Genomic DNA, 72,089 nt, shown 5'->3' with positions numbered 1-72,089 from the left:
TTCAAATTCACTCATTGTTAAAGTTCAATATGCTTCTTGTAGTTTCTCAGAAAGACTTGATTTTCTGGCAGTTTACCAAAAATAGTGCAGTGACCCCAAAAACACACAGTTAGCTGTAGCAGTCCTGGGGGTAAAAATGTCATTTTGATGTGAGAGGTCACAGGAGAGTGAGAAAATGTATTCAAGCTAACACGCCAAAAAAAATGCAAATAACTTCTCAGTGCAAAAGCGATGCACAGAGAGGGCATTTCAGGGCACATAGCTCAAATGTCAACCCTTGAAGCAGATGGACTACTAGATTCTGGGCTCTACTTGAAGATAAAAATGCATGATGGTAACTGTAGAGTGAATAGTTTATTAAAAGATATTTGCTTGCCATACAGATCAGGGTGCATCAAATATTTGTTATTGCTATATCTGAAAAGCATTTTCAATGATCTTTTAGTCTATGAAATGTTAAAGTTAATTGGAATTTAGAATAATATTAAAAGGAAAAGGATTAGGTACCAACCAAAATGTTGGAATAAATCATGGTGTTCCTGCAAACCACAGATAAGTTACATTTGTATGTTTCATATGTAGCAGATGAAACTATACGTTTCTTTTTGTTTTCATTTTAAACTTTAAGTTGTGACAAGCTCTGGTTAATGTGTGGTTAGGTCTAGGCACAAAATCCACTTTGTCAGGGTTAGGAAAATACCTTTTTTTGGATCAAAATGACTGGTTAGGTCACTACAAACACATCTAGAATTGCCCCCACCGGTCGTTAAAAAATGCTCACTTTGATTTGTTTTTAAATGTGGTTAGCTGCTGTCTGCTGCTTGGCGGCTGTCTTTCCCAGGTGTCACACTTTCCATCATCCCCTCCTCCCTCTCAGCTCATGAAGGCCTGCATGTTTGTCTTTTTTGTAACACTTATACTTTCAATTATACAGTGCAAGTTGGTTCCAGTAACATTTTACACCCTCCCTTGGGTTTTCTTTCACAAAAAAATAATCTTAACCACATCTCACTGTAGGCTTGGGCAGTATGTAATATTTCTGAAGTTCTACCAGGGTATAGAGTATATGATAGTATAAATCCCCCACGAGAGCTTTTATTACCTCATTAACTCATCATAAAACACACTTCATTTACTAAACCATCTTTATTACTTTTGCTAGTAATCTAGTTAGTAAGTCAACCAAAATAAATCCTTAATTCACCAAGTCAGATGTAAAAAAAAAAAAAAGAAAAAAAAAAAACACCCTAATGCTGATTGCCGGCTGTTTACAGTCCTATAACTTATCCCTCCAACACTAGGTGTCGCGCTGTCTTTCAGGTCAGCTGCCTGTTCCACCAGTAGAGACTGGAGACTGAGGTCTGTTGGTGTGTGCTGTGCATTACATATATATATTGTGTTTAATAGAAAGAGGATCATTTCTAATGACCTTGGTATACCATAATACCGTGATACTGCCCAAGCCTATCTCACTGTCCATCTGAGGGGGTTTTGCATCATATGTGATAAGTATATGCTAAATCAGTATATAATATAACTCATACATTGTTGCTTGTCATCACATCGATGCAAAAATCCTGTTAATCCACTATTGCCATAAAGCAGACTTGCTCATTGATTTGCAGCATCACCTGCATTGGCCTAATTTAACTATACATACTGAATTAAATGTACAGCTTCCTCTGTGGAAACTATAATATGTCTACTGTGGACAGATCTCTATTGTTTTATATTTATCATGATATTGCCCAACCCTAACACTCTATACAGAGCTCCTTATGTCTCTGCTGTTGGAAGTAAGATTGCGTGTCCAGAGCTGGATAAATACACCTCTCACAGCCGCCTTATCATGGTGGTTATAGACCCCTGCTTATTCCGCTCCCTGACAGCTACCTTTAGAGCTAACTAATAGCCCTGCCAGCCACCTTTAATTGGAAATCTATGGCTGCATTTATTTTAGAGCACAACTGACAAGCGCAAGTCTCTACATTTATGTATTATCAGACTGAAAACAATCAATTACTTGAAGACAGGACCTGATATTTCATGGGCAATACCTATATCAATACATAAGCAGGTGGAGAGGACAGGGCTGAAGAAGAGAGTGCGGGAAAACAAATGATAGAGTGCATTAGATGAAAGCTTCTTTAGGCGAGCAGCACCACGAGCCATGTTGTATGCTGCTAGCATGTGAGAGGTCAATAGATGAGGACTCTCAAGAGTTTCCTGTTGTCTTAGAATAGATCTGAGAAGTTGATCTCACAGAGGTTGTGGCTGAGATATGTACCTTGCCCTTGAACAATAAGTAAGACAATTCATGTGTGTGTTCAAAATGGGAAAAAGTTAAGGGGATTTAATTTCAGTTGCTCTTGTATGTTTGTTTTTCTGGTTGGAACAATTGAAAAGAACTAGATAAATACACAGCTTTTATTTCTTCCTCTTTGAGGGGACACGCCCCCAGCGTTTCAGACCAGAAAATACTGTGCATTTTTTCATGATTTTGAGACCTTTTACATACTTGGCGATTTTTTTGGTCCGTCAAATTGGGTCAGGTGTTTGATAACACATCTTTCACTCAGAACACATTTTAATTACCACTTTACGCGGTCTTTAAAACTAGTAGTGTATTTTTACAATGTAGCATGGTTACTTGCCAAAGAAACACAACATTAAGACCATTTATTTATATTTAGATGTGTTTTGCAATCAAAAAGTTTCTCCACTGGCATAAGGTTCCTATGCAATGAAATCGCTGTTCACTTCTTCAGCAAATAGGAAAAACCTTAGATACCACTTGACAATAGGAGATATTTCTAGTCAGCTCAGCTCATAGATCCCTCTGGCTCGCAAATGTGCAAATCCAAGGACAGGGAAGGAATGACCCACTTATGAGTAGGTAGTACTCGTTGCCTTTGTTAGTTGGATTAGTAAAGTTTAGGCAAGAGGAGTGGGATCGGTTAGGGTAAAAATGTCAGAGGAAGCCAATGAGAGGCAGAGTAAGGCAATGTGAGGGAAACCATTTGTTCGCTATTTTAAGATTTTTTAATTTGTCTTTGGCTTAGCTGAGCCAGAAATATTCTAAGTCAATAACACAGCGTACGGTTGAAAAACGGTAAATATAATTTAACAGTATATTTGACCACAAGACCAGCTAGCTATCCAGCCATGTCATTGTCCCCAAATCCCTTTCAAGATATTTATGAACAAATAATACGTTACTGTTGATTGCATCCTAAAGTAACGAGTTGAATGGCGAATATGATGAGATAACTGATGATATGATACAAACTATTAGGATGTTCAAAGGGGCAGTGTTGTTCTTCAGTTTGTGTGTTTGTGTTCAAAGGATGAGGTACTGAAGGACTACAGTTAGTGTTGAAAATGGATTATAAACTGAGGCTTTGCCTGCGTCCCTGTTGGTATGGTTATTCATATTAGATACAGGCCGATACTGTAATGAAGCCAGTGCATCAGTTTAGAACAACAAACAGACAGTTTTACAGTAACTACTTGGTGGGTGTCCATTATCATGTTTTAACAGACATCCTGCAGCCAATCAGAATCAAGTATTAATCTAGTCCATGGTATAAAACCAAATGAAAGCTGTCCAGAAGGAATATCTGTAAAATTTTCATTTTCAAAAGGCCAGAAAGAAGCGTGTGTATGTGTTTAGATGATCTAGATTCATCTCACCAACTGATGTTGATACACAAGGTCACTGGCGCCTCAGTGCTGTCATGGGGAAAGATCAGTAGGTGTTTTGGCCTAACTTTGTGATTTAATGCATTGTGGATAGGGGCTTTGACCTACTACTCGTACAGTGTGTGCGCTTGTGAAGCCATGGATGCCGGCATTTGCATGTGAGTGGGTGTGTGTCTAGGACTTTGTGATTTAAAGCTGTGCATTCAGGGGCCAATTAATCAGAAGGTGGTGTCGCTAAGAGAAGGGCTCCTGAATGTGTTGCTCTCTCCCTGGGAGACAGGATGCAGAACAAAGACTTTACCTTAATTATGAACAAGTCTAAGGACTCGCCCCATCCGGCTCTCCTCCTGCTTTGTCTCCTTCCATCTTCAGATCCTTTCGTTAATCTTTGGTTGCCGGTGCATCAGCCAGACTAATGAAAACATGCACGCACACACAAATGTCCTTTTTCTGGTTTTACAAGAGACAGTTTGGCACACCACAAGGTTTTCTGCAAACTAAAACTTTAATAACACATTGCACCTTAGCTGCCCTTGAAAACTACAAAAACAAAACTCCTCATCTTGCACTCCAGTACCTTTTTTTTTATCCTTCATCCTTGATTTAACTGCAAAGCACAAGCTTCAGAAGGCCAAGCATTTGAGTTGCCCACCCTTTGAAGGAGCAAAGTCTTTAACAGTGTGTTTTCACTTAAAGGACAGTTGCGTTTCTTTTTTGTTTTTTAACTTTGACATGTAATTCGTCAGTGAGGTCATGCGCATTTGTTGGGTTGAGTGAGGCTTTTGTGAGGGGATTGACAGTGAGTGATGAATTAGCATGGTAATTGATAATTACTCAAAGATCAGCCAGGCCATTGTTTCTTAGACGGCTCAACATGTTTTCCCTCAGGTTTAGGTCAGCTCTAAAAGGAGAAATATAATTGAGTGCCTTGTGGCTTAATTAACGAGCATGCACTAATTACAGGAAAATGAATGAGGAAGGGGGCACACACACATGTACGCACACACCAACTATTCTCATTTATATTCCCATAAGTCACCTTTCAACATGAGCAACTTGTAATCAAATAATTTATTGATTAATTAATTATTGCTCACTTATAATTAATCAATTGTGATAATTGTAAGGATATTTTTTGACACAAAAAGGTTGACAAAGAGGAAAGTGTCATGATATCTTGGGTATGAAAGAAAGAAAGAATGGCTGCTGCTGCACTTCATGGGAGCTGTAGTTTTTTTGCATACTAACAAATTGTTCAACTTTGTCAGTGTTTTCAAAATTGTAATATTATGTGCGATACTTGTGGGATTTTTTTTTTTACTTGATTGGATAGTTAATCTCAGGAAAAACGCTTTTAGGACTGATGAAAGAAATACTCACTAAGAGATTGCATTCCATAACAGGAGCAGTGATTTGTTGAAACAAGGATTTTGGATTTCTATCTGAGGATGTCTTCTTGGGCTCATTGATTGTTATCAGTCAACAATTTTTTGACTTATAACAATCAATGCAGAGTTTTTTAATACCATAATCATTCCCCAACCCCCACTGTATTTATGATAACAAAGGCTCCCCAAAGAGTTGGGACCAATCCTATCCAATATTAGTACGGGGTTCTGATACTGATGTGATTCACTAATCATCTATGGGATTGACATCACTGATTTATGATCAGAATCCATAGTCAAATGTTGGTTAACATACATAAAGCTCATTGCATTTACTCCAGGAGTGCTTGTTTGCCTGAATATTGACATGAAGAGCTCAGTGAGTCCTCACAGATCCAAGTGGGTATGCAGGCTGAGTGTTGCTTAGAAGAAGACCTCAAAACTGAAATGAACAATGGCTTACTTGTGTCTTTCCAGCTCCAGTTTAAACATATATAGAAAATGTCCCGTAGTCATGTTGGGACGGCTACAAAGAAACTAGTCAGTTGTTGTTATGTTTTAGCACAGAGGTAGAGTGGCTACTCCAAATTAAAAACACACTGAATTGAGGAGGGTCCAACAGAAGGGTCCACAAGCAACACACTGCTACTTTTTTACAGTGACCGTCCTCTGTTGTTGTTTTTCTAAAGATTATTTCTTTAGGGGTTTTCCCTGTTTTTGAATTGACTGCTTTTAGAGTGTCGTAAGGGAGAGACTGCAGCAAAGGGCCACAGGTTTGTTTAACCCACTGTGGGAAGGACACAGCCATTTGTACAGGGGGTCACTGCTTTGCCAGGTTAGCCACAGCACATCTCGGTCCTCTGGTCAAGCAAATTAGGCCTGATTTTTTCTTTCTTTCTTTTTTTCTTTTTTTTTTTAAATCTCAGAGACATCCCTTTTGGCTCCTTAAATGAACAGTGAGATTCAGTCCCAGTGCTATCGATAAGGATTCATTCTAACACTCTGCATGATAAACTGCAAGTGCTTGTTTATAACTTATTTGAAAGGGCTTCTTGATAGTGTAGATATTTATTTCTCTTCACAGCTCTTGCACTTTTATTTCAAATATTCACTTTGAAAACCTCATGAAGGAGTTGTCAGTTTGCCATTGCACCCTATAAAATTCTCTTATTACTTTTGAACTCGTGTTTAGAATTCTAATTACTATTAACTGATAACGCATCGCTGTGCACTTGATTTGTTTAGGTTTTTGAGAACATTAAAGGAGTTGCCATTGCAATTTTATCTTCTACACCTGTTAGTACGTGAAGCCTTAACTTACGGTTCATTTAAATGAAATGCAAATTTTCAATGCAATGCTTATTTTATTCAAAGAGAGCTCTGGTTTGGCACCACTATCCAGACTCAGATATCCATATACAGGAGTTTGAAAGTGAAAAAAGTGGACTGGTGCACCTCTAGTTCCCTAATCTAGTTATTTTAACCCACACCACAATCTTTCCCTCACTCTAACCAAGTTGTTTTTGTGCTTAACCTTTAACCACATAACAATGACTTCCAACAGTTTTAGAAAGTGCTGACAAATGATGTCCTGCTGATAGGGGCATCAGATCTGAAACCACTTTTTGGTTTGGCTCTGTATTTTGACATTTTATTTGGAGCTGTTGCAGTGAACCTTGCAGCTGCACTTCTACCCACACTGAGAGCAATGATCCATATGTTTAGTTCGGTTTACCTCTATCTGTCTGTGTTCCATTGGTGACCTTATCTTTATTCAGCTGTTTGCCTGTGGTGCTTGGAGTAATTACAATTTTTGGACCATTTTTCTCCCTCTTCTCCTCTCTCATCTCCATCTCTATGGTCCTCACCCACTTCTCTTTCCTTCAAAATAAACCCAGTCTCTGATTCTGACCCCACCCCCACCCGAGTTCTGTCTTCTTCCAATCAGGCCACCAGTGCTTCTTGTCTGTCACCTAATCTGGCAGAGGTGTTATCAAGCTAATGACAGACACAATTTATTCTGCCTCAAATGACGAGTAAATAATACCATCACATCAAACCGTGTGCCGGATGAAAGCGAAGCCCCGTTGCAGATAAAAGACGAGAGGGAAGGCGATGCAGCTGTTTGTCAACTAAGGACAGGGGTGTCTGTCTATCGTTCTTATCCCTGCTTCTCTCCACGACATGTTTGTTCTCCGTGTGCCCGCCCATGCCTCTGATGTCAGATGGAATGAAACCCGGGTGTTCGTCACTGAGATCCATGAGATCGTGGGAGCGCTCACCGGGGCCTCCCATGCGTGCAATTTCCATTTCAAAGCCATCTCCTTTTACTGTTATAATTCCATCTAAGGCAATTGTTAAATGAACATTCCTAACTGCTGACTAGGACAAAGATATTTTGAAAAAAGAGAGGGAGATGTGTGCATCTGTAATGAAGTGGAGAGAAGGTAGGGCGAGTGCGATCAAAGGTATGGTAATGCCTATGGTAAAAAGGAAAGGAACTTGTAGGGCCTCTGGAATAACAGGGTGCAGGGGAGAGACTCAGCAACTGGAAAGGACGTCTTCTGGGGAGGGGTGTAAGAAAGAAGGAGAGTGGGGGAGGAGTAGAAGGAGGAGATATTTATACGGTTAGGTAGTACCGGGGCTATAGATAGGCTGCTTGAGAAGTCACCTGGGAAATACAGTCCCCCTATAGAGAACCACCTGAGAGCTTTTTCCACTATTTTATTCCCCTTTTTCTACAACCTCAACCACTTTGAGCGGTGCAGTGCAGTTTGCTCGTCTCAGATAAATCATTGATACCCAACTCGGAAAAGGCAGATAAAAGCAAGGTGGCGTTGTTAGAGAAGACTTCTGACGCCACCAAAGTGGTGACCGCACTTTAAAAACGGTAGACGTTAATGAGAAATCCAGGCGCTTTTCAAAAGTTTGACAAGAACTACCAAGTGATTTAGGAAGAGACTGTTAGCATTTATAGTCTCACTCCTCCTCACCTCTTGTCTTATAATACCAATAAAGTTTGGTTGCCTCCTCCTCTCACTTTCTCCTTTTTCCTCTTCTGCTATTAGTTTCTCAATTTTTATTATTTATTTATTGCGGGCAGGCAGCTGAGGGTGAACTAAGGCCACGCAGCGAAATATTGAGGGTTGTAAAACATTGACAACAATCTCTGGAATAAGTCTACAATAAAAGATTGAAAAAGTTAAATGTATCCATTGAAACAGGAGCAAACTTTATGATTTATAGATTGAGGAACAATGAGAAGCACACTAATTTCGATGTATTCAGCGCTTCTTTTGTTGATGCAATGCCATAGAGCTTGAGCTTGAAGTTCTCGAAGAGGAAGATTTGCACAGTGCATGATTAAACTTGTGAGGACCTATATTCATCAGTTACTTGTAAAGAAAGTCTTAAGGAACAAAAACAACAAAAAGTATATCGTTAAGACTCAGAAGTGTCACCACAGATGAAAATAACTGATCACACGTCAGCGCTCCAAGGTGATATCCACCAGCTCTAACATTCCTGATTTTATAACCTCTGACGTGACAATTGCGAGGCCTTTCATCTCCCTCAGCTGGAGTCGTTCTGAGTCAACAAACACAATCTGTTTCTCTTCTCCTTCATCTCCATCGCTCTTCTTTCATTTTTCCCCCACATCTACAATTAATGCATTTATTTTGAGGCTTCCTCTTGTTCTTCAAAGACACTCACCGGGGACGCAGCTGTCGCTCCAACCATCAAAGTCCTCTTGCACTCCTCCGTCTGCCCTTTACCTTATTTTTTTACTCTCTCGTTCTTTTCTACCTGTTTTACTTTTGCAGTGACAGTGAAACAGTGACAGCTTGTTAGTCCTTACCCTTCATTTCTAACCATCCTAAAATGATAAATTGGTGAAGATATAGCACAAAATTTGGATGCAAAGCAGGCAAAGCTGCTTCCTCCACTTTCCTGCTCTCCATTTTGTCTCGCTGTCTGCAATCGTCCTTTCATCTTCCCTCAGGATGCAGGCTGAGTGATCCAGGTGCACATGGAAAACACTCATTCATCTCCGAGTTATCATTTCAGCCATGATACCTGACTCTCCAGTGCCACGCCGCTCTCCAGAGCAGGGCACTCTGGGATATGACTAATGCTTTCTCCAAGCGCTGTGATTTGTCTAATCTGCCCTGCCTTCTGGGACGTGAGTAAGACTTTCCTTGAATGTTTTCCCGAGCTCGCCCACAGCTGGTTTCCACCTGGTTGGCTGGCTGATATCTCCCACCCTGCTTTATATACAGCTTCTCTTATTTCCTCCTCTCCGTGTTTGTACGTGGCTTCCCTCTGAATCTCTCTTGCTTCATCGCTTGAAACACAGATGCAGAGGCACCCATGTACACAGCTGCAGAGATACGGAAGCGGAAAAGGTAGTTTGAGGAAAGTGGAGACCAACATAATTCTTCGCACCTGGTAGGAGCGGCACATCATTATCGCTAACAACCAAGGTTGTTGTTTACTCTGCGTGTGTATATTCTGGTAGTCGTATAATAGTCCTTCCTTTTAAGCTTGTTATTTCCAAAAAAAGAATACATTAAACTCCCAGGTACAAATGTTTGTCTCTGAGGAGATCTCTCCTTTAATTCACCCAAATATAGCTGCTTAAACATGTTTTCCTTCAGGCTTATTTAGTTAATCAGGGGGTAGAAATTCAACAGCCAAGAGGGATTTCTTCATGTTCTTGAAGTGTTTGAAAGTTAAATTCCATGAACACACACACACACACACACACACAGCTACGCACACACACCAACTAGCACATACAGGGGGTGGGTACAAAAACAGGAACACTCATATAAAGCAATGTAACCCAGTACACTTTCCTCAGAATACATGCTGCTGTTCATTTTTCACAGGTTGCCTTAGCTGAACCCTGTGAGTCGGACTCGTCTCCCACAGCAACGTGTCACTCTTGCTGTTTGTTTCAGTTCATTTAGTTGAACAAATAAATGAGACAAAATCGAAACCAAAATACTTCAGGGATGTTGGCTATTATTATCTTACATTATTATCCATTATGGAGTCACTTAATGCATGCCAACTACCCTGCATTTGTGCTTCATTCTTCCTCGTGTTAGATAAGACACTGCCTGTGGGAACATATTTTTGCTGAAATATAAACATAAATATACATAAATGTACAAGCATGACTATGTTTTTATAGAATGGCAAATGAATTGATTATGTGAACACACTTACAGGAGATAGAGGCAAATTGTGTTGATGTACAGCAGTGATTCCATCAGCCATTAGTTCAATGGATGTGTGCTCTTTGCCTCAGACACAATTTCTCTCTAGACTGCATGTGCCAGAACTTCTATTATTTAATTTTGAATGGCGTTTGAAATCCACTTGTCTCTTCGCTGAAGCCACTCACATCCCCTAGGCAAATCATATGCCACTTGTTTTCTGCTCCATCATTAGCTGCCTTATGCCTCTATCCTGATGGCTATGGCCCTGCAGTGGAAATCCCTGGCATCCAAGGAGTATTATGGATCTAAAAAGCGTGCCTGCATTATTAATTAGATCCTATTATCTCATCAAATTGGAGAAATTGATTATTTTGCACCTTTGAATTTTTTTTAGGAACTTCATTATGTGCTCAGAAATGGTGACAATCATGTGACCTTCTTTGAGATTTTCAAACCATTTTCAAACCACGTCAACATGTTGTTCTCAGTTCACTGTTGTGCAAATACAAATGGCATATCTGAACTAACCCTTTATTAAAACACCAAACTGACACAATAACACAAAATTATTATAATTTAATCTAGGAACGACTCTAGCTATTCAACAGACAGGACTGTGAATGAGATGCAACAAACAGCAGATAAAATAATGCCAAAAACAGCAGCATGTTAATTCCAGCTTTTTTGGTGTCTGGCAGCATGAACACAGCTATACTCGTCTTTTGTTGGTGCTATAACAATGTGGTATTGTATGAATTTTAGACTGTTTGCTGTGTCATCTGTTTGCAGCTGTTTGTTTGCTTGTGCATACAGGAAAGGTCAGAGTAAAAATGGACTGTGGCGTCTCTACAGGGAATTGGGGCATCATATGCTCGCGCTCGCACACACACACACACACACACACACACACACACACACACAGCCTCTGCATCCATCCATACCTGTGTGGAATCATGTATATGAATCTCTGAAATGCCCTCACCTTGACCTGGATAGACAGATATGAATTCACGCCACTCAGTCCAGTTTCTGAGGTATAAGCCTCCGCACTGCAGTAACACCATATTGCTACAGTGCTAAAAGCTTCAGGTCGTGTTGTCACTAAAATTCAGCTGGGACAAACACATAGATGTGAGCCACCATTGGGACTTAAATGTATCCCTGTAACAGTTTGAAGCCATGAAATATTGAGTGTGATTGTATCAAACCACAAAGAAATACAGGTCTCAGGACACCACAAGAACAATCTATAAAGAGATGGGATGATTTAGTTTTGATAATACCTCCAAGCAAGTGTGGAATAGGCGATAAGGTTCTGCCCCAGTGACAGATGGGAATGAAATCTTTATCTTGCATCAAGTCTTTTCTCTGGTGCAATCTTGAGCCACGCTCTAATGTTTTTTTAGTTTTTTTTTTAAACCTGTATTCAATCATCTCACATTCAAATGGTAAAATACAAGTTGAGTTATGAATGTAAATATTAGCCAGGAGCGTTGCATAATGAACATTCCACAATGGTGCTTAACCGTAACATTACACGGGTATTTTCTCGTACCCTGCAGGATCTGGTTTCAGTGATGTGCTCATGTTAAGTGATTGCCTACTGTAGCTTGACCACTCCTATTCACAGTGGCTTGCAGGTGTAGCACCGTTTCATCCATCTTTTTTTTTCCTTTCTCTATTTTTTTCCCCATTAATCCCCATTATTGCTTTGGGAGCTGGGGCTGGGATTGCATTGATTTGAATCATAACCTTTTGTACATTTCTCCTGGATGTAGTGAGAGCTCATAATAGTGAGTTGCTTTTCAGTGATATATTAAGTAAAATTATTGTTAGCTGGAAGATGAAGAGTTTTATTTCCAAGACGACTCTTGTGAGGAGGAATGTTGCGAAAATCATTAATTTCACATCCGTAGGCCAGATAATATTATTATTCTTTATAAAAAGAAATTTAATCAAGTTTTCCTCTGTGTATGAAGCTGTATCTGCCTGTTTCTTTTTCCTATAACCTTTATAAAAGTATAATGTTTGTGTGATTTAAAAAAAAAAAAAAAGTCATTATTAACTTAAGGAATACAGAGTAATATAATTTTTAACAGAAGGCCCTTCGCTGCTTTGCATGTATGTGCACACAGATGATTTGATATCAGCCATTACAAACAGCATATACACAGGTTAGGGATGTCACTTTAGCTTGGTTTTATTCATTTAACAGCTTAATTTTTAAGACAAAAAAAACCCAAACTAAAAATAAGATGAGATAACCAACAGAAGGTTGTTCCTTTTAATTCAGTTGACTCGGTGAGCTTTTGTGCAGCATTTTAAAGTGCTATTTATTGAGAGGTGATAAAAAGTATTTCTTATTTTTATTTTATTTACAGTGGACTAGTTGTGTTAAGGAAACATAGTGCCCTCTGCCCGCCCTGATTATGAGGTTTTACAGCTCTAAAGGAAGCAGCTTGTTTGCATCTAAGCAACTGGATGGCATTTCTCCTGAAACATAGTGCCCACCCAGTAGCAGTGGGTCTCCCTCCAGGTTGCTCCAGTGAGCAAGCACCTTCATTTTCAGCAGCAAACCCTGTTTTGCACCATAAACTATGTTAGCACCACTTGCTGTGCTGACACTGCTAACAGCCCTAACAGCTAAAAATCAGTGCTGTGTTCAAATGGAACTTGTGAGCTCATAGTTTCAACACTGGAATCCGTGTACACAACATGCTCAGTGTTCGAGTGGTTAAGTCATGAGAACATCACTGCTCGGCAACAGCAATATGGATGCTACTTGCGGAGTCTAAAGGCTACTGAGGCTAACAATTGAGCAAGCTAGTGAGCGGGTCACGTAATGCAGGAAATGCAAAGACACAGTGTCAGAGCAAAAGATGAGGCTGTTGGGAATATCAACATTTTCCTCAGACATATAAAATTACAAATAACAACTCTAAAAAACTAAAATTACAATATATTAGTATTTATAACCGCCGAAAATTAGAGTCCATGGCCAGCATCATTTCTGAAACATGAGAAAACACGTCACAACTCATGAATTCAGAGCTTCTTCAAAAATTTCCAGTAACTGTCATAAATACCACATGAGGGAGTATTTCATATGGACTTATGTCATGAATACGGTAAATACAATCCCAAATCAAGGCACCATAAGCCATCTACTCACCGAGGCAACCTGGAGGGAAACCGGAAGGGGGGCAAAATGTTTCCACTTTGCTTGTTATGCTGCTTGGTCAGGACAGTGGCAGTTAACCATTGACATCCCTAACACAGATGCATGTCTCAGGCACATTTGTACCTCTGTGTCAATGTGTTTGTGTTTGTGTTATCCGTCGGTCCTGTTCAGTGACCTGTAAGTGTTGAAAAGTGAATCCTCTGCTGATACGTCCCAATGCAACATTGTCCTTCGACCCACCACAAGCCACCTTGTACTCTCACTTACTCTCTTACCAGGCCCCCGCTAAACACACAACACACACATCCTGGTGGCTCTCTCCGTCCCCTGGCTGAACCCTGTAATCCCCTACCCGTACTTCTAAACAGAACACAGCAACACAAAGTTATACCCTCCACGCTGTGCCGACTGGTAAAAGCCACAGGGAGCCCTCTGACCTCATGCCGGCGCGCTCCATCTACCCACGTCTGAACTGCAGCAGAAGGACAGAGTTGCTTGTTCCCCAGGGCTGACACTCTTGCACCCAGCAACACTCTCACAATCGGGACATACACACAAACATGTCGATAACTCTTGCTTGTGTTCAGTTCACGGTGGAAGTCTAGCGTATGTTGCCAAAATGCCACTCAGTCTCTTATGACCGCTGCCTCCTGATGAGTGAGAAGGTCATCTTCTAGCTTTTTTCCCAGTATAGTCAGTGTGAAAAACAGCATTCATTTTTAACCGCTAACATAACTTGGTTTTTAAACCAAATGTATCATGGGTGGAATTGTTTTAGATTTAAGAGAAATGTCTGACTAACCCAGTCTTTTATGGTGCGGAATTTCATTTATTCATTTACTTGTCTTGCTTCAGAGCACGAGGTAGATTCCCTCATGTGATAACACATCAGGAGAGCACTATAAGAAAGAGAAGCAATCAGGCATCTAAATTTATGCAGCAACACCATTATCGTCACATTCAAGTCAATTTGCACCTGCGCTTGTAATTTTGTTGCTCCAAACAAATCCTTTTGCATAGCGGTGGGCTAAATGTTGTAGCTGAGATTGTATAATTGCAGATTATAGGGTGCGGTGCCTTTTGGGTGCTTATTCTTAGCATTAAAATTTCATTTGTATTTGATGTTCAGACAACCTGTTATCACAGTGTTGTAGCTAGCTTTGTCTTAGCGGAGGAACACATTGAAATACCTCCATATATACATATATAAAATCACATTGTGTGTTTATTTTTGCTATTTAGCTATAGAGACTGAAATTGTTTGGTTTTTTTGTACCAGGGTGTAAACATATTTATTTTCTACTGTAGAGTTGGACATATTGACAGGGGATTCTATCGGGATTGACTCTATATCGGAGCTGACCTCAAGTGGCCATTTGATGGACTGCAGTTTTTGGCTTCATTTTACAGACTTGTAAATTGACACCAAAGGTTGCCGCTTGGGCCAGATTTATAAGCAATGCATATGCACATAAAATCATTCATATTGTATCCCCTCAGATAAACTGGTATTCATAAAAGAAGAATGTGCTCACCTCATGAATACATACTAGCTGTGGGTGATAAGCTCAGATGGACATGAAATATAAGGTGAGAGATGTAACCTTGCAGTAAAACAAGAAAACTTTTTTTTTTCATGACTGATACATTTGTTCATAATTTCTATATAGTTTCAGCTATAATTTCTCAGCTTTACTGGTCATTTCACTTGGTCCTGCATCTAAATCTGTTCTACTATAAATTAACCATTGATCATCTTTCTGACATTTAATAGTGATGGTTGAGATACCACAGCAATAATGGTCTACAGATATATGTGATGAATATAAATAGCCTTAGCCATGCGGAAAGGTCATGCATAATGACAGCTGCTCTAATGCAACACAATTGGTTAAATTACACTTCTTAGCTGCTCTACTCAGTGACAGTTATAATAAGTGGTGTGGACGCAGGTATTGATTAGCGTACATACATTTAAGGTTTAAGGTGCAAATCTGCATCCAAAACTGTGGCAACCCGCTTTAAAAAACTGTCCAAAATTATGCGTATGAATGTTTCTGCCGGTGCCTTTTATTGAATCAAGAGTTTTCTGCATCTGGCCCCTGCACTGTGTACAATTGTTAAACAATAGCAGGATTCACTGTAGAAGATAGTGCAACTATTTGCCTCACCGAAACATTTCCTGTCAGGGAGTGGCACGAAGGGTACGCAGTGTTCCCCCATTTAGGATTCCAAATATTGAGGTTAAAAGTCCCAGCAGTGGAGGGGAGAAGCCAAGGAGGATACAAGCTGTTTGTTTGTCAAGAAGCTCATCAGGCACAAACAGCAGAGGCAGAGAATCTCACTGTGCCCTTCAATGCAGATGACAGGGCCCGAGTGCAAGGAAGACAGCCAGAGAGAGAGAGAGAGAGTCAGGAAAAAAACTTGCTGTTGGTCTAAATGGGCCATCGTGTTATTTTGCCTGCGTTCATAACTAATGTTGCATTCACATAGTTGATGGTCGTGTGTGGTTTCTCCTCTTCTCTCTCTCTTCTCTTGCATCGTGCACTTTTGTACCTGGTATTGACATGTGTTTTGGTGATCTAAACACAAGTGGATGGCTGAGATTCATCGCCATTCACACCTTTGCACTATTAAAAGAAATTAATTGTTTTGACTTAAAAAAGCTATTGTCCCGGCAGGCAGCTTTTGTTAGATGGCCAAAGGGCCCTAGGCAAGTTTTCCCTAACAGGATAAAAGTAAACAAATAATAGTTTTCAAAAAATTAAAAGACAAATAAATACATAATCTTAGATAGATAATAAATAGTTGACTCTACAATAGACCTAAATATACAGTATAGAGTAGTATTTTCTCTGATTCTTTTCGGATATATAAATAATTCATTTGAGCATTAATAGATCTGTTGCACCTGTTGTCTTTTGGAAAAGTAAATGATGTGAGATAAAGTGAGCAATACTGCAATCAATTTTTGGCTGGATTTTATTTGTACACAAAAGGTCTCTTTGGTAACCTGGAGCACTTTTTATTTTGAGATTTTTGAGTGCGAGTCAAAGAAGGTCTTATAACCCAGTGCAGTTTTGAAGAAAATGTGAAAGTTAATGTTTTATTATGAGCATATAAAAGACAAAGACTTTTAAAATCTGACTGTTATGGGTGAATTCATTTGTAATTGTCTCCTAATTTAAAATGTAAAATATGGCTTTGAAGTTGAAAGTTTTGCCAGCAATCTCAGACGATTCTTTTGCACTTCTTGCAACATTTAAATCAAACAATTGCTATGCAGGAATTTGAGTGTTTCTTATTTCTTTTTACACTAAACAGGTGTTAAAATGAATGTGGGAGGAGAACAATATGAAGCCATAAAGGTTGGGGCCAACAACTTCAAACTTGTATCACCCCTGCGAGAGAGAGGGGGAAGACATACAAGAAAGGTCCCTGTCAGAACTGAACCAGGGGTGTTGAGATTGTGTCGAATGCACATTTGAATGTCTTATAATTTCCTATCATAAACTGGATTTGTATGTGAAAGATGAAACAAAGAAAAAGCGAGCAAGGGTCTCAATACATCCTCATTCTGTGAAGAAGATCATCTAGAGGTAATTCATTGTCCTTTTAAATTCAGGAGTACATCCCTCATGGGCCATTATTTTGATGCAAATTCGACACAACAAGTACTCTCAGCGAAGATTTTTTGGCAAGCAACTCTGATGAACAAGGAACAAAGTGTAAAGTGCTGAGCTGTGTTTTTTAGGATCCTAATTGGGAAGCGCGCAGTGACAAAGCTGAGTGAGTGACGTTATCCGGATCTTACTGTTTCGTTATTGATCCTCTGAGTACAAAAGTGTGTGCACAAATTGTTAAATAGGCTATACAGCTTTTCCCCTGAGAAAACTGTATTGACTGTTCTTAAGTTCCAATTTAGATGCAGGTATAAAAGGGTGTTATATTAATAGAGAGAAACAGAATATAATGAATAAACTCACACAGATGAAACCTTGCTGACTAAGAAAGATTCAACCCAATAAATGTTTGTCTGTGTCTTCAAAATAGGTCAGTTGCAACAGTAGAGTGATTTATGACTTTTTAGTACAGTGGGAGGCAGTTATAATTCCTCTCTGTAGCCTTTTTATATGCTCAATATTGAAATATAGCCTCTCACCAACAAGCACGGTTGGCATTATTTACATTAGCTCAGGTTGTTTATTCCTGCCCAGTCCCCCCCCCCCCCCCCCCCCCCCCCCCCCCCCCTCCTTCCCTCCTCCCCTTCTTTTTTCTTTTCTCCCTCGGTGTCTCTCCTCCCCCCCCAGACCTCTATTTATCCACCACTAACAAATTGGGTTATCATGCTCCACCACTCCCCTATTCCTTCTCTGCCTCCTCTACCCTTTACCTGACTCCCCGTTTTCCTCTCACCACCCCCTCTACCTGCTCTCCCTCCCCCTCCAGCCTTGGCAGCTGACTTATGAGACGCCATGTCAAAGTGAGAGATGGTGTCTGCCATAGAGGATATCTGTGAGGTTTAGGGAGTGTTTGTGTTGGGGTGCTGTATGAGGGTGCATACTGTATATGTGAGGAGGAATCGTGCTCCTGCCTTGTTGTTCCGCACCGTTGCTGCCTCCTCTGGCCATGACCGTATGACAGGTGGCTGGTCTATGACAGGTTGAGGACAAGCGTGTGTATACATGTTTGTGTGTTCCTATCCAATAATAGACTTCAAGGTGTCATATATTAAATATATCTGCAGTAACCTCATAGCATTCGAACACTGGAAGCAAATACATGGTATGTTTTGTGTCTGTGTGGTGAAATCTTGATGTCGTATATATTGTTACATCCATGCAGGGCTTCGCAGGCTAATGTGTTCTTGACATTTAAACTTGGGTGACAGAGTGTGAAAGGCGAAGAGCAGCTGCTTACAGAGGCCTCTCTGCAGAGAGTACCGAGCTTTAACTGCAGATAAAGCCTTAAAGTCAAGAGGCATTCCAAGTACAGAATTTGTAGAAATATGAAGAAACCCCTTTCACAGCCTTCCCACTTGTGGGCACTGTTTCTGCTTCCAAGTGCGTAACTGAAACACATGTTTGTTGGGAAAAAATAATACTTGTAGGCAAAACAGTTATGCATATCACAAAGTGGTCTATAAAGAGTCACTCATGTGTGAGGAACAAGGTTGCCACAGTGATATATGTGTTTGGAAGCACTTTGTTGTTCAGCCCAATAATAATTTTCTAAAGTATAGACAGAATCACTGTTTTTGTTTACAATAACTTATGGCTAGGAAAACCCTGCATCGTGTACATTTAAACAAAAAAAACAATATCAGTTAAATGTATGCTAGATTTAGTATATTATCATCACTTTAGCTTGCCAACAGACTGCACTTTCCAATGGGGAACTGAAGCCGCTATGTCAAAGCCACCGGATTTCATTAACAAAAACATTTATTCACATTCATTTTACTTCACAGCCTCAATCAGTTAGTGTGGAAGGTAAAGCAGTGACAAAAGCAGTGTTTTGCTGCTGCCCCCATCCACAGCAGTATATTTCTTAGCTTGTGTGCTGGTGGATTTGGATTTTCAAAGATGTTAGCAAAGCAAAACAGTACATAAAATAAGCATGGCGGAAGCATCAGGTCGGTCGGAAGCACCATTTTTAATTATTTATATTTAAAAATAACAGTTAGAGTTGACAATGTCAACTGAAATAAACAAGTTTGTGGATTTCAACATTGAAATCAATTGTCAGTTGTCTACCTGGAAGTGATTGTTGTAAGCGCAATGTCACCATGATTCAGTCTATAAAAGTGCTAAAAGTGTTTTAAGCTTCAACCTTTGATTTCTTATGAAAAAATGAATTTGACACCAAACACTGTGTGCGTGTGTGTGTCACTGAGGTCTCCATTCTTTATAGTGCTACCAGTGCTTCTGGTCAAATCAAATACAACAATGTACCTTTTAGTAACTGCTACTAAAAGATGCATTTTTTGTAGTGCCTGACTGTGTTCAAAAACAAAAGAAAAAACATTTTGTAGGACAAGCTGTGCAAAATAGTTGCTGTATGTTAAATGTAATTACAAGATGATCTTGAGTTTAAATTATTATCTTAAACAGTGGAAAAAAATTGGTATGGTATCAAAAAAAAGATGCTTGTGACAGTATTACACCAAATCAGTGTTGCACAGTGCTTTTGTTCTGAAGTACACACTGTTTTTGTTAGGGTGAGAACACCAAAAAGAATCAGAGCTCTTCTGTAACCTGTTTGAGCTTCCCTCTGCCCAGTGTGCAATTTTGGAAAATGTTGACACAAGTTTTAGAGCTGCAACGGTTTGGCGAACATCTCTGGCAGTCGCCATTTGTGGTGGTAATATTGTATTTGTAGCAAAACATTGTGTTCATTAAAACTCAGACCATCTGTGGTGAGATGTGGAAAATGTTTCATGCATATCATATCTACTGATTTTGTGTAATGCTTATTAACATAGAACATATTGACCACTATGAGTGTAACCTTCCAGCTCACATTTTTCAGAAACCTGCTCTAGTGTAGATTTGCGTCCAAGAATCCATCAGGCATTTCCCTCTTGCAAGAGGAATACAAAAGCCATGTAAACAGGTTATATTGTACCCTTGTTTACCATGTAGAAGCTGCAGGAGCAGATCAGATATGATTTGATATGAAACTGATTTTCTCTGTAAACGTTGTTCTGGAGCATAGCAATTGTGTAAAAGAACTATAAATGGCACACAAAGTGGAGCTGGATGCTCCCGTGACACATTATAGTTAGTTTCTGTCTCCCGCACAAGAACAAAGCTACAGTATCAACTAATTTATTTGCTTAGTACAAAGAACTCTGACATTCCCGCTGGCACAGGAGACAAAGTGCTCACCCACCACTGCAGGGTCCTAGGTTCACGCAGGGGCCACCTACCAGTTCGACACAGCTGTTGACTTTCACAGGTGGGAAGCCAGTGTGGGATCATGTACTTCTCATTGCACTATCCCTCTGATAGATTAAGAACAGGAAGTGTTTTCATTGCTGCCTTTCAGTTTTAAAGTGCTCACAATAGGTTTGGGCTATATCACTGTATTACAGCATACTGTTTGAGTTCTGACAGTAAGATTTTCTATACCTTGCATTTTACAGACACTCCTGTTTCTGTTAAACTCAATTGGAGAAGCTTGAGGATGTATTGAACAAAGTGCACATCACGTGCCACCAGAGACCAGTCTCTACTGGCGCATCAAGAAGCTGAGTTGGCAAACATGATCACTGCAAGTGATTGGGATAACGTGACAAGACTGACAAAAAAAACAGCCAGCACAGGGAAAAAGCACATTTTCATATCTAACTCAGTGAAGTGAGGGTTTATTTTGACCAACTGCTGTGGAAGTGGATTAACTTACTAGATAAGTAATAAGACCAACCACAGCGGTCTTGGTAAGATTTATTGTGTTTCTGTTTAGTTTGAATGCAGTGTGTTTATGCTGAAACTTGAATTACCATATGCCCCACAGAAATTTCAGGAAGGTTTGAATGTAAACACACACACACACACACACACACACACACACACACACACAACACACACACATAAACATACACACATATATATATATATGTATATATATATATATATATATATATATATATATATATATATAAAGAGAGAGATACAGCCTAAGCCTAGTTCACGTCTACCAGTTTTATATGTAATCTCAAATGTATGGTTTTTCAGTAACTGCACACGTTTGTCAATTTACATAGACTGTGGTGTGGTGAAGTCATGCATGGTGTATTTGAGTTTTTTGTGCAGTTTTTTGATACGTTTTTTAATAATTCGAATACCATTAGAGTGTATTTGTACAAAAATTATTTGGATGGGAAGGAGCAGTGGTTGCATTTTAAACAGCTGAATCCTCTTATTCACGTGATGTTTATCAAATGAGGCAGAATGAAAAATCGATCAAATTAAGTGCTCTATTTGTATAGGTATCACTTTAAGGGTACTGGTATAAGTGCTGATATTGTAATTTTTAAGAAATGCTACCTGGCCCTGTGGATCATACATTTGACACTTCACAAAAAATGCGAGCTTGGATAGATACTAAGATGGTGGCTGGACCTCAGGGGCACAGATGAAAAAGATAAAAATGCAAATGATATATTGTCTGACGCATTCATGATGGAAGAATAAAAAATCTGCATAGATGCAAGCTTCCAAATTGCCAGTAAGATTTCACTGATGGCTTTTAAAGCATTGCTGAGTATGGCCGTCGGCTGCACACACCTCTCAATTCCCGATGAGGGAGAGCGCAGCTTCATTTCTGTGGGCCAGGCCTTTTTTTGTTCCAAAGTCAAGTTTGAAAAATAAAGGTGATCGGCCTTACTCCATCAAAGCCTCTACGCTTTCAGAACAGTCTGCCTGAGGAGAGATCAGGCATGCTGAATCAATACATTCTTTTAAGTTAGTTTGAGAAACTTACTTCTGTAGCCTCACGAGCTCTTCTAACCCAAACTTACACGTCTTTTATTCTATCCACTCCGCTGTTATTCGTTCTCCACCACATTCAACCTTCTGCAGTGTGCTATTAAAACTTTCCCTGTTCTCTCTTTATGCACTTCACAGCACTTGAAACAAGATGAAGAGTTATTAATCAAGTTTATTTATTTAATTCTGTTTGTATTAATTAAATCATGTCTGTAGCATTGCCACACAAGCGGTTGATAATAGCATTTAAACAGTCTTTTACCTTTTAATAGTATGGCTTTTCATTTATGAATTGGGCTCGTGGATTCACTGTATAAGTGGCTGGCTGGGTGTGAAAGCTGTTTTGTGTTTATCACGGGTTTGGCTCAGCAATCAAGTCACTCCATAAAGAATGAGCAGATGTGTTTTACAGGCTCATAAAGTAAACTCCAAATCAGATTGCGAGACAGTTACTGGAACTGGAACTTCATCTCATTTTCTTCCACATCAAGGAAATGTTAAGTAACCATTGACTGCTCATTTATAAATACATGCAATTAACCTTTCAGCTAGAATTTTTGCAACCTAGAAGCGGTCCAAAAGAGAATATGCAATGTGTTAAATCAGTGCTATTGTTGTTGGCAGGAATTCTTTTGTCCATCACAGTGAGCTCCATGAGCCCATTTTCTGTGACTGTCATTTTTGCATCTCAGGCTCTAATGAAAGTGAAGTGTGTGTGTAGGGGTGGGTGGATGGGGGGGTGGGGGAGCACCTGCTGCAGGCTTTACTCTCCCATCTGCTGAACTTTACTTTCTCAGGACCTCAGAGGAATTTGCAGATATGCGCGTGGGCAAACAAAGTAGTTAGAATAATAATTACACATTCCCAAATGTTTGATTTCTTTCATCTCCCCTAATTTATTTATTCTCGGTACTGCTGAATATGCAGCATATTGAAGTTTAAAACCTTTTCATTCTTAATGAATGATAATAGATAGCGCAACATGAGGCTCTGACTTGGACTATTGAATTTAATTAATTGAATGAACAAGAGCCAAGAGGTATGCTAATGGTGATTGATTGAGGGTCTTTAAAAAACGAAAATGTGTTTAAGAAAAGGACTTTCTCGACAATGGCTGGTTTATTGGACTGAACTAATCTGAAATGTGATGTTAACTCTCCATATACTGTTCGGCTGCAAATCTCACTGGCAAAGAAGAATTCAGTGACATTAATAATAGCACTGCAGGAAAGTATATTAATGCAAAGTGGGTGTTCGTGCGTCACCAGCTGCTATTTGTCTGCTGTTGCACAGACTTGACGCTTATGAAAACAGAGCAGTGGAGCTGTCCATTTATCTCATGGTTACTGTCTGTGTAGAAACTGAATTCAGTGAATGTTCTCTGAACTCTTATTGTGTTTTGCCCACACATCACTGTGATAGACCCATTACAAATGTGGTGGTTTTGGTCAAAAATGTTCATTATGAATTCAAAATAATATTTCAGTTTTTTTTAAGTTCAAGTGTTGTGAAATTAGGTAATCAGTTCAAAGACTAGAATCAAGGGAAGACAAAAGTCTGTGTTGCAAGTTGTTTCGAACTTGACAATGACTGACAGCTGCCAAGAACCTCACTGAAACTCACTCAACCAGTCATAAACACTGAATTTCCACTGCATGGTATGGCTCAGCTCAACATGTTTTTCTCAGTTTTCTTTTTCATTGCAGAAAGTACATCCTCAATGTGCTGTAATTTTTGCTGACCGTCATAGCAATGTGCACATGGGAGAAGTTTTTTCTCCCAGAGCACCCTTTCTGACAGAAATCTATTCATTTTCACCAAACCATTGATTTTTTCCTAACCTTAACTAAGAAATCCCTTTCTAGTAGAAAAGCTTCCAGTAAAACTTTGCTGTTTGTTTTTTTCATTGGTAATATAATACAATATTGGCTGGTCAGACACGGCACCAATCGATGTCTCTTACACAAATACTTCTTTGCTATTAGTTGAGGTTGTGACCTTGCCAGTCAAATCCACGTGATGTAAAGATGAGAATTTTCTTCACTACCAGATGTGACCATTTTATTTTCCCCTTTGCTCACAATGAATAAAAGTAAATGGGCGGCAAATATTCACCAATGTTAATTTTACCCATGTGTGACAGTGCCCCAAGAGTGCTGCCCTTTGGTCCTCCCTGAACAATGGGCTAAGCATGACTACAGGGTCACTGTGTTTTACTCACCAGTCTCAATTTCTCTTTTTGATGTAGAGGAATTAAACGCTTTTTGTCAGGCCATATTAATGAGTTTTTGTCTTATCTGTAACATCTTCTCTTTAAAAGAGGACACAGAGACCCTGGCAAGATGATTAATAGCATTTGATTTTAAAATAATATTATACTTTATGCACAGATGCTGGATTGCTTAAGTGCTTGTTATACATGTATATACATAGACAGACAAGATATTATCTGCCAAATCAAAACAAATTGGAAACAATATCCATTAGGGATTTATTGTTTCACTTTCACAGCGTAATACCTGGATATGAGTATGGCTCTAATTCTGACTCAAAAGTTGTGTAAAACATTTCTCTTATTAAAGTACATCATTGTTGCAGACTTGTTTTTGTTCATCCCACACCATAGTGACTGTAGGAATTCAGGGAAAATGTGAGCCTGCAAGGGTGAGCATGCAGTAAATATTTTTCTAAAAAATGATCACTTTGCAGACTCTGTATGGAACAGCACCTCAGAGTAGCACCGGGAAAATACTCCAATCTCTACTCAACAATGCAAGATATTCTGACTACAAATAAAATATGTGGTGCTGTTGAGCAGACGCATGTCAGCAAGGCACAATAATGTTCACGCACATGTGTAGGAGGACATGAGATTCCCCTAAATATAACCCCCAACACACTTGCAACATTCAAAGGATCCTACAAGCAGCCTCAAATTTACCTAAAACTGGGACTGATGTTCCCTGTGGATCTACGTTTGCATGTTTTACATAATCAGAGAGATGGTGTGTGTGTTTTGTTGCCTGAGTACAACTAAGCCTTAGAGCCCATGAGTCTCAGTATGGTTGTGTCAGCGTGTGACGTCTGTTGTAGATATTTTGGGCTGCCAAGCAGGTCTCATGTGAGGGAGTAACAGTCAGAAGGAGAAAAAGAGGGAAGTCGGAGATGTCTGCACATCCCGCCCCAGCCGTCCATTAAAAAGGTAAAACCCACACTCCACTCCACATGCCGAGGGTAATAGGGGTCCGAATATGCCTCAGGCAGCCAGCTACAGCAGCACGCACATAAACACTCACACACACCTAAACACAAAAACACAAACGCGCACACCTGCAGGGAGATTTGCACACACAAACAGCAGACTCCTAACAAGGGACACAATCTGGTCAGGGATCCCGCGAGGCTCAGACAGACAGAGGATGGGAAAGGAAGTGGAGGCTCAGACGTCTGGCACAATGCAAAACAGTGTCTATCCTCTCCTTCTGTCTTTACCAGCCTGCAAATTTATTTGTGTCTGGCCCTCCATCCATCCATATCTATCCATATCAATCCATACCTATCCATATCTATCAGTATCTATCCACTTCCATCCATATCTCTCCATGTCTATCCATATCTATCCATATATCTATTAGGGATGTTAATTTCCTTTTTTCTTAGGTTTTGTTTTTGATAGCCCTACACCCAAAAGACTGCTTACTACAAGTTAATTATAAAGAGAAAAAAATGCAAAACAATGTGAAATATGAGAGGTCTTTCCTTTAGGTCCAGTGCTCCATTGACTCAAAGAACTTTAGCGCCACATTTCAAAGTGCTGTCCATTTAAAGCTATTAAAATTTCCATGTTTTGTGAAATAAATGTCTTGCCCTTTATTTAATTTTCTGTTGGCTTTGCTGACAGACAGCTGTCTAGCCATGTTAACATGCAAAAAAACATAGTGCCCTCCCTCTGGCCATAGACATTATATAAAGACGAACAACATGACAGCTAGCCCAAACTGAAGCCAAAACATGTTGATCACTCCCTGGTGGCTGGCTGCAGTATTGCTCATAAACCCTGCCCTCTCCATGTTATTGAATGGGACATGGGCCAAACTAAAAACTAAGTACTTGTCAAATACATTTCTCCCAATGATAGTCCCTGTCCTAGAGGTTAATTCTTACCACACTGATGTGTGATTAAGTGCTAGTTTTTCTGATAAGTTTGGTTGTACAGTGCTAATGGCACACGGCACAGTGCTAATGACACAGTGTTACTAGCGGTAATTGCCAAATGAGCAGTGCAAAAAACTGAAGACCAGCAAAAATAACCTGACGACTGAGAACCAGTCAGAAATATTCACAATAGTAGACATGCCAGCTATCTATTCATCCGTCTGTCCGTCTGCCCTTGTGTCCATTGATGTATGTATGTATGTATGTATGTATTTGTCTGTCTGTCTGTCTGTCTGTATTCCTTCTCTGAGACAGATGGAGGCAAATGTGAAGCTCAATCAACCGTAGTGACATGAGCACTGCAGATGTTATCAGAAGCGACGCAGTGAGATGTGTCATTCAGAAAGGACATGAAATTTAAATCACCACCCTGGAGCCATTTATTCCAGCATTTGCAGCAATCATCTTTTAAATCTGACTGTCGCCGTTTTGGAGCAATTGCACACCTCTGAGTTTATCATGTATCAGCCATGTAGTCAGATATCTTCCCGCAAAGCTGGTAGTGATTTGTTCAATTTGGCAATTTAAAGTCTGGTAGTCTTTCCCTGAGAATTGTATCCTTATCTGGGTGAAAAAAAGCGTCTCAGAACTACATTTTGTTATTTTCGGCTCTGATCTTAACTTTCCGTCTAATTGTCTCCGCTGTTGTTTCATTGTTTTTCCTTTGTGAGACACTGTCACTTTGTGCTGCACTAAACACTCTTCAATGACTGAAGTGTTGTTGTAACCTTGTTGCATGATTTGCTTCAAATAGCTGACAAGGGTGGCTACAATTTGGCTATGGAAACAAAACTGAGTCCTTGTACTGCGTTTGTATAATTTATTTTTAATTGCATGTTGAGTTGTGACTGGAAATGTAATTCGTTTTGCAATGACCTCTGCTTCAGCTGGCTCTCTTTAAGGAGTTGTTAGATAAATCTTCTGTTTAACTAAACATGAACCATACCTTGAAATGTAGAATTAACAAGTTTAAAAAAATACAGTGCGCAAACAAAAAGAATGTTATTGCTGGTTTAATGTAGACTGATAGATTGAACAAAAGAGAGAACAAAACATGTCCATCACATTGATGTAGGGGACATAAACCAACATTTGATCAAATATTAGGCCAATGTATTGGTAATACATTACCCTGACCATGCTTCAGATGTAGCTATAGGTTATACAGACACTACTGTTGTGAGAGAAAAGTGCGTATCTCATTATTTCCAAATACAGTGGCAGATTACTGTATTAATGAATTGAAGGTTCCTTTGTTGACTAATCTGCAGTAGAATACCAGACACACCGTCAATAAATCAATCGAAGCGAGAAAACTATGGCAGCTGCATGAAATTTATGGCTTTGTTGGCTGTTTGTTCTCCGCAAGGTAATATTTTATGTGTATCTGACTTTGTATTTGTACGATACAACCTTGATCAAATATTAAAGCCAGTCAACCAATACGAGGACTTGTAATTGCCCACTGTCTCATTTGACAACTGTGTGTGAATGTGCACCTGATGTGTGTGTGTGCGTGGTGTTGGCATTGCCATGAAAGCCTTGAAGCGTCCATTCATTTGTGGCACAAGGATTTGTGCACTCAGGCAGGTCATCACCCGAAGGACTTGCATGGGAGAGGAGCAGTTATTGAATTTATTCATTCATCAACACAAGGATATCAACACTATCTTTAGGCAGTAGATAACAGCAGCACAACTGACTGCACCCCAGTGACAAAGCACAACTCAGGGTTATGAAGCAGCGCGGTCATCGTTGATGCAGCGCACTCATTATGCACTGCCTCTTCTTGTGTGTCCCCAATAAGTTGGCAAATGTAAATTAGATAAGTGGTTCAAGTATAATCACTTATCTTTGCTCTCAAAATATGAATCCTCAGTGGAGTCTCCACAAACTGCAGTTTGAAAAGGAACATGTTTGGGTTATTTCAAAGCTTATTAGTTGTATTTCTCATTAAAGGGGACCTATTATGCTTTTCCTTATTTTCTGTCATAATGTTAACGTCAGATGTTCATATTAAATGTGGCCAAAGTTTCAATGTAAAAGTAATCCCTGTGAGCATAAAACCTCGAACTTAAGACTGTTCCTAATACTTTGTTTCCATTGTTTTGTGCTACTTTCAAGACAAACTGACATGAGCTTGTGGCAGGTTTCTTAATAGTTATCTGCTCCAGGGACGTTACTGCAAATGTTTACATTACGCAGCCCACACTGCTACATGTAGCCACATACTAACACTAAGGAAACATGTTATCTTGGTTGCTGATTTTATTAATTTCTCCCTATTTTTATAATATTCCTGCTTGAACATGTCCTGTTGTGAACTTTTTGATTTGAAAGCTTTTATTGGTGATTTTTCACCAATAAAAGTGCTTATATGCATGACTCGGTCATTCCTTCCACCCATTGCGACTGTTGCAATGGTTGCTTATTACCTTTTACACTGGCCTCTGTGTTAAAACTTGGTGAGATCAGTGACTTTAGCTACACCAGTGGCATGGCCTGTACTTGTACCTACTTATATTGTGAGCATGCTGGTATGCTGGATTCAGCCTTTTTCAAAATGTGGCTGTGGACGCCTTCAGTTTGTTCCAAATTTATACTACAATAAACAGGTTTTGAGTTATGTAGTGTTTTGACAAGCAAATGTTCCATTTTCTCTGGCAGACGCATCTGGTTCCTGTCCCATTAAAACAGATTTCCACCTGACCTGGCCCACTTCAGGCCATTCACAACTGTTTATCTAATATGGCACAGGTTTTATATGATGACTGGCAACTTTGTGCTTAACTCAAAAATATGTGATGATGTAATTTCTGGCTTGTACACTCTTGCTCGGGGGACACTAAACTTATTTTAGTAACAATTTGAAGCTTTTCTGGAAAAAAACAGGCTGCAATTGATGTGAATCATTCTTTTGAATTATTCTATAAAATTCAAATGGCAAAAATGGCAACACTAATTTTAAGACATGTAAGTTCTCTGCCACCATTAAACCTCATTTCTGCATTCTGTGGTCTGTGTACATTTGTACAAGCTTAAGTGCAATATATATATATATCATTTCATTGCTCTGATTGGTTGTAGTCTTTCCTATTGCATCCAGAGGCATTTTGATCTTTAAATCTCATCTAATCTAATTTAAATAAATTGTAGGTGTTTTGCTGTTTTAAACAGCCTCAGGATTATCTTGCTAAACAACACAAAACAAAAAATAATACCAAGTCATAAAAAAAAGGTTTAATGTGACAATTAAAAGTCATATTTTAATTGGCATCCAATTTTACTTTCATTTCATGTTAGCATAAACTGGAAAAGTATGTTGATTTTGTACTCAAAATTAAAATGCTATGACAAACATTATGTAGATCATACTGTGGCAAATTTGTATTTAGTATTTTGGGATGTGCTGTGTCTGTGTTTCCTCTACATGCATAAAAAAATAGGGTGCTTGAATCACAAGCTTCCAAGGTAGACGTTGTGCTTTTCTAAATATACAGATTTATAGTATGCACTTTATGCTCTTTTATGTTGCATTATCATTAGGGTAGAGTACCCAGCTACAGGGGATTTAAAATGATAGGCATAGCATTAAGGTATAATTAAAGTATTAAGTTAGTTCATCCAAGAAACTTGAGGCTTTTACATTTAAACTGTGTGAGTTTGTGTGTGTGTGTGTGTGTGTGTGTGTGTGTGTGTGTGTGTGTGTGTGTGTGTGCCTGAATTCCCCCTCAGCTCTAGTTGACACCATAGCCGTCTACTTCTCTCCCAGAGTAACTTTTGGCACCAATTGAAATAACACACCTCTCCAAACTGAGTACATCTCTCCCTGGGAGATGTGCATACTCCCCTCTCAATATTTCATCACTTAGTTATCTTGCTGAGCAAGGTAAAGTGCTGTAACATCAATGCACTGTTGGGCTTTAAAATGCTTATCGTTTACTGTGTATTATACCGCTCAGTGTCTGCTCTTGCCTTATGCCAGACAGGCTAACATTTCAATCCCCAATGGAACTCCGACGCCATTTCACTTCCTGCTTCCCTCGCCTTTGTGGATGTTTTGGATCCACTTGCGTGCATGACAAAAAGGATTGGGTGACACCATCGCCTCAGCCAACACATTGAAACAGAGCATGTATGCATGTACACGCACAATCTAGAGTGTTAGTAATCATACAACAAATACACAGTATAATCAGCCATTTAAAACCCACACTTTCATTAATGTTAGAAGCAGAACGCTCCTCCTCCGCACGTTATCCTTCATTTCTCAAATGTTTTGCATCTCACTGTAACAGTGTGTCATACTGATTCAGATTTAGGACACTCTGGCTCTGTATGCAGTGGACTGTGTGCCTTGTCCGTGTGGGGGTGGAGACGACTGGAGCAGGTTGAGTGACACTAACAAGGCTGTAACAGGACTGGGACACCTCTCATGTCAATGTGAGGTGAGGGGTGAGTGGGGACCTTTATGGGTCAATTACCCATGGACATCCAGTAAGACACACTGCCTCACTGGGGTGACATCAGTCTGTGTGTGTTTCTGTGTGTATGTGTGTGCGCGCGTACTCTGCTCTGAGACAACCACACTTTCAGAAACTCAATCATCATTGTGTTCTTCTTCAGTTGCTGAGTTTCACTCTCAATCAATACGCGGTGCCTCTGCCGCTGTTTGACTTCAGGAGGTGTGAGCAGTTTGTCTTTGTTCCAACCAAGACTGTAATTAATTTGGGAAACAGAAGTCAACAGTGTATTGCACTTCCTTTCTTTGCCCTCTCAATGAAAACAGAATCCAGGCACTGTTGTTGCCAATTCTGCCACCTACTTGGGACGAGCCCAGAGACAAATCCCTGGTGGAAGGAACATGAGGATATTATTTCATGGGCTGCTTGGTGAATTAAGATCATCGGGATGCCACAGGCATCTGCTTCGGGAGGAAAATCCTGCTCTGTTCTCAATACAAGACGTTTGAGTAAAGAAAAGGGCATTGTCTGGCTCCTTCCTCCTCATGTCTCCCTCCCTCCTTCTTCAGTGTAATGTTTGCCCACTCTTTGTGGCGACTAGTCGGCCGCACCGCATTAAGCTGACTTGACAGACAGAGTATTCTCATTTGCAGTGGGGATACAGCTCCCTTTGACATTTCCCCAAAGAATTGACTGCTTTGATGGCTTTTCTTCTCTCCAAGGGCCTTTTCCCTTTTCTATCCAGTTCACTGTGTGGAAAAACCCTGCAGCGAGTGACTCATTGTCTTTCTTACGTCTTCAATCCAATTTACTGCGGCCACGTGTCACACTCTATTGCACGTCTCTCTTTGGTCACACTGACACATACACACTTACTGTACATGCGCACATTCAGATGCTTCGATTTGCACACTCAAGTACGCACCCACACACAAGCATGCGCCAAATCAGAGAAATAGGTGTCATTTTGTGACTGTTTCGGCACCCATGAGTCTGTGAAGATGAAAGCCTGAGGGGAAATGAGTGTGAGTGGAATGTGAGACTTCAAGGGCCCCTCTTTTGCGAGTAAAGACGACATAGAAGGATAAACCTGTCACTGTCTGTCTGCACGTCACTGACACTGTTGCTGCTATTATCACAGAAAGACATCGGTGGATGTAAAACTGTTATCAGCGTCAGTTCCTACTAATTCTGAACATGTTACAAACATGTCACTGCATGTGATTGTGATGATCTAATTCCCATTCGCTGGCACTAGAGCCCTCTGTGTCTCGTTATCTTGCTCGCATTTTATCCATGTTTTTTATCTAATTTTGTTTTCATCAGTCACACAGTATGTGTAACTGATTGGGTGTGGGCTGGAACAAAATTCAAAGCAGCCAACTGTGTTTAAGGCTTCATACCCCGTGGATGTTTTCGAGCTCGGAAGGAACAATAATTTATTTGTAGAGCACTTTTCAAATCAAAGTTTCAAGTAAAGCTGAACAGAAACAGGCAGCGTGATGCAGCTGATACATCTCAAGCAGAGAAAGTTCAAAGGGGTCTTCTAGACTGAATAGTGTTTGTGTCACACTCAACCACCTTCAACAGTTTTGTAGCTTAGCAACCTGCTGATAGCTTTAATTTTTCTTCATCCACAGACTCTGACGTTTGTGTTCTTGACTGAAATGTCTCATTAACTATTGGATGGATTGAAATTAAGTTTGACATTCACTCATGATAGTGATCATTTCAATGATCCTCTGGCTTTTCATCCAGTGCCATCATTGGGCCAAAGTGTTTATTGGCCTTACATAGGTTCAACCACTGTGATGAAAAAAATAAAATCCTATAAGTCATTATCATGAGAAACGTCCTCAAAATGTGACTTGTTATCTCAAAATAATGAGAGCTAGTTAGTATCTCAAAATTTTGAAAAACCTTCTAAAAAGATGATTTAGTATCTCATAATAATAACAAACTTCATCAAAATTGCAACTTTTGACTATCACAAAATTAGTTAGTATCTAAAAATAAAAAACTTTCTCAAAATTATAAAAAAGAATCTCAAAATAATGATTTTGTCTTTCAAAATAATAAGAAACCTTGAAATATTGACTTAATATCTCAAAATAATGGGAAACAATACTAAGTCACTATTTTACAATACTCATTTTTGAAATACTTTCTCATTATTTTGAGACCCTTCGTCAGTATTTTTACTTTGCTTGTCATTACTTTGAGATGCCAAGTCTTTATGTTGAGATGCTAAATTATTCGTTTGACAAAATTCCTCATTGTTTGGTAATGCCAAGTCATTACTTTGAGAAGATTTGTCATTATTTTGAGATAATAAGTCATTATTATTATTATAATCATAATGACTCACAGGATCTTTTTTTCCCATCACTCTGGCAGAGTTAGGCTTCCACTGATTAACAACTTTTAAAAAAAATAATGCCATTCCCATCAGCTTCAGCTATTATTTATGTTAAGTGCTAACAAATGTGAGCATGCTAACATACTAAAGATAGTAAACATGTATTATATATATTGTATAGTATTATGATGACCTGATAAACATTAGCATGTCAGCATCGTGTTTTAGAGTTTGTTAGCATGCCAATATTAGCATTTAGCTCAAAGCATTGCCATACCTGAATACAGCCTCACAGTGCTGCTAGCATGGCTGTGGGCTCTTCATTGTGTCATTACTTTGTTATCTCATACAGTATTTAACTTCCCTTATAAAGACAATATGTACTAGAGGGAATTCAAGCTGTTATTTTTCTCAAAGGTCTGTGCAAAGCTGACATGGCAACCATTGACATGCACTGTATCACCTGAAGATGAACTGTTCCAGTGTTATTTATTAAGATCACATCATAAATATCTCATTATTAAAGTGTGAAAATATTACTTTACTCCCAGCAAGAAACAACAAGGCCACAGATAATTACATTAAACTTGAAACCTGAGGTTGAATTTATCTTCTGCCAAGTACCAAATGCCAGCTATGGTAAATAGTCAACAGACAAATCAAAGAGTCTGTAGGGCTGAGCTGCCTCGCAGACTTTTTAAGGAAGTGTCATTAGAGAAACCTGGACATGGATTAGCTTGTCCATTTAAAATAACTTTGGAAAGAGGAATCTAAATGCTAATTTTGGTCAGTCATTATGATCCACTGTTTAACGGGCTTAGCATGCAACTAGAGCAACTGCATGTTTTTGTATTGTTTTGTGTTTTCAGTGTCCTATGAAGTGTAGGAACCAAAAGAGAACAATTGATGGTAAAAGATGGCAAAATAATGACAAGGGGAAGCAATCAAGCTTGTATTCAGGGCTTCTCTGTCCTGGCACTTCCATCAAGCTTAGATGCAGAGCTGAAGTTTACAGTCTGTCTTCTGCTTTTTGCTACCATAGAATCATTCCAACCTGAACTCAAGTGTGAAAATGAGAAGAGGGAAATGAGTGTGCCTGAAATGATCAGTAGACGCTTATATTTTTGTAGAAAGTTTCAAATAAAGAATACTGTTAACAGACAGGTGACTCAACAGATGTTTTGTCAGACACGGCACTTTTTTTTTTCTTGGCGTAATGTAACCTGTAATAAAACAAAGAGATAAAGCTTAGATCAATGGGGTAATTTATTTGTCATAATAGATGAGGAAAGGTGCAGTTGTCTCAGTAAAAGTCGAGTCATTGTGGCAATTAAAGCCTTGATGTGGGTGGTTTACTTTATTTGTTGTACAAATTGTTACTGAGTGCACAGGCAGCTACACATGATTATTCAGCAGCAGGGGGATCACACTAATTTGGGCTTCAGATGCAGATTGAAGAAATCAATGAAGGAGAGAGAGAGAACAGAGGAACGGAAGCGGCTCAACCCTCAGCCGTTTGATGGGAGGCGTGGAGAGAAACATGAATAATTAATGTAGAGAGGCGGAGTGAAGCCATGGGGTTGTGAGAGATCTGCATCAACAACTATGTACAAAATTGACTGTATAAAAGAAGTCAAGTGATAAAACTTTATGATTCATAAACACAACCGGGGGAGTCGAAGGTTGTGGTCGAGGCACAGTTCCCTACTTCAGGTAGAAAGTAAGTACACTAAAGTGCTGTACTTTAATGGAAGGTGGAGTTTTTGACTTTATGTATCTACTCTACATTTTATGTTATTTCACACTCTTACGACATTTACTAAACTACATTTCAGAGGAGCACAGTGCATCCTTTTTTACTCCACCTCATCTATTCATTAACATCTATAGCTAGTATTTTCCATATAAGGATTCTATGGCAATGAAACGCCTTCACTTGGGAAAAACAATATTTGCCTTGTTTTTTAAAATTCTGGATCCTTTTCTCAAAATTCAGAGAAAAGTTTTCATCAAATTCAGCTCTTGTTTTTTTTCTGAATTAACAAGATAACAGTCTAAAGTCTCTAAATTCTTCTATTTCTGATTTTTTTTTTTAAAAAAAGGAGATCTCTTTTTTTTTTTTAAAAAAAAAAAAAGAGAATTTCTGAGATCATAATCTTGTTAGTTCAGAAATAGAGATTTTTTTTTCTTTCCATGTAAAAGCATTATGTTTCTGTAGGATTCTACATACGTACAATCAACTTATAAAAAAAAGTTTAAACTAACCAGTAGTATACAAAACATTCAGTATTTGCTTCACCCTCATCAGCTAATACATTACAATGCTGCTTAAATAGTAATAGTAATAGTAATAATCCAATAATATATCACATTTAATGTAACCTGCTGAAAAGGACTCTTCTGTGTAACGGGTAGTTTTAATTTGGGTCCTTCAAGCTGCACTAATCAAAACTTTTACATTTACACTGGATCAAATGACTTTTATATGAAAAGCATCCCTCCTGTTGAACCCACAGTGAATTATCACCTGTCACTTCCCCTCAGCTCTAATGAGCATTGTGGTTTCTCTCAGCTCATTGTTTAGGTTTTAGGGCCAAAACTTTGATGTATGGTTTACGCTCACCACTCTCTTCAACCTCATTTTCTGTTGCAACAGGTGTTTTTAGCTAATAATCTTTGATAAGCCCACTCCACAGACTTACCCAACGGAGTTGGTAATTAGCCAGTGAACGTGTTGGAGCATTTAGCAGCTAAAAAGCCAGATAAAAGTAAATGGAAACGATGCTAAAATCTGAGTGTAAAGTAGAGTAAATATTCTTTAACTAGATACAAACACTAAATTCCCAAATTCTTATCTATTAATTTGTAAATGGCAACTTGTGCTATTATGTTCTTATAAACTTTATAACTGATAACATGTCAATGTTGTCTTCATAGCTTTTTCCACAGTCCTCAAGTGGCCAAAAATGGTCTGTTTATACATACTGAGTAAGGAATATGACCTTGTGCACTGTGTGACAACTTCTGCTGCTAAATCTGACCACAGCCACCATGTAACTACTGCCTGACCAATACACAACCTAACCTTTGTAAACCTGATTCCACTTGAACACTTGAACATCAGCTGGAGATTCTGGAGAATCTGTGCCTGGGCTGTTATTTAGCGGCTTTTTGTGTTGTTTATCTCCGTGTCAAGCTAAAGGTCAGGGCGTAATCACAAGGCCTAAACATCACTCCAGCACATAGACAGAGCAGCTGATCAGCCAGAGGAAAATGTCACCCAGATATAGAGTGCTGATTGTCCATTAGAACAAAGCTGGGGCCATGCCTGAATGAGATTAGTCAGGACCTCGGGTCCCTCAGCCCCTCTTGACAAGGTCACGCATCTCCAGACAGAATAAATGCAAAATACAAATTGTTAGGAAAAATACTTGATTTAATGTGTTGATTTCTGCAGGTATATGTGAGACATTCACATTGTGCCCACTTATAAGTGGGCTTAGTGACCTTGTCACCATATATTTCACATCTTGTATTAATTTTGTATTCTTTTATTTCTCCACACATTTTATATTTTGCACCGATGTTTTATTAGTATCCATACATGTATGTTTTGTGTTATACTTATGTGCATCTGCAGGCAGCATGAGGCTGCATGCACATTTTATGGGTGTCTATTTCCTTCTTTCTTTTTTTCCCTCCTGAAAAGATATACCTCCATTTTCCAGGTGCAAGCATGAAATTCTGCTTTATGCAGATAGAGTCACAGCAGTTTCATTCCAGGGGGAAAAAATAAAAGTATTCCTGCTAAGCTAAGTAGACAGTTCATAAGAAAATGAATAAATATAAGCTGCTAAATATTTCAACTGCAGAACACACCTTCACAGGTGGACGAAAGGCTGCAAAACACATTATTTTAAACTAAGTGGTGAAAGAAGAGACAGGAGGAAATGAAAATGTAAGAATCTACAAACACGATGGCTGTGGGTGAGACAGTTGGAGCTAATTCCCAATAGCCTTTGTGCTCTCCTATGCTACAGTGGTCGCATGGTATGGTAACATATGGTCATGCTGCTGTGAGAAAGGGCAACTTTGTTTTTATTTAAAAAAACCCAACAGTTTTTCTCATTTACTTTTGCCCTGTGGCAAATAGTGTGCAGAAGTGAAGTTTTCATCTTGCACCAAACTACTTCGGGATGGTAAACCTGCAAACAGGAAAGGTGGTTGGTTGTTTTTTAACCTGTGATACACTGTGAACACTCTTCTAGAGATGAAGGTGAATCTGGAATCCAGGAAAGCAAAAATGATAAAGAGATTTGTGCCTTGTTTCTACCCAAAATTGTTCCTTTTTCTTCTGAAACAAAAAATGCCAGGATTGATACGTCTGTTTCTTCACATTGATCATTGTGGATGGCCACAAGATAAACACACCCATTCTGTTTGCAACATAGCACTTTGATTTCAATAACTTGTCGTTTCATTTACTACACATTATTGCAAAACTACCCCGAAATAAATAAGTAAATAATATCTATCTATGTATTTGTCTGACTGTCTATGCATTTTACTGGTTCAGGTTATTTATATATTCATTTCCTAATTTATGTATTATGACATGTATTTCTTTTTTAAATACTGACTTAAATGGTATTCTATATATACTGTGTGTGTGTGTGTGTGTGTGTGTATAGATATTTTTATATTTGTAGAGAGAGAGAGATGAAAAGTATAGTATGAGGATGCAGAAATATTTCTCAGAATTGATTTTATGCCATTATTAAATCAATGTGATGCTTTGAAGGCACAGCAATTTTACTGCTGTAATCTGCAATATATAATAAATTAGAAAAGACAACATTTACTCAGTTCAATGTGAGTTCCAGTATAAACCATTCCCTTTTTCCACTCTTCCATCTGAATACAGACGGGTAATTATGTTGGTTGAAGAGATACAGACAATGACATCTCTAAACACCTCTACACCCTACAAATATAGACACATGCACACTTCTGCAAAACTGTTGTGCACTTATGCTGCAGAGCTTAGAAAATGCACGTTTCAAAAACACATTTCACAGCATACGTCGTGGATGTCCATTTATGCAACCCCGCATGTGGCTCATCTCAGCTTTAATTTTCACAGTTCACAGTAGACTGAGCAATGTGCTGTCAGTGAGATGATGTTATAAAATTATACAGTAACAGCTTGTTTGTCTGTGAAACAATGCTACAGAATTAAATTCCTATTAATGCTGAATTCTTCGAGACTTCTGTTTGCTCTGCATCTCACCTTATCTCTGATCTGCTGCTGATGTGTGACTGCTCTATTTCTGTACCTTATAAATCTCTGAATTAATGTATGACAGAAACAGATTGCGGATCAGCAGTAGACACATATGTAATACATTGTAAAGAGTTTTTTTCCTTTGTTTTACATCAAACTCCAACGGCAGAGTATTGAGATTATTTTACATATTTAATAACTCAAATAACAAAGTTATCAGTAAATTACATCACTATTCATTTTCCGTCTTTCTTTTTTTGCCTCCGTGCAAGCAATAGCCTTGGCAGGAGGCATTATGTTTTACGGGTTTTCCGTCAGTCCTATTTTCGAAAAAGCATTACATTAAGAACTCCTTAAGGGAATTTCTTACAATTTGGCAAGGATGTCCATTGGACTTAATAATGAACTAATTAGATTTTGGTGGTTAAAATTCAAGGTCACTGGGACTTATTTCATTTTATTCTGTAAATGCAGTACCTTGGGGGACAACTTGGGGGAATTTCTACAAATTTGGAAGAAAGGTCAAGGTCACTGTGACCTCATAAAACATGATTTAGGCCATAACTCAAGAATTCATATGCCAATTATGACAAAATGTCACACTAATGCCTAATAGGATTTGAAGGATTATTCTAGTTTTTAATTTAAAAAATCTTTATTGAAACTTAACATTTTTATCAGACAGCAGACATAATACTAGGCACATTTAAATACATACATATAAGGTCAAAAGTGCAGAGTAATAAAGTGGTTAGACCTAATAACTTCTAGCCAGTGTCAAAAATCTGTGTGCCAGAGAAGGTGATGATCATGTCCTCGGCTGTTGTGTTACGATGGCATATCTGGTCTTCCACAGTTTAAAACACACCATACTGATAATAAGTCTATAAAGTTCTTTATGTTTGAGAGGCATATTTTCGTGAAGTAGTGCATACATGACACAATTGTAATGTAGATTTAACATTATACCAATGCCCTTTAAGAGGAACCACAGCTCTTCAGCTTTGTAGAATCCAGTTAAAAGTTATGTTGCTTGTCATCTTCATTAGCTTCACTTTTAAACTTCATAATGTCCACCAGATCCGTGTGCGGTCCGTCTCCGCTCCGTCACGGCAGACTAATCTGTGTTCATTTCCACTGACTCCGCTGCGTTGCGGACCGACTCCGTCTCAGCTCCGGCAGTCCGGAGGCCTGCGGATCAGATACGCAAAGCTCCTATTTTTGCCGGACGCCAGAGAACATCTCATAAATTCAGCCGAATTTAACACAGAGCAGACAGGAAATCAGACAGCAAACAACATTAAAACATCCAATTAATTTTCAGAATGAAACACCGTGTTTACGTCTGATCGTATTTCACTTAACTACAGCAACAAAACGTCCCAGTGAGCGGATCCAGGCCTGTATCAACAGGTTGTGGGAAACCACAAAATGAATGACACCACACATCCTTTTATAAGGACAACCATAGAAAGGAAATGGCGTGAACAACGTATTGGGAGTTAATGGACTTATTACTACTTCTTCTGTACTGATATAATGCGCGTGATTCTGTAATTACAGCGGGTTTTCGCGGGTTTTCTCAGTCTTGCCACTCCAGCTGATCCTGCAGGGTAGCGCAACGGGTGGGAATTGACGGGAGGGCGCACGGAGCAAAACCGCAGCGGAGCCGTAACGCAACGCACATGCATGCGGTGGATACTGATACTGTCACGCCCGGTCCTGGTTAATTTTGTCACGTTTCCCCTGTGTTTCAAGTCTTGTGTTTCCTGTTTTATTTTGATAGTCACATGTCTAATTCCAGTTCTCTTCACTTCCTGCCCTCCTGTGTTTCCTGCCTGCGTGATTACCTGCCCCCGCCCTAATGTGCTGCACCTGGCTTAGTCTGTGCATGCTCCTCTCCTCCTTGCCAGTTTGTGTTGTCCTTCGTGTCAGCATCCAAGCTTTGTTTCCCAGTAAGTCTTAGCAGTTTTTGACCAGTTTTGAATTTTGACCTTGCCCTTTGCCTTGTAAACTTTTGTACTTTTGCCAGAGTGGACAGATTTTTTGTCCCTTTGCCTGATTAAAAGACTGTTTTGCTGATTTCACCTCGAGCCTGCATTCTTGGGTCTTACCTGTGGTCATTACAGGTGCCTTTATTTTCAATTACATTTTTACATGTATATATTCATTGTCCACTGCATACCATTAATTTTAGATTCTTCCATACATTCCTGTTTTCCGTTCATTTCACAATAATATGATATTCGACTTGCAAAGAATTTCAGTTCACTTGCAGCAGGTAATCCATCATTCTGGATGTTTTTTTTTCAGACTTCTCTTCCTCAAAGGTGTATTATCATCATATGGTAATGATGCATTTGCATGCAGGGACTGTTTTGAAATGCCTGGTGGTGCATTCAAAGACTTTCGTGGATTATAAAATTGGCTGCCAAATGGAAACAATTTTAATGCCAGAAATAACCAAATTCACCCCTTTTTTTCATGCTGTCAAACATTCATCAGCTCCTTGTCTGGCTTTAGGGTGTGACTTTTCAACACAGTAACTTATGGATTCAGAGCTTTCATGGCAACTTTTAATTCTTTGTCAATGTGTCCTTGAATGCATTTCCAGTAAAGTTTCTGCACAAAACTACTAGACAAGGTCACAGCATGGTCGTGGCAATACATTGTATACTCATTTGTGTCTTTACATTGATTATTTATTCACATTTAAGTCAATCGAAACCAATGGCTGCTTGAAAAATCCAACTGAAATCACAATGTCATCCCTTTTTGCCATTAAAAATAATTTTAATTTTCAAAAAATGTATTGTTAATAATATTATACTATTGAAAGGAAGTCTTATACATCAGTGGGTTTTTTGCTTCCCCTTAAGTCTTCTGTTTAAATTGCAATGGGAAAATGGTGTGTGAAAATATGGACAATCTGTATGCAAATTTTCTCACCACTGCAAACTATCCATGTTGCTATGTTTCATTTCCATAAATAAAACAAGCATTCCCTCCTAAATAGTGTCCAAACCACACAACGAAAAAACCCCAATATAGACAGAGAACGTTACCCTGAAAACAAAGGCCGTTTGCTCAAAAAAATACACTCCCTGCAGTTATAAAGATTCATGACCTGAATCAGCCGTCCCTGTCGCCTAATGTTTCACACGCTCTTTCCTCAGGTCGATGTGGAGCATCTATATGTTATGTATCACATATGGCTGACGTCCGGTAACTTACCAACTACATCAACCGCCTGCATAGACCTGCAATATGACAACCACCCATCCATGAAGAAACGTGAGTGCCTTGTTTTTCTAAGGGGATTAAGCCCTCACCACCGTCTTGATTTCTCAGCTGCACTGGACGTTATAAATTGTCAACCAGGGAACAAGGATTGTCGAAGTTGGGACAGTGTTGGGCCCAGCGGTCCGATGATGTCATTCTGCATCATGATGATGTGCATGTTCCTCACTTCTGTAAACATATTTTATTAGCAAGAGCATATATTTGCATCTTCATTGTATCGCAGCTGAAGCAGAAACCAAATTCATAAACTCTCCAAATTTTGGCAGCAAGCTACAGTAGACAGGACTTGAAGGTATGACATGAGTTGACCATTTAATCTGTCAAACGTGTTTTTCCGCAGGCCAACATTTGCTAAGAACCTGCACAAATGTTCCGTAAGGCTGCGCAAGAATTTCTAACAGCCCACAGAATCTGTTTTTATAAATTCGTTTGCACATTTTTCTGTGCTTGGTGTGAAAGTGCTTTAACCCTTTGAAAGCTGGATTGACATCAGTTTTCTTGTAATGAGTCGAGATGCTTTTTATAAGCTCTTTAACCCTTTGAAACCTGAGTAAATGGTTTGAACGGTCAGAAACATGGGGGAAAAGGCAGTGATCAACTAAACATCCCTGAAATGCTGACAAGAAAAGGACCTAATCTTGAATTTTTTTTGTTTTTTTAAAGGGGGGAATAAAATTTTGTTTGAATTATTATAATTACATATTTACTTGTTTTGTATTCAGGTAATTTTTTACTTTTTTTTTTTTAGAAAAAAGATAGATTCTTGATTGAATCTTATGCCATGTGTTGTAAAGTCGCTGGCTGCCTTCTCCCCGTGTTGAAATATATCAAATAAAGGGTTTTAAAAGGTTTTTCATAGGGTTTAACCCTTGAATTTAAAGTTGAACAATGGTAAACCAAACAGGGAATGTGATACAAGATTGCACAGTGTGGCAGCAGAGAGGAGACCAGGCAGTGATTCTGCCTGTATACATTGTCATGCATCGTAACATCCTCCTCACATAGAATATCAATGAATGAGTCATTGATTGAATGAATGAAACATGAGGTAGTTATTTTCTGAATCATACACTTCTTGCAGCTAAAAATATCTAGAAATTATTAGAAGCTAGTCTTGCTTGTTTCCTCAATGGAGATGGTGGTTGGTAGAGTTTGTCATCATGGGATACAAAAAGTTCTTATCTCTTTATCCCAGTCTTGACAAAATCTCATGCAAGGCCTTTATGAACACCAAGGGCTTGTTTGTTTGCGTAAGGGATAGTTGTGTGTGTGGTCCAGCTACTCCTGGCCTGCAGTGTGTATATATGGTTTCTGGTAGAGGAGGATTTGATAATGCCATGCAGCTCGATGCCATTGATTTATGGCTGTCCTTGCTCAGTACCGTGTGCCTGCTGTGCTCAAACATCGCCATTCTCATCTGGTCCTAACCCGTTCCTTGTCAAATCAATTTTGCAATGGGTCCTCACTGTGTATGTGTGCGTACTTGTGAGCACATGTCCCTTTATGTGCGCGTACATGCCAGTTTTTCAACAACACACCATATTTTCCCACAAGTCACAAATCACTGAGTTAGGGATGAAGCTGCTGCCACAGCTGCCGATAGAGTAATGAGAAGTACGTGCACAGGTAACCACAGGTGTCATTGAAAATACGTTATCCACGCCGAGACAGCAAGTGACGTCAATGAGGTGCGAGAGACGGTAGCTGCTACGGGAGAAATCCATTGGTTTTGCAACTGTAAGCATCGATCACAAATGCAACATATCTTTGTGATGTTGTTTGTCTCCCACCCCCGCTCTATGCGTGACTGGAACCCCTTCATGGCACTGAGCTGAATGCCCAGCAGAGTGATGGTGTGGTGTTTACTCTTGCATGGGATATCTATCACCTTCTGCTGTGTGATGCTGGATCAAAGAGGCACTGAGACAAACAGTATGTCAAATGTGGTAGTGGATTAACGCTGGGACTCTGCAAGACTGCTGTTGTGTTACTCACAGCTTGAAGCTGTTTCCCCTCATGGGGAAATGAATTCCCTTAATGATTTTGCTCAGTGGCTTTAGGCAATATCATCTTTTTATTCCATCCTCCCCTTGCTAGAAAAAAGGTATGACTTACTTTGTCACTTGCTGTCATCCTGCTGTTATTTTCTCCAGCCTCTGCAGGCAGATGAAGCCCCAGATCTGGCAGTTAAAGTTCATTATCTTGTCTGCAATCAGATAGAAAAATAGAGTGTCATGTCATAATATCTAAAGCTAATATCTGAGCTATACTTAGGAGCTAGGTGAGAGTGTGGCGATCTACATAATTATGGTTTCTATAACGACAGGAGCAACAACAAGAGAAGAAAAGGATGAGGCAAAAATGTGCCACAAAGTAACATGTGCGGGGGCAGATGTGAGGGTGTGGATAATGTCGCTGCATTCTCCGAACAGATGTGCGACGTTGGCGTGTGAAGCATGTAAACAGGTGGTAAGGTTGGACTTGTTCACACATAAAACTCTGCAACCATTTGGACCTTATAATACAATTTTGTTGTTGTTTTTTCCCCTGGTATGTAGAAATACAATGCTTGAAACACTCTGCAACGATTTAAGCTGTGAAACTTTGCAACTTTATTTTATATCTCAAAATGTCAAATAATAATAAATACATGAGTTAATGCAGTGCAATAAGAAAACTATGTTTTCAATTTAATTTGAGCATGTACAAGTCAAAATAAGGTGTTAATGGACAAAGGATTTATGTAGTTTTTATTCCTTTTCTTTTGCAGAACTTTGTAGTAAGCAGTATCCTCTCTGGGAGTTATATAACTAGTCTGCACTTACTTATCGCGACTCGGTGCTCCTCCTAAACCTTTTTATGGAGGTTTTGCAACCGTCCCCTTGATTTCCCCATTCTCATATTGTTCAATATGGCTTGTATTTTCTGCCAGTTTTGTTCTTCCAGATGATGCCAGAGAGCACGAAATTGCTCACTGATATAATCTGCCACAGGATGTGACATTTAATGGTTTTGTGTGCGCGTCTGAGTGCGTTTGTATTGGAGGTGTGTGCCCATGGGCGTGTGTATAGCCGTATATATTTAGACAAAGTGTTCCGCACGGGTGTATAGGATAGGGGTAATTTGGTGAGGAGGGATCTCTGTCTGTCCCAATACCTGGTCACATACATCTTCAATCTCCTCCATTTCGCCACAGACTGCTGCTGCATCCTAAACTGCTGCATGGAGCTTTATTATATTTGTGCATCCAGTGTGTAAAAAAACAGAAGGCACTTGGCTCCCTAATGGAGTGCTCCGGAGCCAGGCAGGAGTGGCTGCTGGCTTGTTTACTGACTAGCACAACCCAGCAGCACACACCGACCGCTATTAATCCAGTGCAGCACATAGAGAGGGAGAGAAATGCGAGGGAGTTTTTCAGAAAGGAGACCAGTTCGTTCTTACATCATACCGAATGCTTTATCCAAGAGTCAAGGTAAAAAGCCATTATCCTGGAGGTCCTGTCTCCTCTACTCCCTTTCAATCTCTCCTCTCTCTTTCACAGTTTCTTTTCCTGCAGACACTGATGTTAACAGGCTTTTGACTCAAGCTTTAAAGGCACTATTTATGGCTCTTAGTGTTACTTTAAAAAAAAAAAACACTGTCACTATACCTTGTTGGTTATACTGTAGAATACATACACAGGTATAGCTCACAGATTACCAGATTAATATTTTTCGTTTGTATCATGTATCATGTAATACTAACACGTATTGGGTGCTAGTTTGTCACTTCATGTCACTGGCTTCCATTGAAAATGACTTGTGGCCTGCCACTGTGATGCTCGTGGTGTGAACGCGGCATCAGACCAGCCAGGGGAATGTTCTGTGTATGATACATTTTCTGTTTCAGAATGGGAAAAACAACAATAGAAGAAAAAACTTATTTCTGTATTACAAACAAATCTGTTGGTCCACAAAATCAGGCTCCCATCTATTGTCTGTGGAGCAGCTCCAGACTTTATACCCTATGGCATCACAAATTTAAGATGTACTTTTTTTCTGATTTCTGGCTTTGAGAGAGAGTAGCTCATGTTCACAAATATTGATTGAACTTTCCTAGATCGTGGACATAACATATCGGAATTCCTTTTAAGTTTTGGTCTTTGTCAATTTGGTCAAATTTGTCGAAAAACAAGCGTGAGGAGGCATTGGTACATGTATTTATTGAGGATGTCTACATGACTGATAGTCAACTGCCTTCACAAAGTGCTGTGTTTGTACTGTAATACCTATTCTAAACCATTTAAAATCTTCCTTTTGACAAAAATACAGTTTATTATAGGAGAAAACACAAACTTAAACTTATACTGCAAGTCATAAAAACACATAAAAACAGCCAAACTAAACTGAAATGAACTGATCCACTCTGGAAACTAACTGAAACTAAACTGATTATTTTTTAAAAAAGAAAAGAAAAAAGAAATAAAAATAAAACAATATTTAAAGACTAAAAAAATAAAACTCTGATTATAGGAAAAGTAAAGTTGAGGCATTTTTTCTATAATTCCTAGATAATGGTACATGCTGCTGCTTCTTGCCTCAAACGCCTGGACTAAGTTTATTATTCTGCCGTCTGACTTATTACCAGAGATTCCTGTAACAATCACCATTGCATTCTGTATAACACAATTAGTTAGTAGCATCTATGCTGGACCGGACCACAGAATGTTACCAAACTCGTTTTATGCTTCGTGTTCCATGGATTTACTCTGACTTTGGAAAATCAAGGTTTTTGTGGACAGAATACATGGAATTATCTGCAACACATTCTCAAGACGACTTCAACCACCCGAGAACAAATCAAAGCCATGATCCCAAACCACTTTACCTCAGGGTTAAGCCTCTTCTGATATCTTTAATTCTTTGAATATGAAGGAAAATCTCAATGATTTTCAAGGTTTAAACAAAATTAGGAAAATATTTGCAATAATTCTCTTTCCTTCCTGGCAACCCAGTGAAGGTCACTATTTGCTTACATGATTACCCACAGTCCATTTGAGAATATCAGCACATGCAGGTTTTCATCCTGCGTGCATAAATGCAACAATGATCCTGTTAAAATAATTTCCAAACACTGTAATCGTCTTGTGATTTGCAATAATTAGCCATTTGCTTCTCTTTGGGAGTGTCCCAGCAGAGAATTGGTCCTCGGAGCAATGCGCATTTTGGGAATATCAGGTTGTTGGATTAATGGCTTTCTAGTGTGACAGAGAATGGCTTTCTAGGCTTTCTAGTGTTTTTGGGCTACTGGGGATTTAGAATAACTGGAACAATGGTATGAAATTTAACATTAGATCAACAACAGAAGTGAGACTGGAAGGTGTTAGTATCAATCAAGGGCCATTAGATTTCACACATCTCACAGAAAATCCTTAATCAATCACTGCAGATGTTCAAAGCAGACCTGCTACATTAAAATCAATTATTCCTATCGTGTGACTTGTAGCGTACCCTGTGATGCTGTGAGGTCAGATATGTTCATCTGTCATATGTTTGCACAGGGTGAAACCCTGTGTGGTGTATTGAACACTGAAGGAACATACATGGAGAGGTTATTGATCTTGTGCAGGATATCTGTATCTTGAAGGCATCTTGAAGACAAATGTTAACCCTTTGAGGTCCTGCTCAGCCGTTTGATAGTGCACATTTTTCAGTCTGTATAGGTTAATTCTTTCAAATCTGGATGGAAATCAATTTTCTTGCAAGCCGTTGAGGTGACTTTTGTAAATATTTAAACTTTTGAAATGGGATGTCTTTTAAAAACATGAAAAAAGGCAATCAGCAACTTAATATCAAATGCCGTGCAAATTGGGGAAAAAAAACATTAAAACGAGTCAAGAAAAACACAGAAAACTTAGCTAAGAAAAAAGCCAATTTGCTCAGGTTTCAAAAGATTACCATGGTAAGCAGGTTGGCAAGATCATATATTTAAGTCATATTTGCAGGCTTAAAATATGCTCATAAGAAAACAATTATGTCGTGAAAACCAGTTCATCTGTAGCTTTGTAAGGCTACAAAGTGTGTTCTCCCTCCAGTGGCTACAGTGTCAACTGACAATGAAATGCGCTCTCTGAAGGAATACAACAACAGTATCATTCATGCCATTTTCTCTGCAGTGGGGGCTTGAGACACTCGTGCTGTTCTATTGAATCTGTTGCTTTTGTAGTTGATGTATGTGGGGAGCGGGCCTTCCCAAATGGATTAATACCATAACCAGTTCCAGATGGCTGCAACATCTTGTTCCCCTTTCCGTGATCGTTTTAATGCTTTATTGATTGCTGTTGTCCAGGGAACTCAACCTGCATGCAGTATTGCTTATTCCTCTGACTCACACACATCTTCCTCCACACAACTCCACCTCCACACGCACTCTTCCATCCGTAAACCCACAATCCATTTTTCACAGCGCTCCTGCAATGATTGTGCCACGAGCTGATTGGACACACCTTTCATCCGCTCACACTGGAAGATCACGAGGCGCACTGGGGAGGGTGAATCGGATGCAGACGTGACACAAACACCAAATTTCCTATTATAATCACACAAGAGCATTGACCAGAGCAAAGCATTCGGTCATGGGATGCACGATGCACAAACTGTGAGTAAGTCTCCAAGTGCGTCTGCTTTTTTGTATGTGCAACCCTGGAAAGTGCAAAAAGGGCTGTGTGAAGGTGGATATAGATCAGAGACTGTCGTGATTAATAGCTGCTCTCTCAGCCAGTCACATCACTGGTCTCATTGCTCTGAAGCACTTATCACAGTGACGTGTGTGTGTGTGTAAGATGCTTCTTTCGGAAATCATATGTTGTCTGGGTGGTGCAGAGTGGCACAATATGAACACACAGGACCATATATCTGCTGCTTAACACAGATGGTGGGGTCCTTTTAAACAGTTAATTAGACAGAATCAACTCATAATGTCGCATCTGTTTAAAAAAATAGAATATGAAGTTTTAATGGACCTGTCTGATATGTGTATCTGTGTAGGTGTCTTGTAGCAGTTTGGTATCATTTACATGTCTAAGTCAACATCCCACCTGTTTCAGCCTCACCACCCACAAATGCACTGTGCAAAACCAAAAATACCACACAGACATGCAAAGCAAATTTCAAGGTCAAGAAAATACCAAACAGTTGGAGCACTGCTTGCACTCGTTGTGAAAATATGGCCCAGGGAGCGTCACTAATCTATATGATTGATGCACCTGTCATTAACCGAGTTTTTTGTCTTTAGCTTCCTTCATATATGGAACAAGTAACATATCCATCCTCTAATGTCTGGCTCATGTTGCGGTTTTCATCATTCATAGATGGATCCTCCACGTATTCAATGTTAGGTGTATTCCCATGAGACAGGGAGATTTTCCTAAAGCTCGGTTTTATTATAGATACACTACTGTTGCTTAGAAATGCAGATGATGCATTCACATGCCATTACATATATTGGAGCAGTGCATTTGGTATTCAGATGAAAGCAAGATTTTTTGGCCTTCTCACTGCAAGAGGCTTTGAATTTTACATTATTTAGTCCAAAACATCCACCTTGGCTTATTCTCTGTCTTCCAGGTTAGATTTATCCTTCAGAAAATGTATGTAGTCTTCTTTTAAATTTTTGAAATATGCTTATTTCCTTTTTTAGTAACAGCTGATGAGAAGATTGATGCTACGTGCATGCATGTCTTGTGTTGGCTTGCTCACACAATGTAAAACAGCAATTAGTCATACAGCATATACGATATCCAGAAATGTTGCTGCTTCTTTGCCACCTAGATTCATGATGAAATGATTTCTGGAAATTATACCAGGCCCAGGGCAAAGAAAAATGCCACAGCGTAAAATCAGCTTGTGACACCCCCACAGAAAACTACCAGAACCCTCACAAGTTAAGGTACTGCACATGTGGGAAAGGGAACATCAGGGAGTATATTGTCCCTGTGAAAGCAGGTCCTTGCGATCTTTCCTCTTCCTTTTTTGTCAGTTCCTACTCTGTTTTATTTAACCCACCTCAGCATGCGGTGTCCATGGGAAGTGTAATTGACTGCACCCTCTTCTAGTGTTTATTTTATCCCCTTGTAGACCACAACAAGGCCTGTTACCCCACTAAACAAATCAATGTAAGGTGTAAAAAAGTAATGATGTGATGCTGAACTCTAACACCCAAAGCTATGAGCCACTAAATCAGCCCCAGTGCCGAGCAATTCCCACTGTGAGTGCATGATTAAGCAGCTCTGACTGACGGGGGCTCACATGTTTGGCTCATAACTCAGTGCTGTCAAGGCATCATGGAAGCAGTATAAGAGATGTATTATGCTCATTTTCAGGTTTTATACCTATATTTTGGGTCTCTAGTAAAACATGTTTGAATACCCAAAAAACACTTGAAAACATCTCTAGCCCTCGTCCTAAAAATCCCAATCTCCTCCTCCGTAACTACGCTCTTGGCATCTCTGCACCGTCACTGCAGAGACTAATTGGCTATACTTGAGTATAGCAGCACTTTCTACCATGGAAAATCACAAGTACAAGCTTCTTAACCAAAATCTTCACAGCTGGACGAGTTCAGGAATATGATCCAAAATCAGGGAGAAATTAACAGCATCACCAACCAGGATTACATGGTTCCCTGACGCTAGTATGTCGGTACATGTAGCACTGTACTTGCAGCTGGTGAATGACTATAGCAGAGTATGGCAACACTTTGTACCATAAAAATCACCAATAAAAGTGTGTAAACCAAAATTTTAGCAGCCCATCATGTTCCAGCAGGCATATGATCCGAAATCAGGTAGAAATCAACATATGCGACCAAGATTTTATGTTCCCCTGACATTAGCATGTAGCTACATGTACCTACAGCCAGGGAATGACTATAAGGCAGTATAGCTGCACTTTCTATTTAAAAAAACAAAACGTACAAATACCAATTCAGGCTTCTTAAATCTTCATAGCCTGACAAGTTCCAGCAGGAATATGATCCCAAATCAGGAGAAATATGAACAACATCACCAACAAGTATTAGTATAGCAACATTTTTACCATGAAAAAACACCATTAAAGTTTCTTCATCAAAACCTTCACAGCCTGACAAGTTCTATCAAAATCAGGGAGAAATTAACAACATGACCAACTAAGATCATGTGATTCTGTGGCATAAATATTGTCGCAGTGTTTGCTGCGTAATAGTGTGCCTAGAGCAGATGACTGTATAAAGAAATCCATCAGCTTGTCTTGACAGTATGAAAATATAACGGTGTGGAAATAATGTCAAATTTTTCCAATTATCTGTCACCCTTTTTATTATGAGATGAATTGTGATCTCTATATTTAAGACAAATATCACTTCACCGTACAATGAGATGCTATACCAGCCTTTTGACTCTTCTACATTTACTTCAGCATTATAAGGCAGCCATTCTGTAATATAACATTCACTGTTTTCTATCATCTGAAACATATGGATTTTATAGTGGCTTGAGATTCACTAATGTCTTTAATAATAAAGACATTGTCGTGTCTTCAGTGATCCGATGTATTCTTTCTTGGAGGAGGCTGTAGGTGTCATGTGATTGACAGGAAGAAAGAATAATGTAACACTGACATGAATATATTCAACACAGGCACGGTGGAATACTGATAAAACAGACAGAAACCTTGGCAAAACTAAATTAGGTCTTCATGTGCACTGTGATGGATTACCCAGTCCAGGCAGTTTTCAATTCAGTTTTCTTTTTTCCTTTTACATGAATGAATGACAGCAAATTGCGATACTTCAAAGTAGAACGAGTCTAGTAATGTTGAGCCAAGTTGGCTGTGTGCAGATACAATGAAGAACAATGGAAAAGAAATATATAGATACTTTACTTTAAAGTGGCTGTCGGCAACGTCTGTCCATTTCCATTTTTTGTAATCATTTTTCTAGTAGACAGTTTGCATTGCATTCTAAAGGTTTTGTTTGTAATTTTCTATCTGTGCAGTGGTCTCGATACCATCAGAATTTTTAATCCCAGTGTGTAATGGGCAGTTAAAGGTTGGGCCAGTCTGTGATTTTTGTCCATAGTTTCCAAATTAAAACTACCCCCATCTATGTTTGTTGTGTATGCTATATTCAGATTAATTAACCACTTTGCCTTGCTCTCAGACAGCTCTCTTTAACTGGTAACTGAAGCCATTAGCAATGCTCTGTTCAAAGCCAGCAGACTCCATTGACAAAAACAGTATTTTTATCGCGCAGAACACAGGAGTTGCTGGTCTACTGGCTGCCTCCATTGTTGAGTTTGTTATTGCGTGACTTTCAGAACCGAACTAACGTGCCGTCCACAGTAGTGAGTTTGTGTGTAGCAGCAACATTGTGGAGACACCTATGTCAGGTCACATAGGAAAAATGTTTTAGAAGGGCTTGAGAGAGAAAAACCCCATAAAAAACACCAATTTTCAGTCCTTGTCATTGTTGTCATTGGTCACTGGGCACAATTTTTATAGCCATATACTCCTGCCAATTTGCTCAATTTCCCAAAAGCAAATTTAAACATTTTTTTCTGCAAAAATGATATAGCTATTGTCAGTCACATCTTTTGCTATACTAATTTCATGTACCTAATACTTTGTGTTTTTTTCTGACCTGCATATTCTCAAATTAGTCAACACATTTAAATGCACATCAGTATTAAAATTTAATACCACCCGGCCATTCTCATCAGCCCTTCCTAATCTCCTCATCAAACAAAGCCTGTTTACTGAGGCATGAGAACTGCATGCATCATCTCCTTTGTTCCATTGGGTCTGGCACAAGAAGCGTGCTAGTTTTAATTTTTAAAATGCATTTGAAATTCCAACAGAAATAGACATGTGAATAGACTGTTGGCAGTTTGTGCATTTGTTTTTTGTCTCTGAAATGGATCTGTGGCATTATTTAGTGAAATTGAGTTCGTCGAAGCATGCTCTGCTATGTCCATCAAAACCATGGCCATCCGTATAAAATACCAGGCTTTAACTTAGCTCCTCCTCCTGACACACCTCTGCCACTTAAACTACCTCCTGCACAGGAACAAGGAACACAGGAAAAAACACACACAAGGAGCCACAACCAGAATGCGAGAGGTCGTCACACACACAATGGATGCATTTATAAGCTGCCACCATATGGCTGTCCTCCGACTGAGCTATATAGAAGCAGCCATTTGTGTGATTCATCTGATATCTTAAAAGGGATTTCTGTCCCCGTTCCTGTCAGCGGGGTTCTATTTCTCTCATTACTCTTGTCTTGCATGAGGTGGGTTAGATGACGAGAGTGTGTTCTTTTGCTCAGCATGTTGCACATTGCTGCAGTTTCATGATGAAAAATTAAAAGACTACAAGCCACAGTATCCCAGTCCCTCTTCCACAGCCTCTTCCTCTTAGCTGAGCAACATGTGTCCTCGTCCCTCATGACATAATCTTTGGTGCTCCCCGCTGCTAATTACATCTGAGCAGCTGAGGTTGTAGAGCAGAACGCTTAGAGGTTGGAAGATTGCGAGATAAGTAGATAAGCATCGTGACAGAACTGCGATCCTAGTTACACACAGAGGTGTATAAATGAAAAAGTGTTCTTGGGAGAAGTATGAGTGTGTTTGACTGCTGCGACAGGATGTGTGCCCGCAGTGTACAATTCTGCTGACAGCTCAGGATCTTCTAATAAGTGGCTTCCCTGTTTGGCAGAGGGAGAGGGAGGGGATGGGAGGAAAGAAGGAAAATGGCTCTTTCACCTCTCTAACCTGCTTGAGTCCCCTCTGTGCTAACGCTCGACTGCACACACACTCATGCCCCACTGCATATGGTTTAATTAGAGTTGCAAGCATATGTCTCTACAGCGAGGTAGCTGCCTGTCAGATTAAAACCAGATGACTTTTTTATGCAACATTATTTCTTATTTGCCTAAATAGTGACTATGAAAGCGGCAATAAGTAAAGTTTTTACTGCCCCATAGAACAAAATGGCCTGCATATATTTGTAAAGGTTGATTAGGTTGTTGATTAACGAACGTCAGAAATGACTTCACCAAATGCTGAGATCCTGTCTCACCTGTTCCCAATGTGGTTCTCTGCAGAGTACAAAAATCTTCTGTGGTGAAAGTGAGTAATCAGAGATCTACTTACAGTGCTGGAATGTAACTATGTGCATTTACTCAATTACTGTACTCAAGTATTATTTTGAGATACTTAACTTTACCTTGAGTATTTTCTTTTCATGCTACTTTATACTTTTCCTCCACTACATCTCAGAGGAGATTTTGCATTTTTTACTCATTTACTTATTTATCCGACAGCTTTAGTACTTTACAAAATAATATTTTACATAAAAAAGCTTTATAAGATCAATCAGTCAATTCACAGAAATTAATTGGCAACTATTTTAATAAACATTTCAAGTCTTTTTTTTATTTATTTTAAAATTAATTTGAGTTGGGGGGTGTTCATTTGTTATTTTGAGGGGGTTTTAAAAATGTGATTTTTTTAAAATAAGATTTTTTTGCATTGGGTACTTTTAATACTTTAAGTAAATTCTCTTGATTATACTTACTTTTACTGAATTTAATTTTAAATGCAGAACTTGTGACAGAGTATTTTCACAGGGCGGTATTAGTACTTTTACTTAGTAAAGGATCTGAAAACACCATCAATAACTTATAAGTTATTTATGTTGATCCATCAGCTATGGCAGCAGAAGCATTGGCTTTGTTAATCTGTGGAAGTTTTTATCTTGACACTTTACCCCCCTCTGTTTTAATTGACTACATATTTAATTTGGGACAGTTGACAGTGCTCATCATCAGATAAGGAAGTCTAAATTGTGTTTGAATCCACACATTTTATTACTTGGACTACTTAATTTCCTCACCTAATTGTTTCAGCTGAAAACAATATTTATCAAAGGGGATATATTAATGTAACTGTCACGAAAACATGTCATTTGAGTGCTCATACTCATTAGAATGTCATGCAAAATGACTAACTTACAATATAAGGAAAATATAAGGAACAGTTAACCTCAAAATCAAAATATTTCCTCTTACCTGTAGTGCTGCCTACAGGAACTTCACCTGCAAACTGTATGGTTTGTGCTAGAATGGATGGTCCAGAGGCATGTTTTGCTGTGAGTCATTAGTTGTACATGCTCATGCAAGGCAATGCAAGAGTGGTGATTTTTAGCAAAAATGATAAAGCTCTTTCTGCTACCATTTGAGGTAGTTTGATGTATCCGAAAACACAATATTTTAAAAGCTGTTCATGTTTTGTTTGTTAAAATCAGGGGGCTTTGTTGGGGCTGGAGAGGTAGTCATAGTGGATGAGAGCAGCCAGGCCCTCAGAGGTCTGTGGGGTCCAGGCTCATGGATCCTGCAGACCTCAGGCCCCCTCACTTGTTCTCCATCATGCCCTGCGTGCCCTGGCTTTCCATACTGACTATAACTGTCTCTCCAGCCCCGGTAAAGCCTCCAGCATGGTCTTGACTCTCAGCCGATTCACTCAGTCCCACAGCCCCTAAGCAGCCTCCAGCAAGCCCCACTGACCCAGGCTGTGCTCTGAGCTCCTCTGCCAGAAACCAGAGGGAGGGTGGGATGTCAGCTGGGTCCATGCCCATGGGGCACTTTTTTGGCTTTCCTCCAGTCTCAACATACCCCTGGATGTGGAGCTGTGGACTTAGTCATTTTTTCCTGGGTATTTCATGCCCCTGCTCTCTAAATGTTTGTCTGTGAGTGGACGAACAACATTTTGTGCTCTAGTCAAGCACAGTGGGATCCAGAAAAACTCATCCATCCCTCGTCCCTCTGGGCCCTCCTTTTTTTTGGTGCTTTGTACACCACAAGCTGTGTGCCAAGCAGTTCCATTATATTTTAGTGAAGGTAGACATCTCTGCAGCCGATATCTCCAACACCTGGCAACTGAAACCATAACAATCCAGACTGATAAATAGCACTACATGTAAAAGAAAAACACTTTCTTCTTTATTTTTGGGGTGAACTGTCCCTTTGAGTAATATTTTATTTCTTAGTAGGTTTCTTAAAATAAAGCTGTAATATTCAATTCATAGATCAAGGTTGATGTGGTACTTCACACTGTGTGGTATCACTAGAACAGACTGATCAGAGCTGACAGTGAATAGTTAAAGTCACTCCTCTGTCATAAAGCCAGCTTACTGAAGAAACTTCCATTCACTCCTTGACTGTGTAAGCCCTACTGTACAAACTTCAAGATGAAAAGACGAACAACAATTAATGCGTATGCAAATCTGCGACAGTGGGACCGGCTCCTTTGTTCTGTGAATCTGGCTGTCACTGGTTTTTAATTAGCCGACTCCCCTCAGCGAGTGTGAATACAAAGCCCTTATCAATGACACAACAGAAACATATGAGGGGCCGTACATGCTAACAAGGGCCTTTAATCAATGGCTGCCACACAGGCACCGGGCAGGGTTTAGCACAAGCTTATTCACGTTAGCAGGCTGTATTGTTGTTGTAATAGTTCAATACATAAATTTGTGTGTGTCTGTGTGTGTGTGTGTTTGAGTTTCATTTGTTCCACTGCTGTTTGTCTGTGGTTTCCTCTGTTTGAATTCTGTTGCAGCATTCAACAGTATGCTAAGAAAACAGTGGGAGTGTTTGTGCAGTACTTAATGTGGGGATGAAAATAACAATGCACATTTATACAGCACATTTCAATGAGATTTAGAGACCACAATAGAGGAACAATAATAAGTACAATGATAAACAAATATAAATAAAAACCTCATTTACATCTTTACAGCAGCTCATGTGTGCAGTTTGAGACAACAAGAGAAAATGTGTGTTTTTTTTGGAAGCAGATCTGTTTCTTCCATGAAACACGCAGGTGAGGATTCGCGGATAAAAACGGCAGTGTGCCTCTATCAAATATCCAGTGCGGTGATCCCTGAGGCAGGAGCGATGCTGCAGCCCATTCTGCTCTCAGCGCGGAGCCCCATTAAGCTTTGGCTCCAATCAAAGATCCTCTCTCTGTATCAGACTTACTTTATCTCTGAGGGCCCACTCCACCTCACAGACACAGTGCTCTGACAGCTGATAGATCTGTACTCTGGTTTCTTATGCTTGTGCTTCTTCCTACCGCCCTTGAGAATGAGTGAAAATGGAAAGACTTATGTGCACAATGGCTGCGTGTGTTTGTGTTTCACTTTCTGTTTAGGGGTGTTTTTCCATGCTATTTTTGAAGGTTCTCATGTTGTTTGCATGTATTTGTCAAGAGTGGTCGCTTTTTTTTAAATCATTTTTCCATATCCTTCACCCATATCAACCCATGACTATGTATGAGTTAAAATCCTCAATAACTTTGTCTCCATTCTCTCTGTTACGCTATCTATCTGTGTGGTTTCATATGTGTGTGTTTGATGTGATTGTGTGTGTGTGTGTGTGTGTGTGTGTGTGTGTGTGTGTGTGGTTTTGGTGGCAGATTGATGTGTTTGTCTCCCCTGTGTTGTTTTCCATCCTTTGTTTCGTGCTGTTGTTTGGACAGGCATAGGCTATCTGGAGATAGGAATAAATGGGACTGTTAGGAGACATCCGTTATATGCTGACACAAAACCATTATAAAAGAACAACTCCATATGTTGGTCTGTTTGTGTGTTTTGCAGGCACGTACAGTACTGTATGTGTGTGTGATCTATTGTGGGAAACAAATGTGGGTGGCATGTTTTTTTTGTATGTGACTTTCACAGGCTGCCACTACAGAAAAAGTTTCTTGATTATGAAAGGTTATGTATATTTTGATATATCGGAACCTTTTTTCTGTCATTACAACAACAGAATAACTCTGTTGTAAAACATTTCAGGTCTCAAATTTCAGTGTGGTCTGCTCAAAATTATGTTTGTATGATACTAAACTGCTTTCTTAATTATGTTGCTGCAGCCACACAATTGCTGTCTGTATTTTTCAGAGACATTTCTCTTAGGTGACAAACCACTAACTAAACACTACTATAATGTCCCCCACAGGCTCCGCAGGAAGATGGTTGAGGAGGATGGGAGGAACACAAAATGCAGGATCTTACCACCAGAACCTCCGGTTAGCGTCCAGATTCCTGTCTTGAGTTAAAGCAACAAAAGCACCAAGGTAAAGGGAAAGGTCTTAATTTTGGTCAAACGTCAATGAAAAAATAGTAATGCTGTAGTTACTTAAAGTGGATACTGTGTTGCAGGATTACTTATTTTTGCAACCTTGCAATATATAATTCATATTTGTTAATTAAATGAAGCTGTAATGAAAAAATAGTTAAATCACCAGATTTGCCAGATACGTTAATGTAGAAATGTTTCCTCATTATGTTAATAGAAAATGTAATTCCCTTAGCGTTAGATTACTCATGAAACATATTTACCATTTTAAATTTGTATATATAAATGTAATTTCTTTGACAGAGACCTGCAAATGTGTCATTGTAGAAAATATGCTTCCTTAATGCTCCCAAATCTTGCATTAGTGTTATGTAACTATAACACATGTACCTGCATTCCAACCCGTGGTGCGAGTGGACTTCTGGTGGAAATGTGATAACAATTTTTCATGAAGATGTCTTCTACAAGAAACCTTCACACTTCATTGGCTTCCATTTGGTATATATACCCTTAAATGTGCAAACCCATCATGGTGTTAAAAAAAAGCCATTGCCAAGCAAATTATAGCAAAAAAATATGCTCATTGTACATATATTTTAACAACTATGAATTAACTATTGAAAACCTTTAAATCAAATGAATATTTTCTCTTTTTCTTTGGTATTTATATCATATACAGATGCAATGATGCTGGTGAGCTGTGTATGTTCAACCTTAAGTTGCTACTTGATCATGTTACAAAGTTGACTAGATTTCAGCTAGGTGAAGCACAAAATCTGTCAACACTGACAAGCTGAGCACACTTAGGCAAGTCAAGCAAGCAGCCATTCAAACACAGAAGCATTTGCAAGAGAAGACAGGAGAGAACAGAACAGAAGGGTAGGGTTGCAAAGCTCCCTAATTAAGAATCCTTTGGATTTTTTAGAAACAGTCACCAGCCCACGGACAAGCTCCACGCCGCTGCCCTCAGGGATGTGTCAACAAACATGCAGCAGGTAGGCTTACCTTAGGAGCAAGCTACATAACAATGTTCTTAATAACTGTAACGTTTGGCTATTGTATTTGATATAAATTTAAGATAAGGCATACATGTATCATGTAGGCTAAGTTGTGGGCTACTAGTGAATTATTATCACTACTAGGCAGATAGCCAGCCTATGAGTAATTATAGTAAGCTAACTAATAGCCTAGTAGATTCCTTGCTATTCCTAGCATTAGATAACCGTTATATTTATATGTTTTCAGTTGCAGGCTGAACCAGTCAGAGCCAGAGTCAGAACCATTTAAAAAGGTGAGTACAAGAACCTTTTCAAGGGGATTTGGGATCTGATGAACTGCTGTTCCTCTTTCTAAAAGGTTGTTAAGCTTTCTGAGTCAGGTTGCCGCCGAGCACCTGTTTATTGTGTGTACGTGCATTTGTGCTTCAAGTGGGTGAGTGGTGCTCTAGTTGGCCAGTTTTTGGGACATGGTGTTTGCTGATCAGTATTGCAGATCACTTTTCTCTTGTTTGCTATAATCTCTTGCCTCTATGTCGGAAAGGAGTGTGATTGTTGTGAGTTGTGAGGTTATTTTGAAGTTATCGCACTAAAAATGTCTGCAGTACTCTGCGGTGATTTCAGCACCACAGTGAAATGGACAGCTCCTCTGCTCTCATTGTACTTCGACTGTAACAGCACGATTCATATAACTTATGATTTTATCTTTGCGGCAACTTCCAGTTGTGAAATCCATCACATGGTTGGTATTTAATTGTTTGTGCATACCTAAATGTGTGTGTGAGTGTGTGTGTGTGTGTGTGTGTGTGTGTGTGTGTGTGTGTGTGTGTGTGTGTATGGATGTGTGGATATGCAACTCAAGGCCAACTGGACCTGCTAGGGCGGGCTGGGTTTAGACAAATATTTACAAATGTCGTACAGGGTCTGCCTTCTTCATGTAGTGCTTCATACTTTCCTTCCATTTAATATCGTAACCACCCTACCGCTTCATTGCTATGTTGCCTTTGGTTCGTTATCATAGTTACACAATGAAATGCAGACAGCAGTGTATTGGATTGAGTGTTTTCCTTACATTTACCGTTTTGTGCTCGGGTCTGGTTTCAACATAGAAAAAATAGAATGCCTGTCAAGTTCGGGTCAGGCTTAGTTACTACTCTCTTGGACTCAGGTCAAGTTTGGACAGAAATATGCGGCCTGAGCCACACTCTAGCGGGAAAGGCTCTATTTACCAATTTAGATATGTCCTGTTGTCACTCTGTTCTAGAGACAAAAAATGGGACTTTGAGTCAACATGGGTCTTTCTCTCTCTTTTGTTTCTTCATCCTAAGGGGAAACACTTGCTTTTTTCCTTTACCCAAGAGAACACTTTATGTGCTGGAAATTAATTTTGATTTTGCATTGCTAATCTGATTTTTCTTCTCATTCCCTGCTTTGTCGATTCATAAATGTAAATTAAGCCATAATGAAAATACGATTAAATATTTAAATCATAAGGTCTAATCCATGTACATAGCATGATGAGGAGCATATCCAAGTGAAATCTTAAAAATATGGTATCTCCAAGGGAGTCAAGTGTTAAAGGGTTAATTGTATTTTTAATTGTTTATTGGAAAAGAAAATGTGGGGAGAAAGACTTTAATGTTTCAGGACCAGAGCAGCACGTGACATGACTGCTACACTGCTTAAAAATTTGCAGCGGAGCAAGACCGCAACAGGAATCTCTCCCAGAATTCACAGCTGATTGGTATTGCCTCGATGAAGCAATGAAGCGCCTGTTTCCTTTGGTATTTCCTCTCCTTCATGGCCATAGACACTTTATCCATCACAGATCATTATCAGCACTTTACTAATAGATAATGTACCGACAACAAACCCTCTAACTGACACACAGTCCATCAGGTTACGCCAATTACAGATGACGATATTGATATAACCATAAACCAGTGTATCAATATTGCCATTTAGCCACCCGGATTTGACATTCAATCTCCGCCTGTGTGACCTTGCTTCATTCCAGAGCCACTCTGGGACATATTCATATCCTCTGAATGGAAGGTCAGTGTGGGGATTTCTCAATAACCTCTCGATCTCAGCGAATAAATTGTTACCCATCAAAGCTAGATATTGAGGGGTCGGCAAATTATAATGAAATAGGTGCAATGAAATGGCAGGGAGGTTATGAGAAATAAAGCATGACAGTTACTCTTGGGTATTGTGGCCATTGCTGCTGATAGAGGGTTTAGTTTTATCTGTTCCTTTTTTATGTCTTTGACTATCATTCTCTCAGCTGCGTCTACTTTTCTCTCAGGCTCTGTGCATTGTGGCTTATTTTCTTCTCGCTCCAGCATTATGTTTTGAGCTTAACAACTTAGAAAATGAATGTTCTCAGCCTTGTCAGGATTCAAAGAGTAGGACTGAAGCTGTAATAAAGAATAAAAAATTAAAGAAATACAGCATGTGTATGTGCATGCCTGTGCGTGTCCGCTCTGGTGTTGTTTGTCGTTTGTGTTTGTTTGGCAATGGTGCCGCAGTGCTTTATGGCGCTTCATAAAAATAAATGGTCTCTGTCTGACTTCAATTATAATAGTGAATATGCAAAGGCGCCTCGTTCATTAGTTTGCTTTTGCTCTGTGAGCAGGGGAAGTGGATTTGGTGTATTTAGTATCTGACTGTTGTCCTAAGTAGCAGGGATTATTCTAATGCTCTGTCAGTAGCAAGGCCTAGGCCTAATTCCCTTTTCTATTCCTGATATCCATTACAAAGGGTACACTAATAGACCCCTGTATTTCCTGTTCCATATGTTTCTTAGCCAATCTCGAAATTAAACTGTCATCTCTGGCTCTGAGTATGTGTGTGTAAGCGTGTGCGCACCATAGAGAGTCTTTGCGTATGCAAGCGCATGTCTGTTGAACGTGTTCCCTATATCTAGAAGGTTGGTTTTATTGTATGAGTGGTGTTTGATTGACGGTTTAACGCAACTCAGCAAGTATATACAAAAAAATGTAACAACCATTTGATAATTTTTATTAGACATATTTTATTTTGTTTTGGATTACATAAAAAAAAATCTTTTTTTTTATGTAATCCCCCCCCCCCCCCACACACACACACACTGTCCTGTCAATTAAAGGCAATAAAAGCCCAAAAAATAATCTTAAAAAAAATAAATAAATAAGAGGGCACGTGTCACAGCAGTATAATATGCGGACGGGCGGCATCAGTCGGATGAAACCAGTTGCAGCTGATACGCTGCTGGATGGCCTGAGTTTAAAACGCTGCTGGTAATGACATGATAAAAGGAGCTAAAAGGTCCGTATAGAGCAGGCAGGAAGGCCTGTGGATGGTCTCGAACAGTAGTTTGGCAGGAATTCTACTTGTAACCCTATACAGCATCCCTCCACCTCCAGATGACAAAGCCAGCTCATACATGCAATCAGAACTACATCACTTTAGAAATATTGACATTATATGTATGAAATGTACAAATTTAATGTGTCTGTGGTTTGTAGAAACCTAAAATGCTAACATTTCCTCCTGGTGACAGGGCTGCTTTTTAAAGTTTAGAAGGGTAGCTACAAGGTGAGGAAATGTCTTTCTCTAAGAAGCCATCTTTGGCTAAATAGAGAAACTGGTTTGCAGTACATATACACCAGTTTCATTTTGTAGCTTGGCTAACTTGCAAAAATCAATGTTTACAGCTTATAAAAGCTAAAGATGAGAAGCATGTTAACAGCACTGAGCGTGCCCTTGATTTTATGGGGACAAATGCAAGGAAGGGAAGTGATGGGTCATTTTATCTTTTAAGAGGGTCATTGTTGCAATTGTGCACTCAGGCTCCATCCCCTCATGGTTAGAAAAGAAAAACATTGCAGCAGAAAGCCACAGTGTTCACTGTCAGGATGTGTAAAAATTAAAATGTAACTAGCACAGATTCCCATTGGCTAAAAAGGGAGCTTCATTATTCCTGTGTGTCTAATTTAATAGTTGCATCTGCGTATTAAAATTCAAGAGCTTTGACAGGTTAAATGCATAATCTGTACCATCATTTGCATGGCAGTTGTAAGGTTCACTCTGACCTAACATTAACATTATGGGAAAGCTCCAGAACAATGATATGCCGTCAGCTGATTAATTGTCTTTCGGCTAATGGAGACAAGATTCATGTTTGCTGCCAAACAGCCACAGCAGGTGATGCACATTGAATATGCATTTTGTAATGTGATAATGTGAAGTTCAAAACGGGTGAATAAAAAAACGGATTAATTATACAATGAACCCTCTGATGACTGTGAGAAAATACTGAAAACTTTATTCAAATCCCCGGGGAACTTTGTGTCACCCCTGAAAATGTTGTGTAAATGCTGTGATTGCCTGGTTTGCTGAGCCTGAAAGGGTTTAAGATTTCACTGTGAGCTTGGGGTATATATAGATTTGGGGGTTTTGGGTGAGAATTCAGAAGTATACTCACTTTTCTGTTACTGGGGGAGCCTCAAGCAAAGGGAGAAGAAAGGAGTGTGAAGATAAGGCTTTAACTGAATGAGTTGTGTAATGGGAATTTGGCAACTGGTCGACCGGTCATCTAAAAGTAATGGACACTTAAAACATACCTAATCATCAAGTATCTCTTTTTTTCGTCTTCTTTTTTTTGCGTTTTTGTAATGACATTTGCAAAATGAGAGAAGTTGACTGTTGATGGATGGAGACAAGGAGGTGTTGAGAAGAAGAAGCACAAGTATGTCTGATTTGAAGTTGTGAATATTTTATTTCAGCCCGCTAAAGGACAGATAAAGAGGAAAAGTGAAGAGGGATGAGGAAGGAACAATACAAAGGTTATGATAAACACCAGAAAGAAAAAAAATGTTATTGTTGAGAGTGCAAATGAGTTGTGAGGCCCACAGCACTGTACATAATGGAATTAATGAAGAAAAATGTTCCAGCGGGGCTACACTAATACAATGTGAATAATTAATATGCAGGGTCACAAAGAGACAGAGATGTAGGAGAGGAATCTTTGATGGCTGGATAGAGGTGAAGTGTGCATCTGGCTTGAGTACCTTAGCAATTAGGGATGTAAAGTACTTAGTTACTTTAAAAAACAGCTAAACAATAGTCTGTTTGCTAAGCCCTGGTCCCCGTAGTTACTGCTGCTACATTTGTCAAAGTTTCCATTCTTGCATCACGCATATGCACCCTACAGAGAACTCAATTTTTTGACACACTGTGTCTTGAACAAAGAATTGAACTAAAACAGGCTACAAATTTCTATTGATTTCAGCTGTTGCTCGATAATTTTATGAGCTGTATTAAGATGGCACAAGGGAAAGGCTAAAGCAAAACCTGCGTGAGCTGTTAGAGCACTTTGGCAGACATTTTAATGTTTTTTTTTTGGGCAATTTCTTAAAAAAACCCTACATTTTATTATATTATTAATAATAATAAAAATACTTAGAAATTACTATATTTATTTAGCACCTTCAATACAAGAAATGCAGCACAAAGAGCTCGACAATAAGGGATTTACATGAACTGAGTTCTTCACATAAAAATAGACAAAATGAACATAAATTAGGCCACTGAGGCAGTTCAGCATAAAAGGATATTTAAATATAATTGTAAACAAAAAAAATACTCAGCTAAATATTAAAAAAAACATAAAATATGAAATCATAAATTTATGTAAAATACAACTAATTAAAAGAATTGCAGCAGTGCAAAAGGATGAAAAGAAAGCATTTCAGGCTTGTATCACAATTGTAACAGCTGATTAAAGGCTAAGGTGAAGAGATAAGTTAGTAAGCTTTCTTATTAAAGTATTTGTGAATTCTCTGTTATCTACATGTAGTTTGTTTCATAGGTTTGGAGTGTAAATGACAAAGCCTGTATCTTCAATTTTCTCCAACAAACCTCCAAAACACCAGGAGCCGATGATCCCAATAGTTTTGAATGCAAATAGCTAACAAGGGAGGTAGCAGTGTAGCTTGGTCCTAGCCCATTTAGGGCATGGTTTATGAGAGGGAGAACCCTGAAGTCAATTCTTGTTAAAACACAGTGCAGAGCAACTGATGTGCTTTCTCCTCCTGTGTCTGTTTCATAGCCTGTCTTAAAATGATTTAGTTGTATTTATGCTTTCAAGTTTGTATTTTTAAACAGTTTTATTTACTTTCATATAATGTATAATGTAAAATGATATAATGCAACGTGATGCGATGCAGTGTGGTACAACGAGGTGTGATACTTTTCGACACAATATTATTGGAGCACTTAAGTGATGATTCAGTATCATTGCAATATTAGCTATACTCAGCTATAAATTATGTTCTCAGAGAAAAACTTTGTCAACATCACTTTTATTTGATGAGATGCATGTCAAGTCAATCATTTTCATTGCAGCACAATGTACCTAGTGGACTGAAAAAGTTCATTTTATAATTCTGCTTAGCTGCCAAAAGTAAAATTTTTATTTGCAATATAAATAAGTTTTTAGAATAAAAAAGTCAACACTTGGCATCCGTGTATCAATAAGATGTTGCCATGCAAAAATATCGCCATTCCATGTGTTGATTTTTCACAACACCCTCCAAACTCTTCAGGTACTGAATTTTCATTAGAGCCCCATGCAGAATGTTTCAAGTGGAGAAAGCCAAAACTTGAAAGGCCTCCCATGCCTAGTTACGGTTGCTAAGCTGTGATTGTTGATTGAATTGTGAAGGTAGAGTGAGACAGAGAGTGTGTTTTTGTACTTGGACGAAAAGAGAACAATAATCAGAGCTATGATGCTGTCAGTCACATTTACAAGGAAGAGAGAGAGAAACAGATGAGCAAAGTTACATCAATTGCTTTTTATGGATTTAAAATGAAACCTTATCTGAGGTTTAGTGCGCAGTCCCTCCTTTGTTGGCCACTTTTTGTTTTTTTAATGGCTCTGTACCTCCACTTTTCTCTTTCTCTCCAGCCTTAATTCTTATTGACCTGCTGGTTATTGCTCACTGCCACTCATCTCTGTCACAGCAGTACTATTAGGGAGCAAAAGAAACTGACTGTGGGGCTTTTTTCCCCCTCTGCTACAATCTAATTTCAGCATTACAGACACACATACACACACACACATGCAGTCTCTTACACAGGTGCATGGAAACTTTTTCTACTCGTAACACGTACTAAAAATCCCCAAGAGTGGCAAATGTTATCTAGAGAAATTGGTCATTATGAACATGGACATGATATTATAAAAGGTATCCTGATGCTCAGGGGGAAAGAGAGAAATCATTAGTTAATACAAAAATGTTCATGACATCTGGACACCCAGGCTAAATGATATGCTTATGCCATTAACTACAGCAGTAGTCATTTATTGCGTTGTCCCCATTTAACAGAAATTGCATTTATTTTCCTAACAACCCATAACCGTGCAAGACTCATTTATGTATCCCCTGTGTTGCCGATGACAGGATGTAACAGTCACGTAAACACACCTGTCATGCTGCATCTTCCTGATGTGTTTGTTAGCTGCACTGTGACCTTGAGGCAACAGCAGTCATTGAATATCAGATCTTCAGTGTGGCAAGATGCAGAGACAATTAGCCGTGGAGAGAACACATTACATGGCATAATTTAGAATGTGTCATCTTTTTGTGCTTATTTGAATAAAAGACACAGTGGGTATTCCAGTGATGATGATGCTTTGATTTCACATCACAAAATATGAAACCCTTAAAGAGAGGCTCATTTTATAAGTTAAGATAAAAATGTGCAACTGTGAGGTATTGTTTTTGAGTCTTCCAATTTCACCAATTCACAAATACATTTCTGTAAATGTGTTTTATGTCATTTCATTTTAAAGCATTCTTCAAACTGCCAGGAATATAATTAATACCATAATAGATACCAGTCACATGTATAACACTTAATTGAGGAATGGAGCTTAAGATGCTGGAGACCCCAGAAAACAGTATTTACTGTCCTGATTGCCTCACTGACTCAGCTGAATAATTGCTGGTCTTTAACCGATGCCAAACCTGATATTTACCCTGAACTTTCATTGAATCCTAAATCCAATCCTGAGATTAACTCAAGCCTAATGTACCTTAAATATACTCACATATCTCAGTGCAAAATAGATTTACATTCCAAGGTAGTACAAAATAATCATGGATGGATTACTAAAATACTACAAATTGCAGGCCCATGTGTCCAGAGTGTCAGTGAACTAAACGGGACACAAAATGACCAAAGAACACAAAAGTATTCCTCCCAGAGAAACAAAATAACTAAATGCAAGGGATGCAAAAGAACTACAAAAAGAAACACACTGACCAAAAAAAACCACTGATATACCTGAAAGGGACACAAAATGTTTTCAAAAAGGCACACATAACTAAAAAGAGATGCAAAGAAACTACCACGGAACAAGAATCAAATACAAATAGAAACCAAAAGATAAAAAAGTCACAAAAATAACTGAAAAAGTCACAAAATAACTTCAAAAAGACACAAAATGACCACAAAGAGATGCAAAGAAACAACAGAGACACAAATCAACTACAAAAAGAAACAATACTTAAAAAAGACACAAACTGACTTTAAAGAGACACAAAACAGAAGGACACACACAGTTGCTACCAAGAGACACAAACCATAAAAGATGTTGTTTATTACAAAGTGACACACAACAATAATAGAAAAAAAGTCAGCACAGTGTCTGTGCTTCTGGCTCTTTAGGGGACATAACCCATGTGGCCTAGATCCAGAACTCCTGGTTCACAAATGATGACTAATGGTGCTTCAGAAAGAAAGGTAAAACTTGTCCTGTTTAAAAGGAGAAAAAAAAGAAAATTGTGTTTATTTTTAACGGCCTGCACCGGCCCAAAGGTAGCCCATAGTGCTACTAACTGGAGCCGATTTTCATTCGAAATTGGCCCATGTCCATATAACCGAATACTTACTACATCTGGCAGCCACACATGAGCCAAAGCTGGCTTCTATTTGGCTTTCCAGTTTCAAAACACAGCCAAGTGTGCTGCCACTCAGCTGGAATCATCCCGACGAGGCTGCCAACTTTTAAAAGTAGGATGGCACTGCCTCTCAGTGATCATGTGTGGATATTAGACAAAGTTTACTGATAGACAAGTCAGTTTCAAGTAATGAAATAAATGATCAAGTGATTCAAAACCTTTTAATGTGGTCAGTCAAAATGTTCCCATCGGACGACTCAGATGAGTTTAGCTTAGATCTTTTTTTTTTTTTTTACTTTTTAACATCTTATCAGTCGCTGCTAGATCAGTAACTGATTGATCACAAATCTAATCTCTGAGAGCCTCCTTGAATTTGAAACACTTGAATTCACACATGCATCTGCAACACATTTGCATGCAAATACACATAACATAGACTGAATCCAATGTGGGGGTGCATCATATCTGTTTACACTAGTTAAATATTGATGTTCCAAATCTGTCAGTGACGTTGGGCTCAGCCCACCCCCTACCTCATCAGCTCCCCTCCTTACTAATGTATGAACAAATATGATTTATTAATTCCCCCCAGCTCATTCCAGACTCCAATTGTTTCAAAAAGTTTCTGACTATGTAATTTGCCACCCTTGTTTATCAGCCTGGTTTTGCAACTCGCAACACAATGAGGCACAGTGAAGAATGTCGAACGCTGTCATGGGAGAATTCGATAAAATATGCACAAATTACAAAGTGGAGACAATTTTCGTGCTCTTCTCACTCTCCCCCCACACCCCTGCCTTCTCATTTCCCCTTTTCATCTCTTCATAGCTCGCGCTCTCGGTGATAAGTGTGTGTCTGTGCGCCTGACAGTCAGCGAGCATATGGAGGGTGTGTGTGGTCCTGCCAAGCAACGGAGAAATCACAGACAGGACGGCAGCACTGTAGTGCATTAGAGTAATCAGAGGGAAATTATCGCCCTTAAGTAGCTTTTGGACATCTGCAAGGGAGTACACGCATATTGTAAATACGGCGCACGCTCATACAGACAGTGATGCACACACACACACAGGCGAACCAGCATGCTCGGATACCTGACAGCGAGCAGATGGACTTGGCACAACCTGTTTCAGACACCCTTCTCTACTTTAAAAGAGTAATCATAGAGAAATGGAGGAACTAAAAGTTGGCGCTCCCCCAGGCTAGTCTTTTTAATAAGCACAGGAGTAAAGCCTTGTTTGAATGATGAAGGAAAACAAGAAGTCAGATGTTTATGAGCTCGCTTAGAGGTGAAGTCGGTCGCAATTTCCCCACTCGCCATCCTTTGCATGCAGGTGAAACTGATGAGCTTTAAATTTGATAGGTGGGTTTGCATTACGAGGAAATACAGCGATTTTTATTCAGGCCTGCTGTCACCTTAGCTACACAACATGTGGCAGTATCTCTTTGTGGGATGTTGTTGCATATATATTTGCAGATCATATGCTCTGATTCAGATTCATTAAACTCGGCTGGTTTTGCTGCTTCGCAACAGCTTGTGATTCATGTAAACATAGTAATTATTGTTCCACACCAGTCAATGCAGTTTTGACTCAGTGAAAGTACATGAAGCATAAATTTATCTCCAAAAACTCTCACATATGGGTTAGAGCTGTAGAAAAGGTTGTTTCTTTTTAGCCAAACCAGCTTCATGGCACAATGGATGGCAATGTTAGCTGGTCCACCTTTTAAATTCTGTTTGAAGGATCTCAAAAAGTACTGGATACAGAAATTCATAATACCCGGAGCATGAATCGTAATTACTTTAGCAATCCCTAAACTTTTCATTTAGCGCCACAATCAGGACAAAATTTTCAGTGAAATATCTCCACATTGTGTGTTAAATTGACAGTTCACCACTATGACAGAAACATTTTCCTTTCTACTGAACTACACCCGTCAACTGTATCTCATGGTAGCTCACCTTGAGCCACTAAGCTACCTAACATTAAAGCTCAGAGAAGGAAGATGCTGTTAATATTTACATTTAGTGCTTTAGGAGCACAAGCCTCTCGTCTGTGAGTAGATGCATGCTTCCCTCTGCACTGTGATTTGGGTGGGTCAGTCGGGTGTAGTTTGGGAGAAAGAAAATAATTCCAACAGGAAACTGCTCACAGCTAGATGTTTGGGTTATCTTGAGTAACCTGGTCATGATTTCTGAACAGAGAGACTTTAGAATTTTTCAAATGTATTTTTGGTGCTTTTAGCACCACAAGCTGAGTGCAATTTAGTGCCATAATATTCGGCAGACATCTCTGCAGCCCATATCTCTGAGACTCAGCATCTCGCACCAAAAAATGTAGACTGATAAATTGCAGAGTAAGACATGCAGCGAAGGGCCAAGGCTGGAATCGTACCTGCGGCCCCTGTGGCAAGGACACAGCCTCCATAAATGGGACGCCTGCTCTAACCTCTGAGCCAGCATGCGCCAAGACTCTCAGTCTTTTAACCACTAATCATGTAGTCTATAAAATTACCAAAAATTGTGAAAATGTCTAAAGGTCTTCAAATGATTTGTGCTGACAAAGTTAAAGTCAAAAACAAAAAGAAATTCATCTCCAATGATCTTTGACAGGAGAAAGTGGCAAATCCTTACATGTTGTAACTAGCAGATGTTAAACTAAAATTATTAATTATCCAAATTTGAGTTTGCTGAAAGACATTTTCCTGTGTTTCTTGGCTAATCGATCGATGATTGTAATGTTTCAGTACTATTAATTCAATATTATAACTTGGTTCCAATTTTAAACTATATATTACTCAATATTAGTCTGATTGAAAGATGTATGGCTCAACCACTAGGTGATACTTAATTTATTGTTGAACATTAAATCTAAACCCAATATGTATTTATTGTATACCCACTGTGCAAGCTGCAATACAAACCATTTCACAGAGGGATGCAACACAAAACGAAGTGTTTCACTCGTGAGAGCTGCAACACAAAGAGAAGATAAGAACACATCAGTCATGTCACAGTAAATGATACTGTAGCTATATTGCACTGCCTCTTTGTTGAACTTTGAAAATCTCTCTCCAGAGGGATTGGCTGTGCTGTGTTTTTCCTTTTTGTACGCGTTCACCTCGTTCGCGGCCTCCTCTTTAGACGATATGGTCAGACGTGTCTTGCACTATAAGCGACTCTCAGAATTGTGCAGCTGTCAAGTCTGTTTTGTTCAGAGGTTTCTCAAAAAAGGAAAAGAAAAAGGAAAGAGAGAATGTGGGGGGTAGAGTGAGTATACATGTGCGCCATCAAACCATAAAGTGTCAGCTTGTGTCTGTAGGAAGCCTGGTGCGAGTTTGATGGGGCCCTTCTCTGCCTGTCCCCTCTCCCCTGGTTCTCATTTCACAGGTGGACGAGCACATTAGTTCCAGCCCTAATCCATCACCATGGATCCCGGCTCACATGTCGGCAATACACACGAACAGACAGATGTGTGCACCCACATCTGTAAGCATAGCAGGACACAAATGCTCATATACACCAGGTCCATGTCAACCAGGGATGCGTGGAAGGTCAATGAAAAAGAAAAATGCTCTAGCGGAGAAGACGAGAAGAGAAGTCACACAAACGCACACAAGCACACACCGATGAATCAGATGTTTATCAGCCTCAGATGTTGGGCTCAACATACATAAAAGTGTCTTATACACTTTATCTCAGACCTGTTTCTGTACTTCACAAGCATTTGCGTTGTTGCACACCGCTCTCCGCCCACTTACAGATCATTCCATGTCACTGGCTGCTGGTGGAGGGTCCTCTTTAAGTACAGGGCACCAGCCCGAGGTGAAATGTTCCATTTTGACATTCATGCAGATCGTCATCTCTGAAAAGCGGCTCAGTAGTGCTGCTGCTATCACGGATGCTGCATTGTTGTGAGGAAATGTCAGCAGGAGCCAGGAATGGAGAAGAAAGGGGAGGGAGAGGAGTGTGACAGAGCATGAACTGTCCTCACGGGTGTTTTGGTTGCTGCTGATTTTACTGCCAGATTTTGTCACCACAGAAATGAGCTGATATTTGGCCTATACAAGTGATGAATGATATATATCGGGGGGGATAAATTATCACCCAATAATGGGAAGATTATATTATGCATTATTCCGATACTGATTTAATAGCTGATCAATAGCACTGATGATACAAAGCCAAATTGCTTTCATTGACTTAACAAAGGTTGCATCTACGATCCCTGATACAGTGATGGTATAGGTGATGGTATACTCATTTAACCCTTTAGAACCTTGATCAACATCGGTTTTGGCGTGCTACAATTGGATGCATTTCACAAGCATTTAAACCTGAGAAATTTGGCGTGACTCCTCTTGAAATCATTGTA

The 72,089-nt window shown here is 39.3% G+C and overlaps 1 long non-coding RNA gene across 1 annotated transcript; it reads left to right on the top strand.

Moving 5' to 3' along the window:
* Window positions 1-41,563: 41,563 nt before the first annotated feature.
* Window positions 41,564-58,753, top strand: LOC121957490. The gene is made up of 3 exons (XR_006106784.1): window positions 41,564-41,606; window positions 57,651-57,768; window positions 58,696-58,753. It is a non-coding gene; the product is annotated as an uncharacterized LOC121957490 (long non-coding RNA).
* The last annotated feature ends 13,336 nt before the right edge of the window (window positions 58,754-72,089 follow it).

The sequence above is a fragment of the Plectropomus leopardus genome, chromosome 18 (genome assembly GCF_008729295.1).
Source record: "Plectropomus leopardus isolate mb chromosome 18, YSFRI_Pleo_2.0, whole genome shotgun sequence".
Lineage (NCBI taxonomy): Eukaryota > Metazoa > Chordata > Actinopteri > Perciformes > Serranidae > Plectropomus > Plectropomus leopardus.
This window is presented reverse-complemented; position numbering and strand designations above follow the sequence as displayed.